General features: G+C 46.7%; 3 protein-coding genes across 11 annotated transcripts in view; 2 read left to right on the top strand and 1 right to left on the bottom strand.

The window, feature by feature from the left end:
- The window catches only part of NDUFS2 (NADH:ubiquinone oxidoreductase core subunit S2), a 14,494-nt gene extending 11,580 nt beyond the window's left edge, over positions 1 to 2,914 (bottom strand). The window contains exons 1-3 of the mRNA XM_085875826.1: positions 2,744 to 2,914; positions 2,329 to 2,435; positions 1,098 to 1,288 (exon numbers count right to left, since the gene is read on the bottom strand). Coding sequence (XP_085731952.1) covers positions 1,098 to 1,288; positions 2,329 to 2,435; positions 2,744 to 2,871 — 426 coding nt within the window. The 5' untranslated portion in view covers positions 2,872 to 2,914. The remainder of the gene's footprint in view (positions 1 to 1,097; positions 1,289 to 2,328; positions 2,436 to 2,743) is intronic.
- Positions 2,915 to 13,869: 10,955 nt separating this feature from the next.
- On the top strand, positions 13,870 to 49,123 carry LOC147031095 (palmitoyltransferase ZDHHC7-like). 4 transcript variants are annotated; one of them, XM_085875828.1, is made up of 9 exons: positions 13,893 to 15,125; positions 15,237 to 15,325; positions 15,659 to 15,732; positions 33,209 to 33,321; positions 33,630 to 33,691; positions 36,835 to 36,931; positions 37,460 to 37,532; positions 46,902 to 47,019; positions 47,943 to 49,123. In XM_085875828.1, exons 1-9 carry the CDS (start codon positions 15,007 to 15,009, stop codon positions 48,026 to 48,028), a joined length of 831 nt encoding a protein of 276 aa, XP_085731954.1. In that variant the 5' UTR covers positions 13,893 to 15,006; the 3' UTR covers positions 48,029 to 49,123. The 4 variants fall into 4 exon arrangements, with proteins under 4 accessions (XP_085731957.1, XP_085731953.1, XP_085731956.1 ...); XM_085875831.1 differs by lacking the exons at positions 46,902 to 47,019; positions 47,943 to 49,123 and adding an exon at positions 37,630 to 39,111 and having other exon boundaries at positions 13,870 to 15,125; positions 15,237 to 15,350; XM_085875827.1 differs by lacking the exons at positions 46,902 to 47,019; positions 47,943 to 49,123 and adding an exon at positions 37,630 to 39,111 and having other exon boundaries at positions 13,884 to 15,125.
- A 17,139-nt stretch (positions 49,124 to 66,262) lies between these two features.
- LOC147031094 (rho guanine nucleotide exchange factor 11-like) overlaps positions 66,263 to 72,089 on the top strand; it is a 193,948-nt gene continuing 188,121 nt past the window's right edge. For 2 of the 6 annotated variants that reach the window (XM_085875813.1, XM_085875808.1), the window contains exon 1: positions 66,264 to 66,627. The gene's annotated coding sequence lies outside the window, so the exon portion shown is untranslated. Of the gene's footprint in view, positions 66,628 to 72,089 lie in introns of all 6 variants that reach the window. The other 4 variants (XM_085875814.1, XM_085875812.1, XM_085875811.1 and 1 more) reach the window with 3 other exon arrangements.

Genomic DNA, 72,089 nt, shown 5'->3' with positions numbered 1-72,089 from the left:
CCTCTCTCGGAAAGGATCATCTGGCCACACACACCCACTCCCCCCACCCTGAATCTACTTTCCCAACAACACTCTCGAAGAAACTCAGTCATTCAAACACTTGGGTCTCACATTCATCCACGATCTTTCTTGGGCAAACCACATTTCAAAGTTGGTTTCCAAGGCCAGTCATCGACTGGGCATCCTTAGTCATGCAAAGTCCTTCCTTGGCACACCTGCACCCATGCCCACCTACAAGGATAATCTTCATCTTGATTAAGCAGTACTTGTATGGAAGGAAGGAAGGGTTTCATCCACAGCGACATGGAGTATTGCTCTCACCTCTGGGATGCCGCTCCTGCCTCACACCTTGCTCATCTTTATGCAGTGGAAACCAAGGCTTTCAAGAACATCGGAAAGTCCTGCATTGAAGCTGAGCCTGTGGTTCTGTCACTTTGCCATCGCAGACAGGTCGGTGGTCTCTGGTCTTGCACCCTCTGCTCTTTCCGTACTTTGCCAACCCCCCCCCCCCACCCCCCAAGGTGCCCTTCTCGTAAAACTCCAAAAATCCAGAATCACTGCTCACATTTACTCCTTCGTTCCTCTTTTTTTCTGCCTGTGGAATTAACTTCCACATTCTCTTCAATGTCATTCTTTAACCACCATCTCAGACGGTCCCCCGTTCAAAACCATGATCTTTTCCACCCTCGTTAAAACACCCAAACACTAATTTGTTTTTACAATTTCACCTCCTGAGAGTTTGCTTCTATATCAATCTTATCCACTCTCTGTATCCTCCCATACCCCCATTCTTACCCCCATCCCTTGTTGTCCATCTCCCTCCATTTTGTCCCTCGGCCCTGCTGTTAGTGTCCCCTCCCTCCTGCTGTTCTTTTTTGTTCTGTTGTGCCCTGATCCATTCGGTGTTCTCGCTGTTCCCCGAGCCTCGACTCAGGATACAAGAATAAAAAATAAAATAAAAACTCCAGTTCACTCGTCTCCTCCTCACATCCACGGGTCATTCCACTGTCAGTGTATTACCTTCTACCCTATCACCTGTCTATACGGAGGCTGCAGCTGCTAGTTACGATTACAAAGACAAAGTAAAGAAGTAACACCTGCAAGTAAGTCTTGTACTCGATGAGTTTTTCGGTCCCACGATGCAGCAAGCCGATGTGTGGGTCACACTTCCGCACACTCTCTCCACTGAGCTCCATGACGAGGCGCAGCACACCGTGGGCCGCCGGGTGCTGGGGTCCAAAGTTGAGGGCGATGGTCGAGACACGCCGTTCTTGAATTTCATCCTTGTCTGGGAAATTTGCGCAGAAAAATATAAAAACATTACATCGATCAAAATACTTGATGAAATATAAAGAAAGATTTGATAAACTTATTACAATGAGCATAACAGCACTGTGCGAGGGCAAAGCTTCACATTACATATGCATCGATACAAGGATGAAAAAGAAAGAGATAACAAGAAATGGTGACATGGAGGAGGAGGAGGAAGAAGGAGAAGAAGCTTGGGGAATTGGAGGAAGGGAACGAAAGGCGGCAAAACACTCAGTATTCCGGAATTTTTTTTTTTTTTTTTTTAACGAACACCAATCTTCATCACGGTATGCAGTAAGTAAAAATTAAATGGACAGCTTCCAACTTTTTCTTTTCATTTTTGGGGACTTGGGTGCTGCCACCTTCTTCAGAAGCAGCATCTTCGTTGTCGTATTAGGCTGCCACGAGGGAACCACAAAGGATGCATCAAACCACGTGCACAACAGGACAGAGGGACATGCACGTGAACACGACGTCTCAAAAAGTTGTGCACGGATTCGGACGAAACGTGGCGGACACGTTGAGCGTGCGACGTTGAAGAATCGATTCAATTTTGGTAAAGATCCGGATCCAGATCAGAGACTTTTTTTTTTTGTTAAAAAGTGATTCTTCACCATCGAGGGAATCTTTATGTCCAGTGGAAACCAAGGCTTTCAAGAACATCACAATGTCCTCCATTGAAGCAGAGTCTGTGGTTCTGTCACTTTGCCATCGCAGACGGGTCGGTGGTCTCTCCGTCGTCTCAAAAAAGTTGTGGACGAGTTATGACAAAACTTGGTGGATTAATCGGTTAGGCGACGAGAACAAGCCGATTCGGTTTTGGTCAAGGTCCGGATTCAGATCGGACTCGTCAGTGGCACACAAAATGTGAACTGTTCAGCCGGGCGGAGGAGGTGTGCGCTCTACCGTGCGGCGTTCTCGTTCCACGACGACATTCTTGGATTTCATGAAAACATTCATGAAGCAGACGGTGTGTAAAATCGTTCTTGTAACAAACACCACCAGATGTAATCTCACCATGGAAAGGGGGTGCGACCCACTTGGAGGTTTCTTCGTTGGGATACATCACCGCCTTGTTGTGCTGTTGGAGGTACTCCACATCAGGTTGCCATTGTTGTGCTCCCCTGGCAAACACAAGGGGATTTGAGAGACAAGGGAGGAGACACCTTGGGGTCAATAAGAGTTTAACCTCATCATGTTGGAATCCGTATACAAGTGCAAGGCCGAGATGCCAAATAACGTTTTGGATATAAACCAAATAGGCCTGGGGTGCACAACCCCCTTTGCAACAGCAGCAGCAGCAAAATCCCCTCCAGCAATTAAAACATAAGCAACAACAAAGAAATCCACCCCACCAATTACCCAGCTGTCATTGCTTTCAAACCACCACCCTCGTATTCCTCAGAACATTTGACAATTCAAGAACAATTACCTGCGTTGCTGAGACGAACTGGGACTACGAGGCGCGACCAGGGCGCGGGGGAGACGTAAAGATCGGCCGTGAGAGTGGGTAAAGGTCAAATCACGACAACAGGCACGAAAACCTAAGAGCGCCGCCATGACAGTCCTAAAAACCACAACAATTCCTCGACTATTAAAAAATTTCTTCTGATTATAGGATAGTAAATACTAAATCTACGAAATATCCCAAACAGATACATTGAACAATGTAAAAAAAAAATAAAAATGCACAATTAAAGGAAAAATTAAATTGGTTCTAATCTCATACTGCTACGCGTTGTGCCGTCATGGACAACATACACCGTACCAGTCGGCACGATTTAACACAAACCGTGATGCTGAGAGAACGTAAAATTTTTCATATTAACAACTGAAGAGAAAATATAAAAGGTAAATAATTTATACATCTTAATAAGCATTTGCGATAATCCTAATCCTCCCTTAAAGTTACCTCAGGCAAAGAGTGTGTTCCGTGAGCAAGCGCCTCGCTATCGATTTCCAGGCGAGTTGTTCCGCTTTGTAAGCCGCTCTGTTATTAGAACACGTGATGAAGAGAGGTGCGGATTCAAAATGATACCACATCCAATGAAATGTTCAGAAGCTTATCCCTGGGTGTGTCCCATGACCAATCAGCTTGCTATCGCTTGTCAAGCCAGGCGTTCCTTAGCAACCGTTTCCTTGGAGTACTTGCTTGCTTGAGTGCTTTACGACAAGTCTTTTATCTTTGAGGGCAAGTCTCAAGTCTTTGAGGGCAAGTCTCATTTATCATTGAGGGCAAGTCTCAAGTCTTTGAGGGAAAGTCTCAAGTCTTTGAGGGCAAGTCTCAAGTATCTTTGAGGGAAAGTCTCAAGTATCTTTGAAGGCAAGTCTCAAGTCTTTGAGGGCAAGTCTCAATTATCGTTGAGAGCAAATCTGAAGTCTTTGAGGGCAAGTCTCAAGTATCTTTGAGGGCAAGTCTCAAGTCTTTGAGGGCAAGTCTCAAGTCTTTGAGGGCAAGTCTCAATTATCTTTGATGGCAAGTCAAGTCTTTGAGGGCAAGTCTCAAGTATCTTTGAGAGCAAGTCTGAAGTCTTTGAGGGCAAGTCTCAAGTATCTTTGAGGGTAAGTCTCAAGTCTTTGAGGGCAAGTCTCAAGTCTTTGAAGGCAAGTCTCAAGTATCTTTGAGAGAAAGTCTGAAGTCTTTGAGGGCAAGTCTCAAGTATCTTTGAGGGCAAGTCTCAAGTATCTTTGAGGGTAAGTCTCAAGTATCTTTGAGGGTAAGTCTCAAGTATCTTTGAGGGTGTCTCAAGTATCTTTGAGGGTGTCTCAAGTATCTTTGAGGGTAAGTCTCAAGTCTTTGAGGGCAAGTCTCAAGTATCTTTGAGAGCAAGTCTGAAGTCTTTCAGGGCAAGTCTCAATTATCTTTGAGAGCAAGTCTCAAGTCTTTGAGGGCAAGTCTCAAGTATATTTGAGGGCATTTCAAGTCTTTGAGAGCAAGTCTCAATTATCTTTGAGGGCAAGTCTCAAGTCTTTGAGGGCAAGTCTCAAGTATCTTTGAGAGTGTTTCAAGTCTTTGAGGGCAAGTCTCAAGTCTTTGAGGGCAAGTCTCAAGTCTTTGACGGCAAGTTTCAAGTCTTTGAGGGCAAGTCTCAAGTCTTTGAGAGCAAATCTCAATGACCTTTGAGGGCAAGTTTCAATTATAATTGAAGATAATTATCTTTGAGGGCAAGTTTCAAGTCTTTGAGGGCAAGTCTCAAGTATCTTTGAGAGCGTTTCAAGTCTTTGAGAGCAAGTCTCAATTATCTTTGAGGGCAAGTCTCAAGTCTTTGAGGGCAAGTCTCAAGTATCTTTGAGAGTGTTTCAAGTCTTTGAGGGCAAGTCTCAAGTCTTTGAGGGAAAGTCTCAAGTCTTTGACGGCAAGTTTCAAGTCTTTGAGGGCAAGTCTCAAGTCTTTGAGAGCAAATCTCAATGACCTTTGAGGGCAAGTTTCAATTATAATTGAAGATAATTATCTTTGAGGGCAAGTTTCAAGTCTTTGAGGGCAAGTCTCAAGTATCTTTGAGAGCGTTTCAAGTCTTTGAGAGCAAGTCTCAATTATCTTTGAGGGCAAGTCTCAAGTCTTTGAGGGCAAGTCTCAAGTATCTTTGAGAGTGTTTCAAGTCTGTGAGGGCAAGTCTCAAGTCTTTGAGGGCAAGTCTCAAGTCTTTGACGGCAAGTTTCAAGTCTTTGAGGGCAAGTCTCAAGTCTTTGAGAGCAAATCTCAATGACCTTTGAGGGCAAGTTTCAATTATAATTGAAGATAATTATCTTTGAGGGCAAGTTTCAAGTCTTTGAGGGCAAGTCTCAAGTATCTTTGAGAGCGTTTCAAGTCTTTGAGAGCAAGTCTCAATTATCTTTGAGGGCAAGTCTCAAGTCTTTGAGGGCAAGTCTCAAGTATCTTTGAGAGTGTTTCAAGTCTTTGAGGGCAAGTCTCAAGTCTTTGAGGGAAAGTCTCAAGTCTTTGACGGCAAGTTTCAAGTCTTTGAGGGCAAGTCTCAAGTCTTTGAGAGCAAATCTCAATGACCTTTGAGGGCAAGTTTCAATTATAATTGAAGATAATTATCTTTGAGGGCAAGTTTCAAGTCTTTGAGGGCAAGTCTCAAGTATCTTTGAGAGCAAGTTTCAAGTCTTTGAGGGCAAGTCTCAAGTATCTTTGAGGGCAAATCTCAATGACCTTTGAGGGCAAGTTTCAATTATCTTTGAGGGCAAGTTTCAAGTCTTTGAGGGCAAGTCTCAAGTATCTTTGAGAGCAAGTTTCAAGTCTTTGAGGGCAAGTTTCAAGTCTTTGAGGACAAGTTTCAAGCCTTTGAGGGCAAGTCTCAATGACCTTTGAGGGCAAGTTTCAAGCCTTTGAGGGCAAGTCTCAATGACCTTTGAGGGCAAGTCTCAAGTATCTTTGAGAGCAAGTCTCAAGTCTTTGAGGGCAAGTTTCAAGTCTTTGAGGACAAGTTTCAAGCCTTTGAGGGCAAGTCTCAATGACCTTTGAGGGCAAGTTTCAATTATCTTTGAGGGCAAGTTTCAATTATCTTTGAGAGCAAGTCTCAATTCTTTGAGAGCAAGTCTCAAGTCTTTGAGGGCAAGTCTCAATTATCTTTTAGGGCAAGTCTCAACTCTTTGAGGGCAAGCCTTTTATCTTTGAGGGCAAGTCTTTTATCTTTGAGGGCATCTCAAGTCTTTGAGAGGAAGTCTCAAGTATCTTTGAGAGCAAGACTCAAGTCTTTGAGGACAAGTTTCAAGTCTTTGAGGGCAAGTTTCAAGTATTTGAGGGCAAGTCTCAAGTCTTTGAGGGCAAATCTCAATGACCTTTGAGGGCAAGTTTCAATTATCTTTGAGGGTAAGTTTCAAGTCCTGGAGGGCAAGTCTCAATTCTAATTATCATTGAGGGCAAGTCTCAATTATCTTTGAGAGCAAGTCTCAAGTCTTTGAGGGCAAGTCTCACTTATGTTTGAGCAAGTCTCAAGTCTCAAATATCTTTGAGGGCAAGTCTCAATTATCATTGAGGACAAGTCTCAATTATCTTTGAGAGCAAGTCTCAAGTCTTTGAGGGCAAGTCTTTTATCTTTGAGGGCATCTCAAGTCTTTGAGATCAAGTCTCAATTATCTTTGAGGGCAAGTCTTTGAGGACAAGTCTCAATTATCATTGAGGACAAGTCTCAAGTCTTTGAGGGAATCCCAAGTCTTTGAGAGCAAGTTTCAATTATCTTTGAGGGCAAGTCTCAGGTGAAGTCTCTTAAGTCACCATAGCATTATTTCGACTTGTGTCAAGTCACATATTTAATTACAAACCGAGTTGGAGTACAAGCTATCAAGGAATGAAGACACAGAGCTGCATTACCTCTGACGCCGAAGGTGAAGGACGTTACTGTATGTTATCATGTCTGTCTGTCTCTTTGTTTCTTGCAAGATTGAAGATTTTTCAAGTATATTGGTTCGTCGATTTTGTTATTCTGTTTGTCTGTTTGCTTGTTGCTTTCAGGTCACAATTTTGAACCGACCTTCTCGAAACTTCACCACATGGTTGAGTTTGTCAAAAGGAAGAAGCCTATTGTTTTTGAGGTCAAAAGGTCAGCAGAGGCCAAAGGTCAACAACTTAGCTGGGATTTCTGAAATTGTCAATTTTCATCTGATTGACTTGAAATTTGAAGAGGAGCTCCATATTTGGTCATTGAATTCAACCACCAATTATTTTTGAGGTCAAATTTATTTTATGGATTTTGCAAGTATCGTGCTCTGCATGATGTGTTCTTCTTGTTTGTTTGTTTGTCTGTTTGTCTGTGTGCAGGATATCTCAAAAAGTTGTGAACGGATCCGGATGAAATTTTGTGGACAGGTTGGGTATGTGACAAGGATGACTGATTACATTTTGCTGAAGATACAGATCCAGATCCGACTACTGTGCAAAAATTTTAAAGTGGTTCTTCACCATTGTTGAGAGATAGGGCTAAAAACTATTTTTAGCACGATATCTCAAAAAGTTGTGGACAGATTCAGCCGAAACTTGGTGGACAGGTTCGGTGTGTGACCACGATGAATTGATTTAATTACGGTGAAGATCCGAATCCGGATCTAATAATTTTGGAAGTGATTCTTCACCATTGAGACATCGGGCGAAACCGATATATGGCACGATATCTCAAAAAGTTGTGAACGGATTTGGACCCGATATGTTCTCGTGGATCAGGCATTACGTGGTGGAGGTATGCGCTCTACTGAGTGCCCTTCTAGTTTATTACAGTGTATATTTTAAAAAGCTGTTTAACTCTTTATGTTACACACTTTATGTTCAACTTTTTATTTGTAAACTTCATAAAGTGGACATTGTTTTTTGTTTTGTTCCCAGAAAAAAAAAATCACGTTAAATTTACTTATCCTATCTATCTATCTCGTGTAAGTACTTGAACATATGTACATGAGAGATTAGTCAGTAACCGCAGCTTATGTTTAAATGATTTAGACGTCGAACCAAAGCATTCAATGTGGAACAGGTAAGGAGATTTTAATAATTTACTTGTTTATTTATTATGTACGCTAAAAAATTTTTAGCTTTTTTTTAAAATAATAGTAAAATTAGTAAAATAGTAAAATTTTATAATATTAAAAAAATTAAAAAATATAATATTAAAAAAAGATAATAGTAAAATTTTTTTAGCTGACTTTTGTGAGAGACCGTATTAATATTTTGTCACCAACAGAATTGATGGTGCTGATGATCCACCTCGATGACGGGCTGTTCTGCTGACCGTGTGCCGGTCCTAGAGCTACAGTTTTATGAAAGATCTCCCATCACCTGCAAAACCCCACGACAAGTCACTGGTTGAGATGGTACAGAGGCACTACAAACCCAAGCCAGGGAGAGTAGTGTGGAGGTACAAGTTTTATACGCACCAAAGAAGTGACGACCAATTGGTGAGCGAGTTTGTCCCTGATCTCAGACGTCGGGCCGAACATCGAGTTTGGCGCAAGCCTGGACGAGCTGCTGAGAGAAATTTTTGTCATTGGAATTAACGGTGATTCTATCTCACGTAAACTGCTCTCAAAGATGGATCCAGACCCCAAGAAGGTTCCCGACATGGCCACTGCATGCATGCCAGCTGATGAGAGTGTACGTGTCATCACAAGGTCGACGCCGGATGTGCACAGAGTAGGAACCGACAAAGAGAAGTTCCGTATTTCTCTATCTCCACCTGCCGGTGAGACATTCCATCCGAAGAAGACTGGCAGCATGACCTGCTGGCATTGCGGTGGTGGACACGGTGCATTCTAATGTCGTTTTAAACAATTTATGGGCCACGCCTGTGGGAAGAGGGGCATCTGCAAGCCTGATGTCCCAAGCCCACCTCTAACACTCACCATGTTGAGGCCGAGGTCGACAATAACACAGTCAACTGATCACGTGCTTCACTTAGCCAGCTACACATCAGCAGCTACCACAATCAAAGGTGAAGACTTCAATTTTCTCTGTTGGCACTAAGAATACTGAACCTCTGGTTGGTGTGACAGTGACAATCGATCACTCCCCCATGAACATGGAGATCGATACTGGTGCTTCAAGATATATTATGTGGGAAGACATGTTCACCTCTCAGAATCCACAGGGTGAGGTTCCGGAGATCACACCTGTGTCGACTAAACTGAAGATATATACAGTACCAGTGAATTTGTACCTGTGATTGGCTCAGCCAATGTGTTCCTTGAGTACGATGATGCGTCCCACGCTTTACCGTTGCTTGTCGTTAAGGACAAAGGTCCGGCTTTGTTTGGCAGAGACAGGTAAAAGGTCATCAGGCTCAACTGGCATGATGTGAACCGTGTGTCCACCGGTGCTGGATGAGCATCGATTGTCAACAAGTATCCTGATCTATTCCATGATGGTGTGGGCGATTTCAAAGGCACCAAGGTCAACATTCATGTGAATGCTGAGGCTGGACCTGTACCGTACATGATCCAAGTGAAAATCGAGCAGGAGCTCGATCATCTACGAGATGAAGGAACCATGGCTTCAGTTCAATACTCTGACTGAGCTGCTCCAATTGTACCATTGCTGAAAGCTGATGGGAGCTTACGTATCTGTGAGGACGACAAGACTACCATAAATTGCCATTCCAAACTGGACGGATATCCTCTGCCCAAGGCCGCGGACCTGTTCACAGCTCTCATGGGCGGTGAAACATTTACAAGGTTGGAACTGACCAACGCTTATGCACAAATGGAACTGTCAGACGAATCAAAAACTTTCACATGTATCAATACACACCGTGGACTACTCGTGTACAATCGATGCCCTTTTGGCATTCGGTCTGCCGTGCCAATTTTCCAACAAAAAAAAGGGAGAACTTATTGAGAACCGTACCTCGCATGGCTATGTTTCAAGATGACGTATTGGTGACTGGTCTGTCAGCCCAGGAACACCTCCAGAACCTGAATGAAGTGCTAAGCTATCTCTCCAGTGCAGACCATCATCTCCTCCCATGAGAAATGTGTCCTCATGGCCCCTGAGGTTGAGCACTTGGGTCATCGCATCAAGCGTAAAGGCATTTTACCCTCACCAGGTACAGTGGAAGTTATCAAGAAAGAATAAAAGAATGTGTTGCACGCCTGGAACAATGTCACCCATAAGGTGAGTACTTTGCTCATTAATACAATAGTTGGGGAATCTGGGGAATAATGATCCCAATATGTGGGGAACGATGTTCTCCATAACGACTGTGATGTTCCCAATACATTACAGCATCTGTCTGTTGAGGTTATAGAAACATTCCCTGTTCTTACTCCTCTCTTCCGTCTTATTTCTCGTCTTACCACTCAGCCCTCCACCTCTCGTCGCTCTTCTCTTGCCTCTCCATCCTCGTCGTTTGCTTCTCGGCATTTCTCTTTTGCCTTTCAGATCTCTCCTCCGTGTCCTGTATCCTCTCATCAGCCTCTACTCGGCCATCTCCTTTCACAATGCGACTCCTCGTCCTGCATCTGTTTCAGTTTCGGGGTTTGCATGATGGCATCCGCCGTCATGCGCTGCATGGGCGACTTTCTGAAAAAACTAAATAGCACGACATTAGGAATAAGGACATTCCAGCGGAGGGGCCGCAATCATGCCTTTGCTCGAACAGTGTCACATCGGGTAGGAAATGTTCCCAACCGATACTTCCCTTGGCTCAGTACTTACTTGTCTCAGCCATTTACTGTAAGAAAATAGATTAACTAGCTACTAGTAATGGGCATCCACAGCCATCCTTGACCATGTTGTAGAACTTGGCCAAGGCGCTCACTTTTTCACAGATATTCGCTTTTAAATTCGTTTTCTCCGCAACCGCTTGAGCGACTGACACAAAACGTTCAACATCGCAGCACATACTCATCGAGAATGTTGGAACAAAGTTACAAGGAAATTTTACACAAGAGGAAGCTATTCGGCCCATCATGCCTGTACCACACCAATACCAGATTGAATCAATCCGTCAATACCCCTTTCCCTTCGTGTGCAGCCTTTTGGCTGCTACACCGGTACTCATTTCGCCAACCTCACAAGGATGACAGGCTGAGTCAACCCCCTGGTGTTAATTCAATGGTAACGGGAGGACCCTAGGATCCCAAGCCACCACCCTCACCACTAAGGCAACACCAAGTTATAAAGTTATTTGATGATTGGATGGAAAATGCGGCCATCGTTCCAAAAAGTCTGTTTTCTCTAAGTATCGGTTGCAGGGTTTTTTAGTTACCAGGAATAAACGGCCTCAACCTCGCTTCGCAAGAACGATGACAATTGTGACGCGGGTTTTGAACCATTCTCTACATCTTCCAGGGAAGAAGACCATGCACTCTGTGGCTGAAAACGTGGCCTTCCACGAGCCTTTGGTTTGTTTAACAAAACATGGAGTCACTTGCTCCATCGCGTTTTCCATCTGCGTGATTCTCGCCTCGCTTGTGGATCCGGGTCCTCCCAAGCAAGGCGAGAATCACGCCGTACTTGTGAGGATCCGTATTAACAAGTGAGGCAATCTTGACCATGATGTTGATACTTCACATCGAACATGATGTTTTGTCGATGAACATTTATAGCTCAGTTGACGGGTCATATGTGTTCAGCTATTCCATGGGCCACATCTGCGTGGCCTTCCATCCACTTTCTGGTGCCTCGGACAACACGCCGAAGGTCGTGCAAGGCCAGAGCCAATCGTTGGTCCTCTTGAAAAGCTTGCCGTGTAAGCGAAGGGATGTGACCGTGGGTTTAAAAACACTTCCTCTCTTTCACACCGTGATGTCCCGCAACCACGAGCACGGTCACGGACACGAGTTCCTCAAATCGCATGAAAGCTGTGAAAGTTGGGAATACAGGGTTCTCCAGTTCCAGGCAAGAATTACTAGTTGTCGAAACAAAAAAATGGGACAAAAGATTGGCAGCAAACGACTTACAATGGAGTAAGACGTACGGGTGAGATTTCCACAAGGTAGTGCCATGGATTACTGTACATACCACCAAAAAGGGAGCATGCGTGACAGTTGTGGATTTGCAATACTAGCTGTAAACAGTCTCTTTCAGAGTACATACCGAATGAGACAAAAAGACCAATAAGTAGAGAAGGAGAGCATCTACCCGTCATATTATGTGTGAAAATATGGCCGGATTCACACCCCGCACCACTTTTTGCTCCACTCATTCCATTAATTGCCCCCTCCACTCTCTTTCTGAACGTTTTCCCTGCTCATGCCACATTCTCCCTCCCCTCCGTTATCTCTCAATTTGAATGGGAAAACGAACCTGTAGTTTCGTGGGACTTTGGCTCGGAATCTCTCTCGATCACGCATGTGCAGAGAGGAGTGAGAGTGTCTGGCAGTGAATCAAACGTGAAAATGATTCCGAACGTGGAATTTACTGTTCTTAATGACGTCATAAAGGACACAAACAACAGGCACGGATAACTATAACGTGACGTGTTCGGGTGGTGTAAAAGACGCTGCATCAACGGCGGTAAACTTCCAAAAAAAAAAAATAATTTATTATTTTTTTTTTTCTACGACCTTTGAAATCTTTTATTTTGTTTCAATTTCATGATTATTTACTTGAACTGAACACGCATCATCTTTTTGGCACTTTCAAAAACATTCCGTTTAGCAGTACTTGGACAAAAGATTGCAGCATTTTACATTCAACATTCAAAGTTATTGATTGTACCTGTTTAACATTATTAAACAGAGACATTCGGTGAACATGCAAGGACTACGTCATCACGTGGCACGTGGGTGGGCGATCTATGTATTCAAACAACAATACAAAAGGAAAAGAAAGAAGAGGAAGCAAAAGAGGCAGTGGAAGTAGAAGTAGAAGTAGGAGTGGAAGAAGAAGAAGTAGAAGAAGAAGAAGAATGAACGTCATTTCCTGGTTCACCAAGAGGAAGTCATCGTCATACTTTGGATTGTTCGTTGAGAGTGGACATGGTATCGATTGTATAATCAGTTTTTATTTGTATAATATTACTCGTGTTTGTTTTCTGGTTGATTATCCAGTTCCACGGTATCAACACATAATGATTAAGATTTTCGAAGGTTAAACCTGAAACAACGACAACCCCTTTTAGGTCACGTGATCCGATGAAACAGGAAGTTGTGTGTTTTTGTCGATGATCGCACCGTGACTCGTTTCGATGGGTGATTGAGGATTATTTAATTTGGTGATTATTTGTGTAACACTCCAACAACATCGATCATTGGTTACCCGGACAAGGCGACGAGCCTGTTAGTCGGACGAGTACCGATCTGGTTTACAAACACTGCAAGTGAGCTGCTGGTTAGCCGGACTGGTTGGTTAGCCGGTTTACTGGACTGGTTGGTTAGCTGTACAAAGTTTACCAATGTGAACGACGAGTTCCAGTTTGTTATGTTCATGGCTCTCTGGGGAAACTTTCATTGTTCGTCGTTCACGTCCAGGCCTGCCGTTTAGAATCCCCTGTCGGTGATGATCTTGGATGTTTTATCGAAGTGAGTGACGTGACCTTCGTACCATGATCCGTTCCACCGGGATTGGCTCATGGAAGTGGCACTTTGAGAAGTGCTGTCAATTTTACAAAGTGAAGACTGACTGAGACTTGTTACTTTATATTCTCTACTTATCTACCTCGTCGTTCCATCTGGCAAGGGTGTGGAGAGGGAGTTGGTGGGAATCCGGAGTGTTAGAGGGTGTGGAGAGGGAGTTGGTGGGAATCCGGAGTGTTAGAGGGTTGGGAGAGGAAGTTGTTGGGAATTCAGAGTGTAGGAGAGTTGGGAGAGGGTGTGGAGGAGGAGGAGTTGGTGGGAATCCGGAGTGTTAGAGGGTGTGGAGAGGGAGTTGGTGGGAATCCGGAGTGTTAGAGGGTTGGGAGAGGAAGTTGTTGGGAATTCAGAGTGTAGGAGAGTTGGGAGAGGGTGTGGAGGAGGAGGAGTTGGTGGGAATCCGGAGTGTTAGAGGGTTGGGAGAGGCAGTTGTTGGGAATTCGGAGTGTAGGAGACTTGGGAGAGGGTGTGCAGGAGGAGGAGTTGGTGGGAATCCGGAGTGTAGGAGGGTTGTGAGAGGGTGGGGAGAGGGAGGTTGTGGGAATCCTGAGTGTAAGAGAGTTGAGAGAGGGGGTGGAGGAGGGGATGGTGGGAGTCCAGAGTGTAAGAGAGTTGGGAGAGGGGGTGCAGAGGGAGCTGGTGGGAATCCGGAGTGTAAAAGAGTTGAGGGAGCGTGTGGAGAAGGAGTTGGTCGGAATCTGGAGTGTAAGAGAGTTGGGAAAGGGTGTGGAGAGGGAGTTGGTGGGAATCCGGAGTGTTAGAGGGTTGGGAGAGGGAGTTGGTGGGAATCCGGAGTGTTAGAGGGTTGGGAGAGGAAGTTGGTGGGAATCCGGAGTGTTAGAGGGTTGGGAGAGGAAGTTGTTGGGAATTCGGAGTGTAGGAGAGTTGGGAGAGGGTGTGGAGGAGGAGGAGTTGGTGGGAATCCGGAGTGTTAGAGGGTTGGGAGAGGGAGTTGTTGGGAATTCGGAGTGTAGGAGAGTTGGGAGAGGGTGTGGAGGAGGAGGAGTTGGTGGGAATCCGGAGTGTTGGAGGGTTGAGAGAGGGTGTGGAGAGGGAGTTTGTGGGAATCCAGAGTGTAAGAGAGTTGAGAGAGGGTGTGGAGGAGGAGTTGGTGGGAATCCAGAGTGTAAGAGAGTTGGGAGAGGGTGTGCAGAGGGAGCTGGTGGGAATCCGGAGTGTAAAAGAGTTGAGGGAGCGTGTGGAGAAGGAGTTGGTCGGAATCTGGAGTGTAAGAGAGTTGGGAAAGGGTGTGGAGAGGGAGTTGGTGGGAATCCGGAGTGTAAGAGAGTTGAGGGGGGGGGTGGAGAGGGAGTTTGTGGGAATCCGGAGTGTTGGAGAGTTGGGAGAGGATGTGGAGAGGGAGTTGGTGGGAATCTGGAGTGTAAGAGAGTTGGAAGAGGGTGTGGAGAAGGAGTTGGTGGGAATCCAGAGTGTTAGAGGGTTGGGAGAGGGTGTGGAGGAGGAGTTGGTGGGAATCCGGAGTGTTAGAGAGTTGGGAGAGGGTGTGGAGGAGGAGTTTGTGGGAGTCCGGAGTGTAAGAGAGTTGGGAGAGGGTGTGGAGAAGGAGTTGTTGGAGAGGGTGTGGGAGGGAGTTGGTGGGAATTTGGAGTGTCGGAGAGTTGGGAGAGGGTGTGGAGGAGGAGTTGGTGGGAATCCGGAGTGTTTGAGAGTTGGGAGAGGGTGTGCTTGTGCTTCATGGCATTGTGCCTGGGGAACGCATGTGGTGTGCTATGCATCATCCTCACCTACTCGTTTGTGGCCTTTGCTGAATATGCCCTCGTGCTGCACATTGCACTGCCCAACTACTCCAGCGGGTGAGTTTCCTTGCACACCGTTAACAGTGATGACACCAACAGCACTATGGTACGTCACAAATGAGACCACATAAAGGTTTGTGGCACTGACATTCCTGTTTCTTCCTCCAGACCCTGGGCGGTCATACATACTGCGGCCTTCAACGCTCTGGTTCTCATGCTGATCATAGCACATGTGCGGGCTGCCACCGCAGACCCTGGTGCGATCCTTGTCGGCGGTAGAGGGTGGGACATGGGAATGTGGGTTGGGGTTGAGGTTGGATTTAAGATGGGGATTGATTCCGTCTCCTTTTGTCCTTCTTCATATCTGATTGTGTTACACCTAATTACTGCATCTCTGCCCCTTATAATGTGTATGATGGACAACAAAAAGCAATCGAGACAACCCACAGCTTGGAAGTTGTGACATCCTTTACCACATGCCTGATATCCATTGTAACAAAGTGTTGTAGTTTGTTTGTTTGTTTTTAATCTCTGGTTTAATGTGCTGGATATGCCTTTCCGTGCTAACATTAGTCATCCGTTTGCTCCAGGTTTTGTGCCGCTGCCTTACACTGCCATAGACTTCTCCGACATCCGATCATCACCACGAAATCAAGCTGAGAAGGCAAGTTGTTGTGTTGGTGATGGTTTGTTTCGCCAGATTATGTACGCTTGTACCCATTCCAACAACAACTTGCTCGTATCATTGCTTCATTTTAGACGTACAACACGAGACTTTCAAAATGACTGTGTGTGTGTGTGTGTGTGTGTGTGTGTGTGTGTGTGTGTGTGTGTGTGTGTGTGTGTGTGTGTGTGTGTGTGTGTGTGTGTGTGTGTGTGTGTGTGTGTGTGTGTGTGTGTGAGTGTGCGCGCGTGCGTGTGCGTTTATACACTGATTTGGTTTGGCTCACCTGGCACTTTTAATCTGCCGTTACTTGCGTGACATCGGCGATTCAAATAGTCTTTTTAACGTCATTTTCAGCATTTACACGACAGTGTGGTTACTCCATGATGGTTAACCATCCTGAATTGTTTTTGTTCCTCAATGACAATTGGACTCTGGGGAGGGGGGGATATAAGAATACGTGAAAAATCTGTGGATGAGAGGAGTCAGGTTCGAACGATTTCCTGTTATTACATTTAGCTAGCGGCAGTCGTGTTGGACATACACACACACACACACACGCCGGTAGGCAACATGGGTGGTCGCTAGACTGAGGCGAATTTGAAATACTTCTGCGTGCCCGTACGTTTGTGGCCGTACATGCGTGGCCTGCCAAGTGAGCAGTTCGTTCTTCATCCGTTTCAGCTGCAAGACACCTTGCCGCGCGTTCAGTGTTGTCTGCCAAGCAAGCAGCTCGTTCTTCATCCGTTTCAGCTGCACGACGCCTTTTACGCGTTGTGTTGTCTGCCAAGCGAGCAGCTCGTTCTTCATCCGTTTTAGCTGCACGACACCTTTTACGCATTGTGTTGTCTGCTAAGCGAGCAGCTCGTTCTTCATCCGTTTCAGCTGCAAGACGCCTTGTCACGCGTTCAGTGTTGTCTGCCAAGCGAGCAGTTCGTTCTTCATCCGTTTCAGCTGCACGACGCCTTGTCACGTGAGTAGCGTCGCGTGTCAAGTGAGCAGCTCGTGCTTCGTTAGATTCCATTGCGCGTGCACGAGGTGCAGCTTCGTTCCCTCGCTGTCGTAAACGACGACTGGATTGGGGCATTGTGTTGAAGAAAATCGAGAAAGAAAGAATACAGTAAGTCGATAAATCGAGAAAAAAAATCGCGAAAGAATACAGTAAGTCGTCACTATCCGTAAGTTCGGAAGTTAAGTCCTCACTGTCCGGAAGTTCGCATATCGGAGTTACGATTATTCGCAATTTAGTTTTAATGGCTAATTATTCAATTAGTGCCAACGTATTTTGCCTTTTCGCAATGTCATCACAAGGAAAAACAAAAAGAGAAGACGAGAAAAAAGGAAAAGAAAAAATACGTACGTGCAAAAAATTTTTTTTTTCAAACAACCGCACAGCCCGTTCATTCGCGCTCGTAAACGACAACTGGATTGGGGCATTGTGTTTATCTATAAATGCGCATAAGAAATCGAGAAATTAGAATACACTAAGTCATCACTATCCGGAAGTCCGTATGTTGTAACCCGTAATGGGGAACGCGGCTGAGGATCTCTTCCCCATTGGCCACACCTATGCAGCAACGTGTCTTGTCATTAGTTGGTAAATAAATGGCTATAACTTGGGAAGCACTTGTCCGATTAATATCAAACCTTGAAAAGGCACATCCTCAGGTCCTCAGCAATATACCTGGCAAGTTTCAATTACATCGGACCAATGGTTGTCGAGAAACAGCGGACACACACAGCTGGAATTATAGATAGATGTAGATAAGAGAACACATCAGATGGCATTTTTGCCGTTCGTTGTTCCATATAGGAACATGACGAGCAACTGTTGGTTCACGAAAAAATATTTTCACGAAAAAATAAGTGACCACTATATTCGTTATTGGTGTGTGTCTGTCTGTCCCGAGCATAGCTCTGTGGGTTTTGATCCGATCCTGATAAAATTTTGGTGGGAGGTTTATATCATGATCGAGTTGTGTTTTCCTGAGAATGGGCATGGTGCGCCTATTATGGGCAGAGCCACGCCCAAAAAACATGTGTGTTTAGGGGGTAGCCGATTTCAATCTGCATCTTCTCCTCGGGGGTTTGTCGAATCTGACGGGTTTCGGTATTTGGTTAGCCCAATGGCACCTGCATTGCCCCACAGAGCTTGATTTTTCATTTTCATCCCAAGGTCAAGGTCACAAGGTCACGAACTTAGAAAATTACGAAAATTTATGCTGATTTCATCAAAGTATGGATAATCCGAGGAGTGCAAAATGCCATATAGCCTATATGACGTTACATTGTTCCTAGAATGTTCTAGAGGAGGAAGTTTTGCACCAAAGGTCATAATCCTTGACCTCTGACCTTTAAAGGTCACAAGGGTCAAATTTTCAAAGTTGTGGGAATCGAACCGCGTTTTCGACCTTCTTCGACGAACTAACTCCAATAAGCTACAGCACGTATCCTGTTTCCTTATTTTAATGTCCACAACATTGTTTTGTGACCTTTAAAGGTTATGCAAAGGTCAAATTTTGAAAGTTGTTTAACGAAACCGGGTTTTCGACATTTTGCAGCGAATAACCTGTCACTCGTACCACATCATGTTGATCATTTTTATAACTTGGTCAAACATTATCACATTGTCTCATCCTTGACTTCTGAAACAATCTACATCGTCAAATACCGCTCGTGAACCATCGTCGTCTTCAGACTTGTCCATTCATCATTTGTGTTCGATTCCCTAACCCTACATTGGGGAATCCCAACGCGAACGTTGGGGTGAAAGCATATAGTAATATAATTGCATACTAGTCATGCAGTTTTTGATGGATCTGGCTGAAATTTTTTGACAAAGTGATTGACTATAGTGTGCATAAAAGCGCGGAAGCCAATTTTTAATTTTTGAATTTTTTTTCTTCGGATTTTCCAAAAATTTCAAAGTCCCGTTGCTCGGCAACGGTGGCGTTCATAGCAACGGTGCTCAAAAGCATACAACTAGATCCTGGTATGAACCTACCAGTCAAGTTTCATCAAAATCGGTTGACTCCTCTGGCCTCCAGAGCTGGACATTACATACATACAGACAGATGGAAAACCTGAGACTCAGGGTAGTCTTGCGACCACCCAACACACACACACACACACACACACACACACACACACACACACACACACACACACACACACACACACACACACACACACACACACACACACACACACACACACACACACACACACACTTGTACAGTTTTGGCTGTTCCGAAAATATAATATAATTTAATGGATTGCTGTAAATGATGTTAATTTCACAACATCCGATATTCAACTTCATTGAAATTGTAAACCTCAAAACATTGTTTTACTCTTTGTATCTGTCTTTATCTATCTGTTTAAGGAGAAGTGAATTATTGCAGAATGTTTTTCTGTAAGACTCACTTGGCTGTGCCTGGATGAGTTTGAAGGTAGTGGAGTAGTGGTTGAAACCCGAATCCAACCAGGTTCCTCCTGATGACTCCATCTTTGCTCTTTACCTCTTCTGGTTCCTCCTGATGATTCCAATGCAGTATTTGGTCTTCCATTTGATTCCCTCACCTAAAGTAAGAACTTTAACCAATAAGCAATTGAGTGGCTTCTCGACTGCATGGATCATCAGCTGGACACCGTTCTTCCTCGACGTTTCGATCCCTTCAGGCCAGAACCTCTCCGAATGGCAGATCCACATCAGTAGATCCACAACCTCAGTTGCGTCCATGCAGTCAGTCAACCCATCAATGCAACAACATAACCAATCAGACTTTATTCGCCAGAGGATTTATTGTATCCTCACATAGTTACAACTCCAATCACAATAATGTGATAATACATTAAACTAGAAAGGCACTCGGTAGAGCGCATACCTCCGCCACGCATTGCCTGATCCACAAGAACATATCGGGCCCAATACATTTTTGAGATATCGTGCTATGTATCGTTTTTGGCCCTATCTCTCAATGGAATGCCTGGTGTTTGCTTCATGGTTGGGGTGGGGGGCTTTGGATCCTCGGGTCCTGAGTTCAAATCCCACTAGGCTGTTGAATTAATACCAGGTGGGGTTAACTCGGCCTGTCATCCTTCTGAGGTCGGCCAGTGAGTGCCAGTTTGCTGGTATCCTGTGTCGGAGTGGCGACCCATCCAGGATTGTGTTCAATAGCCAAGGAGACTGCTTTGGCAGCATCAACGCTCTGCACAGAGTATGGTCCTAGTCTCCTCTCCTCCTCAATGGTGAAAAATCACTTCAAAAATTATAGTAGTCAGATCCGGATCCGGATCTTCACCAAAATCTTCACCCAACGTGTCCACCAAGTTTCATCCGAAACCATCCACAACTTTTTGAGATATCCGTGCACACAAACAAACAAACAGACAGAAAGGGGTGAAAACATAACCTCCTTCACCTTCTGTGGCAGAGGTAATAATGCACATCTTACCTTAAATGTAACATGTTCACGCTCAGCATGTTCACCACTTCGGATGAAATCAAACTATTATTCAAATGGTTCTTTATCACTGATTTTCTATATGCTACCCTGTCTCTGAGCAACCACTGAAAACGGTTTCATAGACAGTATATGTAAAAAAAAAAAAAAAAAAAAAATTGTTACGAATTTAGAATTCGATTGCACACAACATACAGGTTCCTTTCGTCAGCAATGTTGAGAAGTGCTTGTTCCCGAGATAGCTCACCTTCCATTGTTTAAATCGGAAACGGGACCCGTAGCGCCAAAATGCCACTGGGGCAGTGTAGTGGGCACGGGCGACCCTCGGAAAGGGACCCGTGGCATCAACATGCCACGTGGGCATCGGAGGGGGGGAAATGCCAGAGAGGGCAACCCCCCCACGTGGGGAGCAGCTAGGCTCGGAGGCAGCCTGTGGGCCTGGGGATGCCATGGTTAGAGTTCGGCAGAGGGGGAGTTTCTGCCAGTTGAGCCACGCTGCCCAGCCAGGAAATTTTGCGAGAGCACGAATGAAAATTTGAGGGCAAGGCCCAAATTTATAATGGACACCAACACAGGCGACGGGAATCATGGTTTTTAGAACCGATAGTTTTAAAGTGTGAGGCGTTTTTGGAAAGCCCCAGGGTAGTTTCAGGTTAATAAATGTTAGGGTAGATAGGAGATGTACCCCGTCGCACCAACCATCCCTTCGCTCATTGTAGGCCGCTGGACCCACCTTGGTAGATCGCTGAACTCTGAGGAGGCCATTCTGAGGCTTTGTTGGGCCTCGAGACAGGACGCTAGTCTCTCCCTATTCCCCTCCAGAGAGGGAACGTTGGGGTTGGGAGTAGGCTCGGTTGACAGGATAGGTTAGCCAGACAAAGACTATAAAGGGGGTTAGGGAGACAATTATAAAAGGGAAATAAAAATCATAAAAATAAAGAGGGGATAAATTTTGTTGTGTTGTGTGGCAAATTAAGGGAGTGGGTATGGACAGAGACAGGCAAAGGCGATAGAGTGGGGGGAGAGAGTAGGCTAGGTCCGAGCCCGCTTTCAGAGCGGCCAGCACCACCGCACTCCCTCCAGACCTGATGGAACCACACCAGAGGCTGGCCAGCTTCAGTGCCGGCCTGTTGTGCTGCAGCCACCTGTTCTGCATGGACTTGCCTTGCCATGCCTCGTTTGCCTGCCTCTGCCATGACCCCATGCCTGCAAGCCCTTGTTTGCCTTTGCCCCTGTGTCCATCCATCACCATGTGTGCCAGGACCATCCAGTTTTGCAAGGACTGCCCTGCAGGCAGCCCGTGCATCCATCATGCTCATTTGTGTTTTGCGACCATCTCCATCCATTCCCCTGCATCAATGGACTTTGAAACGACTTTTACCTTTTCCCTTTCACAAATCACAAGTCCTGGGCCATGGTTAAGTAATGGATAAGTCAAATGATAATTGTAAATACGTGGAACCTCACTTGCATGTTTGTTTTAACGCCGGCAATTTTAGTTAAGTTGTCCGAATGAGTCTGTGAGAGTTTGTTTCGTTAGTTACGCAGCACATTAGGTTATTTATTTTTGGACACGTATAAAGAAATGTCGCACTCAGGGATCCGAAGGTAGAACGTACTTGGGGAAAACTTACACATGCTGGTCACACGAAAATTTGACGATTCGGGACGAATCTGTAAAAAGGGGAGGGGTGGTGTTACGAATTTGGAATTTGATTTCACACAACATACAGGTTCCTTTAGTCAGCTATGTCGATAAGTGCTTGTTCCCTAGATAGCTCACCTTCCATTGTTTAAATGTTCAGAAATCGATTAGATGCTCTGCAGATCGATTTAATAGTTAGGGAACGAACAATGGAGACATCCCTCCCCCTCTTCTGTGAAGAGGAAGAAGAACCTTGCCGTCCCGTGATTCATGATGTCAACAACTCCCTCCCACCCGTGGTTGAGCGGGGGGGGGGGTGGATCACGAGGGCATGAGTCATGCCGGGCGTGGGGGAGTGGGGTGGAGAAGGATAAGGACGAGATCCTTTCTTTGTTTTTGAGTCGTAAGCTTTTTGCTTCGGCAGAGAGTAGTCGCTCAGCAGACCTTCGGGTCCTGTTTGGCTTGGTTTAGGGTTGAGGCCTTCGGAAGCTTTTTGCTTCTGCAGAGGAGTTGTTCAGCAGAGCTTTGGGTCCTGCTTGACTCTGGTTAGGGTCGGAGGCTTTTGAAAGCTTTTTGCTTCAAGCTGCCTTGTTTGGAAGAAAGTTAAGCCGGTTGCTCGGCTCGAGCTGCGAGTGGTGGCTTCCTCTTCTTGTTGATCCGTGGATCTCTTTGTTCTCCATTTTGGTTCCCGGCTTGGTGCGACTCATCGACCTCTTCATGGAGGTGGATCCTCGGGGAAGCGACTCATCGACGGGAAGGATCGGCGCCTCATCTCACCAGCACGTGTTGAGAAGTGCGGAAGGATTCGCGGGAGCTCGGGAAGGATCGCGGCTCACAGCGATTGGGTCCAGCTCGCTCTCGCTGGAGCCCGGGTCCGAGCAACTTGAAGACCACACGAGGTGGAGAGGTTCGAGATAGGTTCTGGGTTTCAGCTCACCTGTCCTCTGAGCTGGAGCCCGTTATTAGAGGCCTCTGCCACCATTTCTTGGGTGTGTGTGTGTGCGTACGTGTGTCTGTGGGCCCGTCTAATAAGTAGGAAATTGTTAAGTGCTTTGTGTGCTGTAAATGTTTGCATTGCATTTCGTATAGACGTATAAAGGTGGGGTGATGATGTGCTGTGACCCGAATCCCACTTCTCTATTGGGCCACAGCGGCCCTAGTCACGCCCTGCCAGGCTCTTGGTGTTGGAAGCTGCCTCATTCGCACATCTGGCACGACACGGCCCGGAACTCCTGACAACATAGGGTGTGAACCGCTAACCTGGCCCCGAACATGCTCCTATTGCAGTCTGAATGTCGAACAGCAATGCACAACCGCCACCTACGGGACCCCTCCCATGAGCCAAAGTGCACACCTGGGCCACGTACCAAACTCCTGGATCGCCCTTCCCGTGACCCCTCCTCGCCGCCCCTGTCCTGCCGTGTCTTGGCGACCTGGATGAGGGTCAATCAATCCTGCGTGCTCACACGGGACATTCCCGGCGGGATGCGGTTGGTGCTATTAACGTCCGTTGCTTCTCTCCATCACGCAGTCTGAGTACAGCCCGAGTCGTGCAGCACGCCGCTGTTTAGTGGCGAATTGTAGCGATGCAGAGGTACGAAGGGGTGCGGGAATATTTTTTTTCCCATGTGCGGGAGGTGTTGGTGGTCGAAGTGGTGAGTTTTTGATGAGCGAAGGGTTAGCAAGGTGAGATGCCGTTGGAAATTGGCGTGCAGATTTGAATGAAATAATGGTGCACCATGCACGTGCTGTACAGTATGCTTGTGCTTCTGTTGATTCCCAGCCATGGGAGGCTGCTTGCTATTGTGTGTTCGTGAAATATATTGTGGCATGTGTGCTTGCTTGCTTGATGTGTACCATGGCTAAAAGGAAAGGGTTGGAATAGAAATCAGAACAGAAGATAGAGATATAGTTAATTGACCAAGCTCCTTGACCCATGCAACGCACTTCGTCCCGTTAACCCACTAGACATGAGGGGAAGGTCCAACTGAATGAATATTGATGAAATAACTGCCTGGGGGGTCACTGTATGTTGGGTGTCATTGCCTGAGAGGCATGCGGTTTTGCAGAACCGCAGATATATGTGTATATGATGTCGAGGAAACCCGACTCGGTGAGGTGAGGGTGAGGTGCTCGAATGAGTCTTCACGCATCTATCTATAATTCGAGCAATGTGTGTGTGTGTGTGTGTGTGTGTGTGTGTGTGTGTGTGTGTGTGTGTGTGTGTGTGTGTGTGTGTGTGTGTGTGTGTGTGTGTGTGTGTGTGTGTGTGTGTGTATGCGTATGCGACTGCCGTTTCTCGACGATCGCTGGTCCGATCTGATTGAAACTTGCCAGGAATATTGCTGGGGACCCGCGGATGTATCTTTTCGAGGTTTGATATTAATGGGACGAGCGGTTCCCAAGTTACGGCCATTTATCTGTCGACCAATGACAAGACACGGTGCTATGACGTCACAATTAATGTTTATGTATTTATTTATTTTTGCACGATTGACGTCACAATTCTTCTTCTTCTTCGTTTGGTATGACGTCACAATCGACGCTGGGGACCCGCGGATGTGCCTTTTCAAGGTTTGATATTAATCGGACAAGCGGTTCCCAAGTTACGGCCATTTATTTACCAAACCAATGACAAGACATGGTGCTATGACGTCACAATTAATGTTTATTTCATTTTAAATTGAACTAAACTAACTCTTTATATTCCTCATCACATGCTCTCGGCAAACAGGGATCACAACAATTTAAAGGACACACAAGGAAGATTAAACACGGGATTTTAAAGATTACTCCTGGAATCTTTCATTTATACAGAAAAGTGCCGTTAACAAGACAGCCAGCTAAAGAGGAATGATGATGGCAAAGAGGGGGCGGGAGAGAGGGGGGTGAGAGAGAGGGGGCGTCACAATTCAAGAGAGGGGGAGAGAGGAGGTGGCGGGAGAGGGGAACGGGAGAGGGCGGGAGAGAGAGGGGAGAGAGAGGGGAGAGAGAGGAGGGGCGAGACGAGGGGAGAGAGGGGGGAGAGAGAAGGAAGTCACAATTCTTCTTCTTCTTCGTTTGATATGACGTCACAATTGACGCTGGTGACCTGAGTGTTTCACAGGTGTTTCCCAAGTTATGGCCATTTATGATATGGTTGGTCCGATCTAATCGAAACAATACCCCAATCCAGTCTTCGTTTACGAGAGAGAAGGAAAGAAGCTGCACCTACGGGCCTGCACCTACAGGCCCGCACTCGTATCTTTAATTCCAGCAATCTCTGTGTGTCTGTCTGTTTGTCTGTCCGTCTGTCTGTGACCGCTGTTTCTTCACGACCACCAGTCCGATCGGATTGAAATGTGCCAGGAATATTGCCGGGGCCCTGCGGATGTGCCTTTTCGAGGTTTGATATCAATCGGACGAGCGGTTCCCAAGTTACGGCCATTTATCTGTCGACCTATGACGTCACGAATGACGTCACAATTCTTCTTCTTTTATTTATTTATTTTATTTTTTAAATATTTTTTTGCACGATTGACGTCACAATTCTTCTTCGTTTGATATGACGTCACAATTGACGCTGGGGACCTGAGTATGTGCCTTTTCAAAGTTTGATATCATTCTTCTTCATCCGTTTCAGCTGTTTCCCAAGTGTTTCCCAAGTGTTTCCCAAGTGTTTCCCAAGGTTTGAAAGCTGTTTTTTCCCAAGGTTTGAATTGATTGTTCAAATTATTAATTAATCCCAAGGTTTGAATTTACCCAAGGGAAACCGCTGTTTCCCAAGGGTTTGAAAGCTGTTTTTTCCAAAGGTTTGAATTAATTGTTGTGCTTGGTAGACATTTGTGAATACATTTACAGAGAGAGGGACGAGAGAGGAGGGGCAGGGGGGCGAGAGAGGGGGGCGAGAGAGAGGGGGTATCACAATTCAAGAGAGAAGGGGGCGAGAGAGGGGGTGGGAGAGGGGGTGAGAGTGGGGGCGAGAGAGGAGGGAGGAGAGAGGGGGGGGCGTCACAATTCTTCTTCTTCTTCATTTGATATGACGTCACAATTGACGCTGGGGACCTGAGTCTGTTTCCCAGGTGTTTCCCAAGTTATGGCCATTTATGATACGGTTGGTCCGATCAAATTGAAATAATGCCCCAATCCAGTTGTCGATTACGAGAGTGAAGGAACGAAGCTGCACGCACCGACGGGCACGCATATATATATATATATATATATATATATATATATATATATATATATATATATATATATATATATATATATATATATATATTGTTGCGGCCACGGGTACTGATAGACCAGCTTGTCACTCGGGGATTAATCCCCGGTTGTCCTCGGTAGAGTCGGACCAGGGGCCACCGCTCACAATTAATGTTGTGGTGCGGTGGGGTGTTTTAAAACCACGAACGCCACCCAGTCAACCACGAGTTCCAGTGTCCACCGTCGAATTATTCCGTTTAACTGGAGGTCACATGGTTACCTGAGTGGGGAGCGCTCCCTCGGAAAAGCACCAATGTTATCTGATTAGATTTTATTTAGGGTGGCCGAGCGTTTTAACCGCTAGTGCGTGCCGACGATTTTTTGGTCAAATCTGCGGTAATTACTTCCCAGTCTATTTCGGTTCGGACAATGCTAGACCAATAGAAGGAAAGGACAAACACGGACAGGTTGGAAATCAACAAATAATTAATTAATTAATGATAAAATAAATAAATAAAAAGAACCTTTTATTTTCTGAGGTGAATAAAGAATGAATTTCAAAGCAAAATCAATCAAAATGGCAGGAAAGAGACAAAGAGCAGATGCTTATCTGGGGTTGACTTACAGGAAAACACAGACAAGGGTACCCAGCAGATGATTCAGGAGGAGGGGAGGGTGAGAATCGTCTCGCTCACCAGAAAGTCGTCCGTGAAGTGAAAACGTCCTGAAATGCGTGTGTGTCACGTCCGTCGCCAGCACCCAGCTTTGCCGTGCACCCTCTCGCGGGGCAGCCTTGAACGCTAGTCGACATCTGGAGGGCACCGAGATCGTCTGTCGCTGGTTTAGACCCTGGTGTTGGTGATCGACCCGTGCCTCACTTTTTGGCGGCAGTGCTCACACCCACACGCTCACTTGCCGAAGCACTGGAAGGGCGAATTGTCTCTTCGGCGCTGGTCAGACACCCGCTTATTGGTCGCTTCTCTCGCCCTTTGCTTTCTCCTCTCTTCTTTCACTTTTCCTCTCCTCACTTTTTCTCTTCAGAATGTATCACTTTCTCTTCAGAACGTCCCTCTTTAACTTTTTCCTCACTTTTTTATATCTCAGAACGTCTCTCCCTCACAGAACGTACCTCACGCTTTCTCTCGCTCGTTTTGATATCCCGGGCCGTCTCCGCGGGGTGCCGTCCGCCCCAAGCTCATCCCGCCCCACTGGGGCACGGTTACCATGACGACCCGTGCGCTCTCAAAAAAGGCAGGTGTCGGAGCTCGCGAAAGAATGTTGCTGAGGAAAAATGAGGGCAGGCTTGAGCTCATGAAAAATGTGTGTGAACGTGTCCGTCATAAAGAAAAAAAGCTTCCCATAAGAGAGGGGATCTATCCTTTACCATTCTCAACGCATCACATTTAAGATCCCATTAGACATGGGGATGGGGCTAATCTGAACATGCATTTAAGGAAATAACTGACTGAGGACCTGGATGTGTGGATGCATTCATCAGACGGGATTCTGAAATCCGTAACAATATATACATATATATTTTTGCAGGGGTCGCCGGCCCAGGTTAACTCCTTGACCCAACTTGTGGTGATGGGCGGTTAACTCCGACAGCCCCCGGACGGCTGAGCGGTTCTTTATTAATAGGAGATGGACACATTCATCCTCGGAGATTTTAACATGTGCTGGATGGGCATGGGGTGCAATGGCTGATAGGCGGAGGATGACGGAATGAAACGGGATGCACAGGGGGTTTATCCCCGAACCCCACTACAAATACACCAATACAGTTTCTTAAAATGAACACATTTAATGAACATAAACAAATATTTACAAAGGACAATAATTCAAAATGTAATGATAATAATAATAATAATAATAATAATAATAATAATAATAACAAAGTAAATTAATCCTACAGTTGAGGCGTCTCTCACACAGACTCAAATTCAGACAACGGGGAAACAAAATATAAAGAAAACCCTTCCTTTCAACTATTCTTGGACTTAGCTTGGCCCAGAGCTGGTCTTTATGGGACTTGGAATGGAGGCGCTTCAACCAGCATGTGCACACGCGTGCAAAATGGCATCGTCGCTTCTCTCGTAGCAGGACAAATGTACTCCAGGCACTCCACCAGCAGCACTCAACACCAAGGCTCATCAGACGTGTTGCTGCTTCGTGCATCGATCGTCCTCACCGACCTGCTTTGACGTGCACTAGATTCTGGGTCCATTTCTCACAACTCAACCAAGAGCCCTAGGCCAGCATCTTGCTTCGTGCGTGCACTCACCCTGAACTCCCGACTCCTCTCACGTGCACCCTCTCCCTCTCGCCTCTCAAAATGCACCTCGGGCCTCCGCTCTGATCACGGCTCTCCAAAAATGTGCAAGCCTGAACTGCCGCCTCTGATTCTCTTCTGAATCGACTCTGCCTCGTGCATTCCTCACACTGACCTTGTGCGTGTGCTCTGCCGATCTCCCGTCCGATCGAGTCGGAAGCTTCCCACGCCCTCTTCTTCTTCAGGCGTCTCACGTCAAACCATCCTCCACCTCCGGGCATAGCCTGCTCGCACGAAACCCTGGAAGGCGGGGCTTTCTGCCTGTTCGGCACTTGTTCCCTACCTTTATTGCCGATCTTGAAATATAAAAACAGAAGGAAAAAATCAGAGGGGCAATTACATACTGGGGAAGCTTGATCTTAAACCCTAGCTCATTAACACGACACCACCCCCTTTTGTGGTGACACGCAACACTTAAGCTCACAGGTTCCCTACTTAGTTACATTGAGATGCCTCCTACACGTCCACGGACCAAGCAACTTCACACAATGCTATATTCCCGATAAAATTCTTCCACCTACCCCCACAACCGTAACTATATATATATATATATATATGATACACATCCATACATACATACACAGGGTTGCACAGAAAAAAAGCTATTGCTTCGGGTTTGGGGGTATTTTTATTTATTTTTGTCAGTTATATTTATTGCGAGGAAATACCTCCTTTTTTTTGTATACCTTGCCGAGGCTCGTGTGAGAGCGAGCATATAATGCAAAGCAAGGGGGCATGAGACAAGAAGGGTGGGAGTGGGAAGGACAAAACAGTGGGGAACAAAGACATTAGGAGATCTGTGGAAGGGAGAGGGATGGGGCAGGGAACATGGGGAATACGAGATGGACATTACAGGGACTTTCAGGAAGGAAAGCAGGGAATTTGAAGGAGGTGGGCTTGGGTGGATTATCAGGGGTAGAAAATATCGAGGATTTGGATGGGGGATGATAAGAGGTGGTGGTGAACAGCTGTTTTGAAGGCCTGGAGGGAGGAGTGAGATTGAAGAGAGTGTGGGAGTTTATTCCAAAGGTGGGAAAAAGAGGAATGAAAGAGTGAAGGTGAGCAGTGATTCGTGATTTTGGTAGGTTTACAGAAGGGGGTTGTTGGGGAACCTTGAGCGCCCTGCGGAAATATGGTGGGGACAAATCGCAGAGAGAGAGTGGGGGGGGGGGCGAGGCTGGAGAGAAGACGGTAGAAGACAGAAAGACCACCGACCAGCCTGCGGTGAGAGAGTGAGAGGCCCAAAGACTCAGCCTCATTGCAGGAGATGCCAATGATCCGAAACCTGTCGCTTCATTGGCAGGAATATTAAAAAGGGGGGGGGGAGGGAGAGGGAGAGAGAAAATATGTTCATGCTGAATGAAGAACACACACACACACACACACACACACACACACACGCACACACACACACACACACACACACACACACACACACACACACACACACACACACGCTTCTCCTTTCACCAAAAGATGCAAAAATCGAGTATAATCTTTCTTGTGGCCCCAGAACTAAACAAAAAATGTATCTATCTATAATTCCAGCAGTGTGTGTGTGTGTGTGTGTGTGTGTGTGTGTGTGTGTGTGTGTGTGTGTGTGTGTGTGTGTGTGTGTGTGTGTGTGTGTGTGTGTGTGTGTGTGTGTGTGTGTGTCTTTGTCTGCGACCGCAGTTTCTCGACGACCACCGGTCCGATCGGATTGAAACTTGCCAGGAATATTTCAGGGGTCCCGCAGATGTGTCTTTTCGAGGTTTGATGTCAATCGGACGAGAGGTTCCCAAGTTACGGCCATTTATCTGTCGACCAATGACAAGACACGGTGCTATGACGAATGACGTCACAATTAATGTTTATTTATTTATTATTATTTTTTTGTTGCACGATTGACGCCACAATTCTGCTTCTTCTTCATTTGGTATGACGTCACAATCGACGCTGGGGACCTGAGTATGTGCCTTTTCAAGGTTTGATATCGTTCTTCATCCATTTTAGCTGTTTCCCAAGTGTTTCCCAAGGTTTGAAAGCTGTTTTTTCCCAAGGTTTGAATTAATTGTTGTGCTTGGTAGACATTTGTGAATACATTTAGAGAGAGGGGGCGAGAGAGGGGGCGTCACAATTGGAGAGGAGGGGGCGAGAGAGGGGGGTGAGAGTGGGGGCGAGAGAGGGGGGGCGAGAGAGAGAGGGGGGGTGTCACAATTCTTCTTCTTCGTTTGATATGACGTCACAATTGATGCTGGGGACCTGAGTACGTTTCCCAAGTTATGGCCATTTATGATACGGTTGGTCCGATCTAATTGAAACAATGACCCAATCCAGTCGTCGTTTACGAGAGCGAAGGAACGAAGCTGCGCATACTGGCACGCACCTACGGGCCTGCACTAGTTGTTTAAAATCAAGATCTCTGTCGGGGCTGGGGATGACACATTCCCAAAATGGCGGCAATCCGTTGACATCGTTTCCATGGCAACTGGTTTAGTGGTTCATTTTCGGGACAAAAAAGACGATAACACAGAAACGCTTCAAGATACAGGTATCAAATTGCAAACAAGGTGATGGTGACGTCATTTGCATGATTTTCGTCATACCCGTCAGGCAACCACGTGACACCTTCTTGTTTTAATGTTTCCCAACCCCCCTCCCCGTCTTCGACCTTGTCGGAGGGGCCAGGACAATAAATTAATGCTTTACCAACGTTGAATGTGTGAAAAATAGCATGACGTCAAATAGAAAAATATTCATAAATCGCATTACGTCTCCAGGTTCAGGTGTGTCAGTGTGTGTGAATTAATATCAAACCTTGAAAAGACACATCCGCGGGTCCCCAGCAATATTCCTGGCAAGTTTCAATCAGATCGGACCGGTGGTCGTCGAGAAACGGCGGTTGCAGACAAACACACATACAGACAGACAGACACACACACAGATTGCTGGAATTATAGATAGATTCACACACACTGACACACCTGAACCTGGAGACGTGTGTTCCGTTACCAAGCTGATAGCGAGTGCTTGCCAAGCCAGCTGTTCCTTATCAACAGGTTTGAATGAAGTGCTTGCTTGAGTGCTTAAGCCACGTGGTGAGCGTTCCACAATAAACTGGGGAACGCACAACAGTCCATGGGGGTGAGAACTGAGAATGTGTATTTCATCATTCGTGTCCATGTATCACACACAAACACACATTTACAAATGGATATACAAAGACAAACACAAAATGAATTAAAGAAAGGAGAGAAGATACAAACACAAACAAGTTGGCACACACGAACATCACACAGGTGAGCAGAAAGGCAGAACACAGCCAATAAAGCTCCATCTGAACCCCCCTACGTGCTAGGAAATAGATATATACCCCCCCCCCCTACATCCTAGGAAAGAGGAGGAGGGTCTTCAACTCGTCCCACCATCACCGGGGAAGATGAGGAAGCACTACCACTCGATAACAAGACGAGGATGGAGGGATAGTGAAACTGTGCTCCACGAGACTTGACTCACCCAAGAAGGCAGGAAACAAAAGTGGGACCGAGAAGGTGTGAAGATACCTGGACGGTTTACAAAGGAACCGGCCAATCAATTCCCGAGTCCCGGAAAGGTGCATCGAGCAAGAGAGCTCGACACCAAGTGATTGCTCCTTCCAGTGCTTTATATAGTCGCCAGAACGGGGTGAGCACGTGATCTGGTGCTTCCTCAGACGTCCCCGTTGTTGGTGACGTCACAGATCACGTGGTCGTGACGCGTGTGTGGCTTTTAACGTCACTGGAGACATGGTTCTCTTGCTGGAGTGCAAACATATATTATGATGTCACTAGATAAGGTTCTTTTGCTGCAGTGCGAACCGGATTATGACGTCATGCTATTTTTCACACATTCAACGTTGGTAAAGCATTAATTTATTGTCCCGGCCCCTCCGAAAAGGTCGAAGATGGTGAGGGGGGTTGGGAAACTTTAAAACAAGAAGGTGTCACGTGGTAGCCTGATGGGTATGACGAACATCATGCAAATGACGTCACCATCACCTTGTTTGCAATTTGATACCTGTATCTTGAAGCGTTTCCGAGTTATCGTCTTTTTTTGTCCCGAAAATGAACCACTATGACACTCACAACTGCAACCACCCCCTCACCCCCATCCTCCCAAACATGATTAGTCCTAAATATCATTTTCAACTTGCCCTGTTCATCGACAAGCTCCAGATATGACCTTCCCATCGGTGTGAAGAAGCACGAAGGTTTGGGTGGAATGCACCCATCTACGAACCTTAGCCTTTCATGGGTGCACATCATCGGAAGTTTTTGCAGTACGAACTGCAACGTATCAACTTTTTCGACGAGTTCATCGGGACTATAGCCAAACGGCGTAGGGCCACCCTGAGGCCACCGCAGAAACCGCAGAGGCCAAGCTTTCCAATTGTTTCGTTGTGCAGAGGCACACTCCTTTCTCGCAGGTCCGCGTACAAGTACTTTTGACTTCTTTAAAATTATATTTAGTCGTTTCATTCTCCAGTCATAATCTGAGAGGCATGAAACGTGTCCAGCTGGCCCCAATTTGTTTTGTTACTCGGTTTCTGCACATGCCCCCGAGCAATCTGCAGCGGATTACTTCATTTTAAAAGTCCCGTGTTGGAAATGTTTTCATCCAGTAGAAATAATAATAATAATAATAATAATAGTAAAGTAATGCAGGCAGGGTAATGTTTTAGTGTATTGTCATTTGGCAATAAGGTACGGAAGCAGTTTTTATTGACCACGCGTGAACATGTTTTGAATGTTTTTATTTTCTCTCATTCTACTTCATTTGCTGAATGCAGTTGTAAAGTGCTTGGTTGTGTTTTAATACGAGCAGAGCCACGAGGAATGGACTGTGTGTAACCGCTGCGAAGCGTACAGGCCGCCTCGCGCTCACCACTGCCGTGTGTGTGGCCGCTGCGTCCGCAAGATGGATCATCACTGCCCCTGGTGAGCTCGTGCTGTGTTTCAATCCCGGTCCATTCCGTGATCGCACTGGTTAGAGTAATTGATCTGGATTCGATCGCAAAATGCAGCAGCAGTGCTGAACCCGTTGCCTTCGTCGTAATATTCCACAAGCAAAATGGTGTGGTATTTGTCAACATAAAACTACTTCCTCCTTTGTTTTTTTTTTGTTTGTTTAATCACACATTGCACAAACCTCGTTTTTCTTTCCTCGTCCTAACCTTCACCCAAGCCCAAGTGCCCGATCGGAATTTGCGTTACTGCCGCTGACAGTCACCCTTTTATGTTTTCAGGATAAACAACTGTGTGGGTGAGCTGAACCAGCGTCACTTCATCCAGTTCCTCTTCTACTCTGGTGTGTCCCCCAGTATATTGATTGCTTTTGCCGTCTTTCGTTCGGACGTGTCGCACTGCATGATGTCAGAGTAGTGATGTGGATTTAAGGTCCACAAATGGTGTTAAGGCCTAAGTCACATTTGCACTACGGCGAGGAAATGGCGGCCGTACGCCCTCTGAATTGACAGAAACGTGCGGCGGCCGCAGAGTTTCTGAGGTGGCCTCAGGGTGGCCCTACGCCGTATGGCTATATTTTACAGGCCGTAAGGTCGCCGTGGAATTATAACTCGGAGTTATAACTTTTTTCATTTCTACGTTCGCCGTAGCAATTCGACAAGCCGAAAAAAAACAACTGGTAAAAAAAATAAAATAAAATTAACCCATTTGTTACCGTCCATCTGGCAGCACGTTCGCCTTTTGGCCCCCCTGCGGTCCCCCTGCAGTCGCCTTGCGGGCACCTTGCTTCTGCCTTGAAAATTCTATGACCACCGCAGGAACGCCCTAAGGTCACTGTGCGACATCAACTCAAAGACGGTACGGCAACCCCACGTTTTCGGTCTCCACAATTTATAAATACCCCGTTGCGGCTACCCGAAAAATAAAAACATATGTGACTGCGACATTGTGTGACCGTGTCAATACTGCGGCCGCCGTATAATTGCTAATGGCCGTAGATTTTGGAGACCCCATGGCCGCCGTGGCAAATGTGACTTAGGCCTAAGTAAGATGTGTTTGACTTGATTAACTTTTATGATTTGTGCTTTGAAGCATTTTCGTGGTGTGTGTGCACTCGAGACAGGTATATTAAAAGGGGGATGTGCTAGTATACCTTCCAGCACTTTGAACCATTGTTGTAATGCCCACGTACGGTAACGAGACCGAGAATGATCATGGTCATGAGGTATGACGGTTTTTCAAATTTGATCCGGACCTTGTTGATACTCTTAACTAATCTTGTACTTATATTGGAAAAATTATCATTCATTGCTTTTTAAGGAATTCTCAAGCTTTGGGAATACACTTGTCCCATCAGAGCGAAGTTTCTGGTATGTGATGCGGTCGCAGAGGGTATAAATGTGTGGTACTTGTACCCTGTTTAATGCATTGTAGTCCAATGCAAAACCATGATCTCTTTTCTACCCGAGTTAACCCCCCACTCTGCCACCGTCCATCCAAATTTCCAGTTTTTCCCTCCTGTGAGGTTCCTTCTGTATCCATCTTGTCCATTCCTCCCCACATCCATTGTGTGTCAGTCTCCCTCTGTCTTGGCTTTCAGCTCTGCTGTTGCTGTTTCCCACCCCTCTTTCTCTCTGCTGTTCCTTTTGTCCTGTTACATCCTGTGATCCGTTCAGTGTACTCGCTCTTCCACGAGCCTTGACTGTGTATACAAAAAATAATGTGGTGCATTATGCGGTACCCAAGGGTATAAATATATGGTGTTTGGGCTGGCAGGTTGGCCAGAGGCATGCACACTACACCTCTCAGCTGGTTATGCAGATTAATTGTCGAAGTAGTAGTACACACTGCCGTCAGAAAGTATTCACACCCCCTCGACTTTTGCCATATTTTGTTGTGTAACAGCCTGAATTTAAAATGGATTAAATTTAAATATTTTTCGCACTGATCTACACAAAATACCCCATAATGACAAAGGGAAAACGTGTTTTTAGAATCTTTTTTACAATCTTATGAAAAATGAAAAGCTGAAATGTCTTGCATCATAAAGTATTCAACCTCCTGAGTCAGTACTTGGTGGAAGCGCCTTTGACAGCGATTACAGCTTTGGGTCTTCTTGGGTATGTCTGCATCAGCTAACAGCAATCTTCACGTCTTTCCACAGATTCTCAATGAGATTCAAGTCTGGGCTTTGGCTGGGCCACTCAAGGACTTTCACGTTCTTGTTCTGAAGCCATTCCCGTGTTCCTTTGGCCGTATGCTTGGGGTCATTGTTCTGTTGGAACATAAATCTTCACCACAGTCTAAGGTCTTTTGCACTCTGAAGCAGGTTCTCCTCAAGGACTTGTCTCTATTTTGCTCCATTCATTGTTCCCTCTATCCTTACAAGTATCCCAGTCCCTGCCACTGAAAAGCATCCCGGTAGCTGGATGCTGCCACCACCATGCTTCATGGGAGGGATGGTGTTCGATGGATGATGAGCTGTGATCGGTTTCCGCCAGACGTAGCAGCGCTTTGCATTCAGGCCCATGAGTTCAAATTTCATCTCATCAGACCACAGAATCTTTTCCTCATGCTCTCAGTCTTTCACGTTCCTTTATGCAAACTCTAAGCGTGCTGTCATGTGCCTTTTTCTCAGGAGTGGCTTCTGTCTTGCCACTCTCCCATAAAGCCAAGATTTGTGAAGTGCTGCAGAAACTGTTGTCCTTGTGGCAGGTTCTCCCATCTCATCCAAGCAACTCTGTTGGTCTGTCAGAGTGGTCATTGGGTTCTTGATCACCTCCTTAACCAAGGTCCTTCTTGCCCAGTTGCTCAGTTTGGTCGGATGGCCAGCTCTAGGAAGAATCTCGGTAGTTCCATATTCTTTCCATTTCCTTACGATGGAGCTCACTGTGCTCTTGGGAACTTTCAACACTCCAGAAATTGTTTTATACCCTTCCTCAGACCTATGCCTCCTCACAATTCTATCTCAGAGTTCTACGGACAGTTCCTTGGACTTCATGGTAGAGTTTCTGCTCTGACATGACTGTCAACTGTGGGGCCAAACATAGAAAGGTGTATTTCTTTCTAAAATAATGTCCATTCATTGAACTGTCCACAGGTTAACTCCAAGCAAGTTGTGGAGACACTTCAAGGATGATGAAAAGAAAATGGATGCACCTGAGCTCAATTTGGAGTGTCACACCAAAGGGGTTGAATACATATTGACGCTAGACATTTCAGCTTTTCATTATTAATAAAATTGTAAAAATTTCTCAAAACAAGTTTTCACTTTGTCAGTGTAGGGTATTTTGTGAAGATTAATTTAATCCATTTTAAATTCAGGCTGTAACACACCAAAATGTGAAAAAAGTCAAGGGGGTGTGAATACTTTCTGAAGGCACTGTACCTGTGTTTAATTAATGTGTATGGAACATAATGAATCTGTCCTTTTGATTTGCTGAAAAGCAGTTTGACATGCATCACCGTTTCCGTGTGCCCGTGCAGCTTTGTGTTGTGTTTACTCCGCCACCCTGGTGGTCGGCACCTGGCTCAAAGAACACATGGGCAGCGGAAAGGCCGTCATACTCAACCACAAAACATTGTGAGTGATTCCCACGGCCTTTGCTTCAATTCACAAACTCCATGGAAGGTGATTGTTGTGGCAGCGAGGCAATATGTGAATGTACGGTCGTTTGAGCTTCGTAGGACATTCACATTGGGAAATGGGTGCCGAATATGGTAAACGGTTGGGGTTGTTAAGGGATGCAAATATTTAGTTGAATAACGTTGATCGTAAAAATGGTGGTAATTATAAAGATTAAAGAAGAAAAGTCAATTGATATATTAAGCTAATGTGGTGTCGATAAATCGCAGGCAGGATGGGCCAAATATCCTCTTTGTGTTTATTTATTGCATAGGGCTGGTGTAGAATTTCATTTTGTGAATTCAGTGGCAATAGCACAGATTCAGTTCCACTTGTTTGGGCTTGGCTTTAGACACAACCTCTTGTCCTCAGGATATTTAACCTGTTCAGTGAATCGATGATTGTTAAACGATCGGTAAAGAACGAGGAAATTTTCTCCTGTTTCAATATCTACTTGTTCCTCTCCGTTCCCTCTTCCCAATCAAGGACTTTTGCAATCTTGCTCTTTGTTGAGTCATTGCTCTTCGGGATCTTCACTTTTGTCGTGTTCTATGACCAGGTTGGCATCACAATCGCTCTTACGTTCCACGTATGAACCACTGAGATGATGTTTTTACTGATTTGTAAGTTGTTGTTTTTTTTTTTTTTGTATGCAGTCGAGGATCGTGGAAGAGCTAGAACACAAAACGGATCACGACGCAACAGAAAGAGAGGGGGGAACACCACACAGCAGGGTTGGGGGACAATATGGAGGGAAATTTGGACAAACAATGGGGGATGGGGAAAGACGCATGGGGGTGCACAAGATGGATACAGAAGGAATCTCTCAGGAAGGAAAAATTGGATATTTGGAAGGTGGTGGAGGTTAACGAGGGTAAAAAAAAGATGATGATTTTGAATTGGGGGATGATCTGAGATGGTAGTGAAGAACTGGAGGGAAGAATGAGAATAGGCAAGCTTTGAAAGTGAACCAGAAATTTGGTATACTGTCTGACCCTGACATTCGTGCACCCCACGTATTCCCAGTTTATAAAATGTGACTTACTTCTACATTTATGGGGGGGGGGTTCCGTGTATTTGCAGTTTTTCTGACGTGCTTCTGCAATCGCGGCTCTGTGCTTCACGTGTTCACGGGATTTGTTTTTTTTTCTGGCATTTTTGCAATTTTTCATGTGCATACTTGGGAGGGTGGTTGGGGGGGGGGGGTTCATGGTTTTTCTGACCTTCTGCATTCGTGGTCCTGTGCTTCGCGTATTCATGGGTTAATTTTTTTTGCGGGCGTATTCAGGGTTGTTTTTGGCATAATCGCGCTTTTTTAAATTTTGGTTTTTTTCATGTATTCGCGGTTTTTCTGACCTACGTTCACGGCCCTGTGCTTCATGTATTCATCCTTTTTTGGGGCGTATTCGTGGTTTTTCACAGGATTTTTGATTGTTTTTTTTTTCCCCTAATGAATCACGAACTGCCGGGAACCTATCCCCCTCTTTGCTATTGAAACAATGCCCTGACCTTCACGGATTCGACATTCGTGGCATTTTTCAGGAGCATTTCCCCGCGAATGTCAAGGTCCAACTACTGCATACTGTTTATATATATATATATGTATATATATATATATATATATATATATATATATATATATATATATATATATATATATATTGTTATGAGTTTCCGCCGCGTTCGGCATGCGGACGACCGTTCTAGCCAAATCGCGGTCGCGCGCCCACCAAAGGCCGCAGTCCAGTCGTGACTTTCCGGACCAACCCCAAAATCCAGTCACGGATGCCTTAACGCATCATAAACTAGCCAATTATTCTGTCCACGCGCTACAGGGTGGATCGCCGAATTATCGATATACCTAATTATTCACGCGGACAGAAATACCGGGAGTTTATACCTCGACGGAACTTGTACGAAAACGAGCCGCTTAAGCGTGCTCGTTTCGTGTGCGAAGCCGAGCGGTTTTAAATCGCCAAATCCCGTCAGACCAAATTTACTTTTATCGGCTTTAAAAGCCAGTTAACATCCCGATACGTGCCGTGGCAGTCAATGCAGGGAAAAATGACACAAACGAGCAGGTTGACATTCAAAGAATGGGGGCATTTATTTGCAATAGGCATGCAGTCAATGAATGGGGATAGGGGACAAGACACGAGCAAAAACCTACAGCCGGGTATAAGAAATGCAAGTATATACAGGCACTTATACAATTCACTACTTATTGGACTGGCGCCATGAACACACACACGCACACACGCACACACGCACACACACACGCACACACACACACACACACACACACACACACACACTCACCCTCACAAATGATCGGACCAGCCGCTCTTTATTAAGACCTATCTCGGACCTGCCCGCCTCGTGCGGTCTTCGAGGACCAGGTCCCCCAGCACGATCCAGATGGTCCAAGCGAGCGAAGGCTGGTGGGAGAAGACCCTCCGTGCGCACTTCCCAGAACTCGTGTGCGACCAGAACCACAGGAGGACCAGCAGAGAACCAGCCACGAAGGACGACAGGAGGACAACGCCCGGAGAACCGGCAAGAAGCTTGAAGCTCGAAGAAGCTCGTAGAAAACAACAACCACACACTGTTTCCGTCTCTTCCCTTTTTATTTCTCAAGGGCGCGCCTCGCTTCCTGCGTGACTCATCCACTGTCGGTGGGGGCTGCCGCATTCCATTCCCCCCCCCGCTGGCTGCTTTTATGCCCATATTCGGTAAGGAATTTGGATTGTGGATGCAGTCTGAACACGCCCGCATTCCATCCCCCCCCGCGAGCGTGCGGAGGATGCCGGGAGCAGAGAGTTTGTTGGGTGGGGGCTTCACCTTTCACCTACTGAGCGCGCACTGAATGCCGGGAGCAGAGGGTTTGTGCTGTTCCACAGCGTGTCCGTAACCAACGGGCATCTTGCGACTGTCGCTGAAGATGGGGTTTTCCTAATACAAATCGCAGCGCCTTTATTTACCCATTAAACAAGGGAAAAGGACTATCTACAAAACACGTACTTACCAAGATAACTAATCTATAGGAACCTGAATGTCTGTGTGCTCATGGCTTCCAGATCCGCAACAATATATATTGTTGCGGATTCGCGCCCGCCGGCGTGCTGACGGCCACGTAACTCGAATCGCGGCACGTCGCCCACCGGACGGACAATCCAGTCGTGACCCTCTCGGACTAACGCCGGGAACCAGTCACGGGTGGACCTTTCGGTCTCACCGCGATCGAGCCAATCAGCCCCCGCGTGGGATAGGGTTGCTCGCCAAATTCGACCTACCTAAGTACCCACGCGGAGGGTAGACCGGGCGATCGCACCTCGCCGCAGGTCGACTTCGGACACGGGCCACTTAAGCGACCCGTTCCGTACTATCGGGATAACCGAGCGGTGTTATTCGTCGACCTCGACGGTTCGATTAATTATCGGGCGTATTCAGCCCACTACCAACCCTTTACGTGAAGCAAGATGAGGATTCAATGAAAGAAATGACGAAGCGAAGCGGGAAACAGTTCAACACAAAGCACATTTATTCGCGCTGAACGGAAAGCACACATATTCAATTCCACCAAAAGCACATAGAAAAGAAAAACACAATGCAATTTACACAAAAAGCAAATGCGACAATGCAGATCTAATACCGATTACGCGAGCACACGGCAACACTTATACAATTTTACTTCACAGACGGCGCCGACAACACATACCCAAAACCAAGGAAAAGAACACCCTCAAAGATGAGGTGGGCCTGAGGCCGAGACCGGGTCGGGCCTACCCGTCTGGTGATGAGACGCGGAGCGGCGATGGTGCCTCAACTCCGCGGGCCTCGCGGGCAGTGTCTGGTAGGGGGTGGGAAAGGGGCCCCCTTGGTCGCACTATCTCAGCGCGGGGGGAAACAGGAGGGGGTTGCTGATGCTCGGGGTATAGAGGATTTCCACTCTGCCTCGAGTCCCACGACGAGCGTCTCCACCTCGGCCAGTTCGCGCCGTCGGCCTCCCTGGTGTGCAGCTCCCTGCATGACGCGAGCACCCCCTCGTCTGCCCTCGCCGCCTCTCCACAGCTCCGTCCCCTCCGCTCCGACTCCAACGCACACGACGACGACCAACTCCTTCTTGCTTCTTCTTCCCAACTCCACCGCCCGCGAAGTCTTCACTCCCTCTTGTCCACTTGACTGACGAACGCGGTCGCTTATATAAGCCCCGTGGCTTCGCTCTCTCATCTTTGACCCCCTCCCTTCGACCTTTCACCTCGCTCCCCATTGGCCCGAGAAAAAGTGGGTGTGAATGCTTTTTGATCCATAAATTTGCATATATCGATCGCCCTCCAACGCCCTGGGGGCGGGGCCAAATCGCCCCTCGCTCACCGATTGGACGGAACAAAAGTGGGCGTGTGTCGTTTTTGATCCGTTTTTGAAGTGGAAAATCCGTGGTTTTGTACACGCTGTTCGGCGTGCGCCCTGCACGAGTCCAACACCGGTACCCACAAGCGGCGCAAGAACGGTGGCGATGCGACGGTTGCGAGGTGTGACGTGAAGCGGCGCCGCGGTGGGTGGTTGATGTTGTGGTTGTAACAATGGCGGTTGGTCCAAATTAAAGATAGTAAAAGAAAAACGGCTATCCTGAAGAGTCGCAGCACGCATAAATGACATGTATTCCCACTAGACAACGGGTTTGGGCCTAACTACACATATACTTACCGAGATATCTCACCTAAGGGACCTGAATGGTGGTTTGCGAATTTGGTCAACCACAACAATATATATATATATATATATATATATATATATATATATATATATATATATATATATATATATATATATATATATATATATATATATATATATATATATATATATATATATATATATATATATATACAGACAGAGACATGCAATAGTCCAAGGCATGCCAGCCTTTAAAGAAATTTGATAAGGTGTCTCTTGACTTCAATGCACTTTCTCCATTTGTGCATCAAACTGTCTATGCCAGAAAATGAGAAGATCTCAGATTGCTCGGTTGTGACATTTCAGTTACTCTCACTCAGCGTTTTGGCTGCCATGCAGGTGGGACTTCAAATGTCGAAACGGATAATAATTGTTGCTGGGGGAGAGGGATGGAGGGTCAGGGTACAGGTCAGGGCTGTGGCTGTGCAGTTAACAGCCCTTGGCGTTTGTCCATAATAGCTTGCTGCCGTATTCACAACAGGCTGGTGTAATATTCCCTGGTAATTGTAGTTTTGCCAAGCATGCAGTCAATCAGCAGGATTCCCTTTGTATCCCTGAAAATCGATGTTATGATCTTGTGTGCAATAACTTCTTTTTTTTCGGACACATGATCTGGGTAAGATCATGGCTGAAATTTTTCTGTTGATGGTGGGCCGTTGCTGTCGATGGTGGGTGATTAGGTTCCAGGGTCAGCCCATGTTGCTACTGCCTAGGACGTGCCCAAGTGTTTCTGTGTGAGGGTACATACGCTGCCCCTGGAAATCCCAAGTTCTGTGGATTGTTTGGTGACCTTAAAGCATCAACCCTACATGATTGATGCTTTGACCTGGATTACAGTTTATGGGTCGGTCACATCTGCTGAACATCCTGACCTGGCATCATCTTCAAGGGATTCGCTTCCACACTTAAAGTCCACCGTCCATTTAGCTCCTGCAGAAATATGCGGGCACACCTTTATCAGGTACATCGCTGCCATGCCATGCGTTCGTGGATTTCTTTAGAGCCGTTCGATTATTGACATAAGCATTTGATGACACGCAGTTGCTCTGTTTTGGTAAGATCCATAATTGTACGACGAAGCAAACTTCAGATTATAATCCGAAATGACATACGATGTCAGATTCATGGAAACGATGCTCCATAACAAGCGTTCATCTGGGTTTATAATGAGTAAAAAGAAACATTAATCATTTCTACTCTCCCTGTTGGTTTTGAATGATGCCGCCATTGATGAAGACTCAGAAATTGTGACTGGCAATGAAATGAGGAAAAATAATAATAAGAAGAAGAAGAAGATTAACCACACCTTTCACCATGATCATTGTCGGCTTATTTAATTCCAGAACGCTCACCAAGTTAAAGTTTTGCTTTTTTGTTTGTTGCTCAAAGTTGTGATGAACATTTTATTATTTACCTTATTTTGTTACTTTTCGCTATTTAAACTGCCCTTCAAGTGGATTAAGAAATTTTACCCTTTGCGAATAGTCCTCTTCATTGGCAGCGCATCACTGGCGGTTCTTAAGAGTGATCCTGATTTTGCTGCCAAGTCGTCAAGCCCAGGGACGCAAGGAGGACAAACCGGCTGAGCTAACGCTGCGCAGAGATACTCGGCAAGCACCGATGGTGCGGCTACACGTGATGCCAGGGTGACAAAGTTGCTCTACATGAACGAATCGGTGATGAAAATGAAGGGCAACGACGACAGGGCGAAAGGACTCTATTTCCACTGTGCAGACCGTACCGAGTCGAGGCCTTCAAAACGACATTGCTGCACGGATTGGATCTGATGCTGTACCGGCCGGCGCGAGACTTTGCACATTGATTCATGGGATCTGATTGAAAATTACTCAGAATATCAATGTTTTTGTCTCGAGAAGGAGCATGCTTTATTGTTCAGTGAAAGATTAATTAATCCTGGAATTTGAATCACGAGAAACACCCACTCCCGACGGAAACACCCACTCCCCCTGGGGAGGGGGCGGGGAGGGATCGGTGGGTTGTGTGTGTGCATGTCCACAATTATCATGTGGATGGTGTTTGGTTAATGTTCGTCTTCTTTTTCTTTAATGGCCACAATTATTCCCACGTTGGTTGTGGGGTTGCCCGGGGGAAACTTGGCTTAAGTCTTTCATGAACCAGCTGGCCAGGCCTCATGTTCGACTCAAGTTAGAGCAGGAATTTGGAATTTGTTCAGGGTGTTGGCGATGACTCGCCTACTCTTTGTGAAGGACAGATGTTGAACGTCCACCAACTTAGGCTGCGAGACGGGACACCCAGTTTAATGTCCATCCGAGAGATGGAACACATTTATGAATCGACCTGTCTGTGAAACACCGGGATGACAGCTTCGAGGCGAGTGTGCCTTAAGAATGGGGTTATGCATCAAAAAATGTTACAATTGGGCCATAAGGATGTCAGGGGGAATATCGCACGTCGCAGTTGAAGCTATGGCCGGGAGAAATGACATAAGAGGCCTCAAGATATTAGTTATAAACAATCCATATATAGTTCACAAAATCTTCTGGCAAAAAAAAATTGGAGAGGCAATGGGATTTATCATTCACTAGTGCAGGCCCGTAGGTGCGTGCCAGTATGTGCAGCTTCGTTCCTTCGCTCTCGTAAACGACGACTGGATTGGGGCATTGTTTCAATTAGATCGGACAAACCGTATCATAAATGGCCATAACTTGGGAAACACCGAGGAAACATACTCAGGCCCCCAGCGTCAATTGTGATGTCATATCAAAAGAAGAAGAATTGTGATTCCCCCTCTCTCTCGCCCCCCTGTCTCTCCCCCCGCCCCCTCCATACCCCCAGCCTCACCCCCTCTCTCACCCCCTCCTCACACATCCCCTCCTCTCCCCCTCTCTTGAATTGTGATGCCCCCTCTCTGGCCCCCTCTCTTGCCCCTCTCTTGCCCCTCTCTCGCCCCCTCTCTCGCCCCCTCTCTCGCCCCCTCTCTCGCCCCCTCTCTCGCCCCCCCTCTCTCCCCCCCTCTCTCTGTAAATGTATTCACAAATGTCTACCAAGCACAACAATTAATTCAAACCTTGGGGAAAAAACAGCTTTCAAACCCTTGGGAAACAACTGTTTCCCTTGGGAAAATTCAATCCTTGGGATTAATTAATAATTTGAACAATTAATTCAAACCTTGGGAAAAAAAACAGCTTTCAGACCTTGGGAAACACTTGGGAAACAGCTGAAACGGATGAAGAACGAAACAGCTGAAACGGATGAAGAACGGATCAAACCTTGAAAAGGCACATACTCAGGTTTCCACCGCCGATTGTGACGTCATACCAAATGAAGAAGAAGAATTGTGACGTCAATTGTGCAAAAAAAAAACATTAATTGTGACGTCGTTCGTGATGTCATATCACCGTGTCCTGTCATTGGTTGACAGACATTATTGGTTGATAGACAATATATGTCGTTATTGGTTGACAGACATTGGTCATTGTATCACGTTATTCTTTTTATTACTGCCAATTATTTTGCTATTATTATTACCTTCGCATTTTGCGAAAGGTTATGTTTTGGTCGGCGTGTATTTATTTATTTATTTATTTATTTGTTTATTTGTAATCTTGTGATTCGTATAACTCAAAAAGTATTAAACCGAATTGCATGAAATTTGGTGGGATGATTGGTGATTAGCCAGGAAGCATTCGATTAGATTTTGGGATCGTTCGGGTCAAAGGTCAAGGTCAAGGTCACGAAAAGGTCAAAATCGTCTTTTTACGATAACACGGTCAATTTTTATTCAATTTGCATGCAACTAACGCCAAAATGTTCAGAATTCAACGCCTCATCTTGTGATATGCAATATGACACAATGACGCCCATACTGTTGTTACCGGTTAGGGGTCAAAGGTCAGGGGGGGTCACGACCTTGAAAAATATGCGGTTTTTGTCATAACGCGGTCAATTCTTGTCCGCTTTATATGAACCCAGCACCAAAATGTTCAGAATTTAATGCCCAATCTTGTGACACAATGACGTCATAACACATGTCACCGGTTGGGGTAAAATGTCGGGGGGGGGTCACGCCCTTGAAAAATATGCGGTTTTTGGCATAACTCAGTCAATTCTTATTCGATTTGCATGAAACCAGCATCAAACGAGATTACCTTCTCTTGTTGAAACGTTGTATTCACCGAGCTTGCGAGTGAAGACTCGCCAAAACGACGTGAGTTGATTGTTGTTTAGTCCGTAGCCCCCGAAAGTCGGGGGGGGGGTCATGACATTATAGATATGTGGTTTGTGTCATAAGACCATTCATATGAAACCAGTTCCCCACACTCATACCAAGAACATAAAAGTAGTGGCGGCGAAGGTATGCGCTCTTTGAGTGCCCGTTCTAGTTAATATGCTGTTATCATTATTCTGAGATATCTTTGGGGAAAAAATGGCATGATATGGTGGAACGACACTTCAGCTGCGATTTATACACCTTTCCAACACTGAAAAAAGCAATAAAATGGCCATAACTTGGGAACCGCTCGTCCGATTAATATCACAGCTTGAAAAGGCACATCCGTGGGTCCCCTGCAATATTCCTGGTAAGTTTCAATCAGATCGGACCGTCGGTTGTCGAGAAACAGCGGTCACAGACAGACAGACACACACACACATTGCTGGAATTATAGATAGATGCGTGACGACTCATTCGAGCACCTCACCCTCACCGAGAGGCCTAGTAGATTGAGATGGCTCGGATACATTCGTCTGTGGGGAATGCGATAAGCATACAATGCCTCAAGGACGTTGGGTTTCCTCCATATTTCTTTCAGTCTCGTGTCAAACAACAGTAGCTCCTGTTTAAAAAGGTAATCATACGTTGGAAGGAATTCACAGAATAGTTTGTAGTTATAATACTTGTTACTTCCAGGAGGTACTGTGCCCCACAAAATGCAACACAGCTATTTATACACCTTAAAATTGAGTTCGTCCAAGGTGGAAATCCCCCTTGGGGAGATGGGCAAGTTAGGTCGCGTCAACCTCAGTCATGTGCCCCTTCGTCCCATTGGCAAGTTTAGTTGAGATTGTATAAGTAAGTGCCCCCAACCTTCCACCATTCTTTCTGACCTCGATTAAATAATATCGGAATCCAACTATTTTGCTACTGTCCCTCCTCGGTCCACACCATGTTTTCCTTCACTCTCTCTCCGTTTCATTCTGTCCCTGACAGGTGGCTTCAGTTCTGGAAGATGAGACTGCCGTTGAGCACGCCATGCGAAGGAGAGGTTCCCATCCTCCCCGTCCTCATCGCACCCGTCGTGCATTATTGCAAGATGTTTTTGGACGAGGTTTGTGTTCTGGCTTCTCTGTCTCTCTCTCTCTCTCTCTCTCTCTGACTCTCTGACTCTCTGACTCTCTGACTCTCTGACTCTCTGACTCTCTGACTCTCTGACTCTCTGACTCTCTGACTCTCTGACTCTCTGACTCTCTGACTCTCTGTCTCTCTGTCTCTCTCTCTCTCTCTCTCTCTCTCTCTCTCTCTCTCTCTCTCTCTCTCTCTCTCTCTCTCTCTCTCTCTCTCTCTCTCTCTCTCTCTCTCTCTTTTTTTTTCCTGTCATCATTCCTACTCCCCCCCTATTCATACTCGGCCATGGGCTTTACCCTTTTTAAAAGAGCTGTGCTTGCATCACGTTCTCGTTTACGCAGCCAAGGCAGCTCGGCGACGTAGCTACATGAAGTGGCGGTCGGCATGCGTTTCATGCTATGGGAAGAAAATGTGCTTTCAGGTGTATTCTCTTCCCTGCACCATGTCTGATACTTGGCCTTTCTTCTTGCTTGTATCCAATGATGACCCGCTTGTAACGTCGCTCGCGATTTAGTTTTTCTTTGGTCTCTGGATGAGATGAGTATATTCCCTGAAGCTAATACCCATGGCTGCTTGGCCTCGAGGTTGAGCTTTCCTCTCTGTTGGGGCTGAGAACATATCACTGCACGGAGATCGTTATTACTCCTTTGACCATGTCCGTTTATGTTTTGTATCCATCTGTTTCTCTGATCATGGTTCAAACCTGAATAATTTGCTGTTGATTTGAACTTGAAGGTCACATGTTAGTTTTGCATTTACCTTGCTGACTCCCCATCCACGTCCTGCCTCAAAGCTCTCCTGCATCCTCCGAGACTGGAGGACGGTGCAGAAGATGCCATTCGATAATGATGATCGTCACTACAATGACTCGTTATTCTTCACCATTCTCTCGTCCCGTCATCACAGGTCACGTTTTATGTTGGCTGTTTCCCTGTCACGCCCCTCCGATCATGGCACTGAACCACAGTCCTCTTACGGAGTTTGGAGTGTGACGTCAGCCTACGACACGCCGTGCCTCTCACCTTGAACCTCCTGCCTCTGTTGAGTAGCTTCAAGCACCCAGGTCCTCCGTTGCAGTATTGTTTTTCGGGTCTCGTTGCTCGACACAAGACTTGCAATGAGAAACGGTGCAAATGTTCTCGGGCATTCTAGCTCCACCTGGAAGCTTCTTGGCCTTGGCAACCCACCAGGAAGCAAGCTGGCCACCTTCGGAATTTTATCTACCACCACCTGGTGATGATGACCAGACCGAGATGAAGGTGATCTCAAGCCAATAAGTCGTTGGGATTTAATTATAAATATATAATGTGGGGTTATAAAGGTCATGGTTTTACTCCTGAGTTGGCATCTGAGAATCGCACGTCCAAAATCGTGTTTGGCTGAAGGTGTTCGCGACTGGGGTTGTACTTGCACAGTTAAAGCACATCGTGAGGTTGAAGATAAACTCCTATGCAGAGATCAGAACTTTGTGCTGTAAAACAAAGAAAAAAAAAACAAACTAATTTTTACGTCACCATTCTAAACAGCTTTCACGATCAAAAGGTAAAACTTGAGGTGTCTTTGTTGAAGTCACATCCGAGTGGTCACTAGCTTAATCGTGCACTTCCAAGATTTGGATTATACAAGCATCGAAACGGCACCGGCACACAAATAGCACTCGGTGTCGTAACATGCAAACGAAAAAGGTGGAGACCGAAGATTTTTACGTGGAACATTCAGGTCAGTTGAAAGTCTCCCGCGAATGACTGCAACACTGAGATTTGCATTGCTGGTGAAAGGAATGCGTACGACGACGTGCGAAGAACCGTGCTGCCGACGATATGTCGGGTTTAAATCCGTCGGGGCAGCCTTTCTGAAACTACGAGTACGCTCGAAGCACAAACGATCGACTTGATCGTGTTGATGGGAATATGTTTGAATACCTGGGAATTGTTTCTTTATGTTCGGAGAGAGACAATGGGTTTGTGGATGTTTTTGTTTTATAAATGTTTTCTTGCTCTGTTTTTACGATGGGTCTTTATCAATGGTCGATACATTTTGATGCTGTTAATGAATCAACGTCTGAATGAAGGCGCTTGCCATCTTCACTTCTCTGTCTCGTGAATTTGTTCTTCTGCTGAAGCCATTAAGGCAGAAACAACACTGTTCAGGTCTGGTGATTATGTGATCTTTTGACAATCCATCTGATCATTGTGCTGTGCATTGTCCCCTTTTGGGTGCTGGTACTTGGGAATACTTTTTGTAGATTGCTTCTCTTTCCCTCTCATAAACACCCACACACCGACCTCTCTATCTTTCCTCACAAGGCTGTTTCTGAATTGATTTTAATCATTTCCAGACATGTGTAATCCACTCCAATGTGTGATGGGAGGCTAGTTGTTAAACCTGGCTATTGTCATCCACTACTTATTGAGCCGAGTTTACTTTCTCTCCTCTTTCTGTGTGACTTGTGTGATGTTCCCATCTGAGTGCACAGATCATGATCCTGGGATCCTGTGTTCAAATCCCATAAATTCTTGATTCGTCCATTGTTTCTGGATTTCCTCGTCGTGGTACATCCACGCTCTTCGCAGAGCATTGGAACGCTCAAGACCATTCATGAATGTGGCTCACCAAGATCCAATCCTGGACCGGTCACCACTGTTTTGTGGGGGTTATACAGGGTAGGGCAGGAATTGTCCAGGGTGCCGGCACACAGCCTAATCAAATCTGACCTGGAATGTCCATCACAACCTGACAGACTCAGGTATGTAGGTAATTTTTTAAAGGGATATTCTATTTGTAGTTTCAGTAAGCTTCCATTCTGATGGGACGAGTGTGTGTGTGCGCAATGCCAGAGAATACCGTGACGAGTAACGTATCGTCATCATGATTGGGCATACGCATTTTGGTTAAAATTTCCCCTCAAATTTGAATCTCCCTCATGGCCATCTTTCTAAACGTACAGTGTCACACTCAACTAATGTCAAACGTGCTTTCTTCTCGACTGGTGGATAATAATCCAATTGAACAATTGATTATCTGTCAAGTATGTGCTGCTTGGCAATGTGACTCAGTTTGGAGAAATTCCTTAAATTCCTTCTCGACCACTCTGTGCTTTCGGGATGCCAGCAAGTTGCCCGTGCCCACGCGGGATTCTCAACGGGGTCGGGATGGAGGCTCGTATTCTGTTCTATGGTTTTATAATGCTCTCATTTCAAATATCGCTCACGTCAGAGTCACAAGCATGTTCATTATGTCCATGCCTTTTCCACAAATATCTCCATTGCTTTCTCTCCTTCTCCTTCTCCTTCTCCTTCTCCTTCTCCTTCTCCTTCTCCTTCTCCTTCTCCTTCTCCTTCTCCTTCTCCTTCTCCTTCTCCTTCTCCTTCTCCTTCTCCTTCTCCTTCTCCTTCTCCTTCTCCTTCTCCTTTAGGACGTGGCTCTTGGACACATTTGTCCTTGTAATATACAGGATCCGGAATTCCTTAAATACTAAACATCTGGACACATCCTCGCATTGAGGGTTCCTTTTGAGAGCGTCTATCATGAACTTTTCAATATATTCTGACATTTGCTTTAAAGTTTTGAAAAGTTCACGTTACTATTTAAAGATTATTCCATTTAATGTGCTGTAATTTCGTAAATACACTATTTTCTCATCATGAAGGAGGAGCCTCCATGACCGGTCTCGCTATTGGCTCCATCACGGCACGTGACGAAACATCGGAAGTTGTTGTTGTGATAAAAATGCGGATGTTTTGACTTTCTGTAATGAATATTTCATCCAAAACAAGATCCTTCAAAATAGTCGATCAGACAACTTATATTATTGAATTATTAATAATAACGAGCCAAACCCGCGTTCTGCGCGAAGTTTTGAAAGTGAGGGTTCATTCGGATGTCAATATATCCAGTGTTCACAATGTGATTTATCGAATTTCTTTATATACAATGTTTCTTGTTTCATTTTTAGCCGCGTCGCGTTGCGAAGGCTGGCTCTAAGAGAGCTCCGCGTTGTTGTTGTTGTTGCTGTTGTTGTTGTTGTTGTTGTTCTTGTTCTTCTTCTGGTGAAGACAAAACCTTTATTACGCGGCTCTTGGACACATTTGTCCTTGTTTTTAATGTTTTGAAATATATTTTTCATGCAACGGACACATTTTATATGCACATCTTAGCATTTTATGTTTATATGTTGTGTAATTTAAAGTCACTGACACATTTTGTATTCATTCTGCCTTCGCTGACGAAGTCGCTGGAGGCTTTATGTTTTTGGATTGTCCGTCCATCGGTATGTATGTATGTCCGTCCGTCGTAGTTTTCTGTTTCATCTGCAACCCCTTATCCGATTGAAACAAAATTTCACCATAGGTGTGACTACTCATGTAGAACGTTGTAATGATCATTATGACTACATCGGTCACATGGTGCAGCAGCCATGTTGGAAAAAACGGGAAAACTTTGGATCCTCTGTTTGCCTGAAACTCTTACATTGAAACTCAGCACATAGCGAGTCCTCCTCATGGGAAACAAGTGATATATATATATATATATATATATATATATATATATATATGTATATATATATATATGTATATATATGTATGTATATATATGTATGTATATATATATATATGTATATATATATATATGTATATATATATATATATATTGATGTCATAGGTGGCTTCATTATGATGTCATAATTGAATATGTTGAATGCTATATCTGATCAGGATGAAAAATATTGAGGGTCATCTCGGGCTAAATTGTTTGGGAAGGGGGGGGGAGGGGGGTTGATGTCATCAGTCATGTTGTTTGGCAGCCATATTGCTTTTTTAACACTAAAAACCTTCAAAAATCTTCTTCTCCAAAACAGCAGAAAATATTGAGGCGAAACTTTACAGGTATGATCGCCTACCCACAAAGAATAAAAATTTCTCCACCTCTGAGTCATGGTTTGGCAGCTCTGATTTTATGAAGAATAAACCTTTAAAAATCCCATTCTCCAGAACAGCTTGATAGATCGAGGTGAAACTTCACCCACATGTTCCCCAGGCCATGGGGATACCAGGGTGTTCATGAATAATTAATAGGTTGCATGGTCTGGTAGCCATATTAGATTGAACAAAAATATTTGAAAAATCCATTTCTGGAACTGCTTCAATTAAACGACGTGAAACTTCACAATTGTGATCGAGTATTCCTGGGGAATAAATGTTTTAAATTTCACCCTGACCGGACGCATGGTCTGGCACCTTGAATTATTTACCGTTTTGAATCGGGGTTCGGGGATTTAAATCGAACTTGGCACTGCACAAGTATGTCATGATATAATGTTGTGGGTGGAGGCATATCTGGTGACATCGAAGAGTGCCCTTCTGGTTTCTTTATGCACTTATGATGGAATTTCATGAAAACTACATTGTCGGTGAAAACTTCATTTTGTCCCTTTGAATTCCCAGCGAAAATGCAAATGGAATCTTCTGATATCGAGCCAGCTAGTTAGGAGGAACACTTCATATTTATTACCACATCCGATGCAATTTAAATGCTCTAATGGCGGTGAGGTGCTCCATTTGAAACTTTGTTCGATATATGCAGCTTTTTGATGCCTCGAGTCCATAATACAAATTTAGATTGGTGTCAAAGCCAGTGACCAATTACAAATTAATAGGAGGATTGCACTGCAGTGGTGTAAGCCTTCAACGAGAAGCCAATTATTCTCAATGGAGTTTATTACCTCCACCACCAAAGGTGGACGGAGGTTGTGTTTTCACGTCTGTTTGAAAATCATTCCAAACTGGAAACTTACTGGTTTTAAGGACCTTACAAAGGACACAGCAACAGGCATGAATAGCTAATGCAATGTGTCAAATAAGGTGGTGCAATAGACATTGCTGGGTAAAACGGTGGTAAAACCTGGAATTAATTTATTTATATGCCTTTAAACCTTTATTTAAATTGAATGAATATACTTGAACACTGCAGAACACATTGTCTTCATAATACTTCCAAGAACGGTGCTTTGTGGCATGAGCGAGGGTGTATATCGGGGTGAAAAACAGGCCACAGATAATGGCTATGTATGATGCCGATTGATGCTACGTTCTATGGTGATCGATAAAGCCTCCATCTCTTAAACTGCGACTCCGCGTCGTCTTATCACAGTGTAAGAGTGATGTATAAGAGTTATGATTATCTTTAAAATCATTATTTTATTAATTTCTAAGTGATTCTTCACCATTGCGAAACGGGGCCAAAACCAGATAGAACACGATATCTCAAAAAGTTATGTATGAGCTGTGACAAAACTTGGTGGACGAGTTGGTTGACAAGAACAAGATTGAGATTTAGGATCAGGTCTGGCTCCAAATCCAGCCTATCAGTGGGATACAAAACGTAAACTGTTCAGCCTGGTGGAGGTATGTGCTCTCCCGAGTGCCGTTCTAGTTTGCGAGAAGTTTTTCGCAGAAACTGCAACATCCTTAAACCTTATACCTCACAAGATTGTTGGAAGTCAAGATCATGACAGATGAAGTATGTGTGAGAGACACAGACAGAGACATATATATATATATATATATATATATATATATATATATATATATATATATATATATATATATATATATATATATATATATATATATACATATGTACACACACACACGTCACCAAGGTGATTTTTTTTTTATGCGAGGGGTGAGGAATATAAAAAAAAACACCACCACATTCACATTATGGTGAGACCAGTTCAGGTATTTCACAATCACCCAGTCTTGTCAATGTCGCTGTATCCCTTTATTATCAATGCTTATCAATACCTATCCAATTCCAGTTTAAACTTATCTCCTATTTTGACTGCCATTATCTTTCCAGGAAGACCATTTCATGCATTTGCTACTTTTAGTGGAAAGACGCCTACCTTACTACCATCCTAATTCTCATCTGCTTCACTCTCAGGCTATGGTCCCTGGTCCTAGCATTGTCTATTCTGCTGAAAAACTTACACAAAATACTTGTGTATCACCTTCATGATCACGTCTCTATCGTATCCCCTTGTAACCACCTCCTTTTATAATGTATTAGACGACCCGTGAACCCGTTGGGTTCCCGTTGTGACAGCGTTTGATTAAAAAAATCATTTCAAAAAAACAAAACAAGAAGATAGCTCCAGCGAACTATGCCGCTGAGGTCGTTTGCATTGATCACATAATCGCGAAGAGAACTTGACTGAATCGGGAATTGATTTTTTAATAATTTTTTCGTTGCCTGATTTGAACGAAACTTGATACTGCACACCGCAGGCGAACGGTGAGTAAGGTGGGCCGAAAATGTTTGCGCTATCTTGTGCCGTTTTGGCTGTATTTCGGGAACATACTGTTGCGGATTCAGCGACTGAGGGATTATCAACCCACTTCGGCCGTCTCCGGGGTTTATAACGCCGGCTGGCTCAGCACAGGCCTCGGGTCATGCATCTTCAATCGCGCGCGATACCAACGTAATCCTAGACCTTATCAGTTGGGGAAATAGAACCCCGGTTACAGACTGGTTTTGTCAGATATCGAGCGTTTTCTGCCAGTCTGTAAACATTTTGGTTTTATATGCCGATCGAACGGATCGTTCCTCGACGCGACACGAATTAACCCATAGCGGCAACTTCATACGAACAAACCAGATTTATTGGGGAACATCGGGGATCACAACACAAGCAAAACATTCACGACAATGTTTTTATTAACAATCTTTAACCCGTTCTTAACTAGGGAACTACGGATTACAGGTTTCGAGGGGGTCGCTACCAAGATATGCCTTATATAACGTGCAGACAAGACAGACAGACAGCATGCATGCAGACAAAACAGAGTACTTGGTGAGGTTTCATGGACGAGAGGAAAGTGTCAAAAGCACGAATGTCGCTCGTAACAAGCGGATGTCCACGGATTTGAGCCCCCAGCTCGAACTCGAACACGCCGCGTGGCGAGATGGCGCTCACCTTCCTTTTCCGCACCGCACGCGGTCTCCGCTCGCTCTGACCCCACGTAAGGTCGACGGCACAAGACTGTCAGATCGACGATGGGCCTCGGCTGATTTCTCTCAAGGTCCAGCATACAAATTCAGGCCTGGCCTGTGCACCAGACAAGGCCCAAATCAAGGTGCCAAGCTCCGCAGGCTGATCGACAAATGTGTCGAACCGTGAGGTGAGTAAGGACCGTCAGAGGCTCCATCGTTTCCTCTCTTGCCTTCCCGCCTCGAAGCCCGACTTCTCAACTCCGTCCTCTCAGTTTCTTTCTCTGCAGAATCACCTTTTCTTTCCTTTTCCATGCTCGCCTCTCAAAGCCGACTGCCGTTTCTCTCACGGCAGAATCACCTCCTCATAAGAGTCGATCGCCGACTCGACGTGCAGGCCACCTCTAGTCATTTCTCCTGCCTCCTTCACGAAGCAGATCGCAGACAGACACTCGTCGTTTCTCTGTTGCCTTCCCTGCCTTTCTTTTGGCTCGTTCCTCACGAAAAACAGACACAGCTCTCCCGTGTACAGCCGATCGGCGCCACCTCGGTGCTCAGTTTCACCACAGATTTCCTTTCCTTCTCTCCTCGAAACCCGAGCACGCCTCAAGACCGACTGTTTCCCCAAACTTGAACCCTTTTTTCAGGAGGTCTTCATTCGCTCGCTCGAAGCCACTGCTCCTCCCCCTTTACAAAGCCGACAAACTCCTCCCCTTCGCTCCATCTCCCTCTCCAGGACACTCCCCCTCAGCTGACTGGGTGGGGCCTATCGTCCGGAGAGAGGAGGAAGAAGAGGGAGCCCTCGGCACACCACCACTGTACGAACAATAAACATGCATCCTCCACCTCCCGACACACATGTAACGTCCATTTTACCAAACAACCTAGCTAAACATGCATTTAATGTGGGATCTGAGCTAATCCTATATTTAGTAGCCTGCTCCGGGCCATTTTTCGTAACAGTACATACATATATACAACATGAGAGTTTTAGTAATATATAGATAAAGCCCTGTCTCCAGCCGCTCCTCACAGCTGAGTCTAGCTTGGCCTGGAATCATTCGAGTCACGTTGCGCTAAACCCTCTGTCAGTCAGGTAAGTCCTTCCTGAGTTATGATGACCAAAACTGATAACAATATTCGATGTAAATTCCTTTACATGGTTAACCTTACCTGTTCTGATTTATAACTTGTGCTGCTGTGAATGCAATTTTGATGGACCCATGTTCTGCTTCAGAACCAGAACTGTGATTTATGATTAATAATGAGAAAAAGATTGATTACCAAACCTCAGATGCTTTATCAACTAAAGCTTCAAGTTTGGCAATGCTTCAAGTTTGGCAATGAAATGCTTCTAATACGAGAAGGGCACTCGGTAGAGCGTATACTTCCACCACGCAATGCCTGATCCACGAGAACATATCGGGCCCAATACATGTTTGAAATATCATGCCATACAGTACTATATCGTTTTTGGCCAGATCTCTCAATGGTGAAGAATCACTTCAAAAAAGCAAATATTTCTAGTATCCAGATCCGGATCTTCACTGAAATTGAAACAATTCGTCCTCGCCACACACCCAACCTGTCCACCAAGTTTCATCCGAATATGTCCACAACTTTTTGAGATATCCTGTACATAAACAAACAGACAGAAAGGGGTGAAAACATAACCTCCTTCATCTTCAGTCGTGGAGGTAATAAATACTGTCGGTATGCATGTTACATGAATGATCAAAGTACGCTGATAGCGATATTATAAACTGGTTTGAACATGAGTTGCATTTTGAAGTTCCATTATAATGAGTGTAATTAAATGCGAACTCAGGATTTATTTTTCAGCTCCTTGTAAGATCCCTGCAGAGATAATTTGATACACACCACATGGCCAAAAGTATGCGAACACACATTCTAATTGCTGGATTCGGCGATTTTTTTTTTCAGCCACACCCATTGCTGACAGGTGTATAATATTGTTCCGGTTCTCGGAACCATATGCATACAACATACAGTTGTCCCAAGTCAGTTATTCCATTAATATACGTGTAGTTAGGTCCCGACCTTTTGCTTAGTGGGAAAGCAAGGGGGTGCGTAGTCTAAATTTAGTTTTGTTTTGTTGCAAGCTAATGGGGGTGGGTATGGACAAGGATAGGCATAGGCAATAGGTTGGGGGGAGACTGTAGGGTAGGACCGAGCCTGTCTTGGGACCGGCCAACGCCACCACACTCCCTCCACAAACTCACAAGACCACACCGAGGCTGGCCAGCTTCATGTGCCAACCTGTTGCATCGCACCTTACCTGGTCTGCATTTGCCATGCCTTTCTTTTTCTGCCTTTGCCTTGACTCCATTCGCCATACCTCCCCATGCCTTTATTTGCCTAACCATGTCACTCGACTTCACCATGTGTGCCAGGACCGTCTTTGTGAAAGTGTTTGCAAGAACTGCCCTGCAGGCAGCCGCGTTTACGGGGACTGCATTTGCGCAGCCCGGACATCTATCTCCTTATTGTTGTATAAAGGCCAGTTAAAATGGACTGCGAGACATCGTATGGCCTGCCGTGTTCAGGTGAGTTGCCTCCAGCAGCCAGGAACAGGAAAAGTGATAAAAACCAACAAACAAAGGACCATTGAGGGCCCTGAAGACGCCTGATCATTGGTTGCCTGCTGTTGCACTCATCCCCGAATGTTGCCTTTATTGTTCTCTCCTCAAGTCACAGGTCCTGGACCATGGGTAATGTAAATATTAGAAATGTATATCGTCCTGACCCACCTGTTTGTTTGTTTAGTTCCGGAAATGCAGTTAAGTTGTCCGAATGAGTCTGTTAGTTTAGTTACGCAATGCATTAGGTTATTTATTTTTGGGACATGTATTGAAAGTGTCGCACTCAGGGATCCGAAGGTAAAATGTACTAGGGGAACCTACACCTACATGCCACACGAATGTTGACGACTCGGGTCGAGTCTAGCAAAAGGGAGGGGGTAGTGTTACGGTTCTCGGAACCGTATGCATACAACATACAGTTGTCCCGAGTCAGTTATTCCATTAATATACGTGTAGTTAGATCCCTTCTTTGTGTAGTGGGAAGACACGGGGGTGCGTTGCGATGGGCTTTAGTTAGGTTATTAAATCATTTTTCCCCTTTTATTTTATCCCCACTCCATTTCATTCCTGAGGAAAAATCCATGACAACCCACGGTACCCTCCCCAACGATGGCTTCTGAGGCAAAATCGCAACGTGCAGCATGGAGTAGACCGGCACTTTGAGTATTCCACCGTCTACTCCAAACCAGACGTGGGTGGTGAATCACGTTCGTTTTGCACCCAGGTGGGTGGGCCAAACTAGCATCTGGCCGAAACTCCGCCCAGAAAGGCGGACCACATGAAGGCCCAGTCCAATCGGAATGCTCGGATCGGACGATGACGTCGGTTTCACCATGGCTACTCCCCGAGCTCCGTGATCTATAAAGTACGGAGCAATCCTCAGAGTTGGGTCGAGTTGGTTTTGTGGGTCGTTGGAAAGGTCGAGTTAGAATTGCGAGTTGTTTGGTCCTTGAAGAGAATTGCAAGTTGGAGAGGTTGAAGAGAATTGTGAAAGTGTTGCTGCTGCCTGGCTCTGCCTACGTCTCGCCTCTACGGCCCACCTACTGTACTGGTTCTCGCCCACTCGACCTCGACCAAGCCTCTTATCTGGTCCTGCCTACTGCTCATCTCTCGTCTCTTTGGATTCCGCCAGACACGATTTCCACACGTGCGGCTGTGGACCGAACTGCACAGCTTTTGTCGGGTGCCGCACCACGGAGCACCCCCCCCCCCGAAATGCTCAGGTACCAAAAACTGTGACCTCAACTCCCTCCCTCCCCGGCTGCAAAAATTATTTGCCTTTCATTGGGTTTATTTTGTCTGAGTGTGTTGGCGCCTGTCCGTTAGATAAGCCTGTATCAGATCTTCATTGTTGTGATTGTAATTGTTGCTTTTATTAATCTCGCATCAAGTCCACACTCTGTCCGCTTTTGTAAGTTGTTTGTAAAATTGCCGCACCAACCCTCTCTCATCTTTCCCTGCATTACATCCCAAATAAAGCTTTTTGTTGTGCCACATGCTTTTCCCCACTTATTGTAAATAGATAATTGTAGAAATGTTCCCAGCTCGTCTTTGTCTTTTCCTCCATTGGTCCAGCATGGTTTGAATCTGAGTTTAGCCGGGTCTTTATTCCCGATAATCCGTTCCTTCTCGCCGGTACGTCCTTGGCAGTGCCGCTCGACTGCATCCAATCTGGAAACGTAGTCTGTAATTGGTAGAGTGATTCGGTTCAGGCAAGGCGTACTGAGGGCATTGTTCCCCGGTATTCTAAACCATGTGGTTAATTAGGTAACTTGATTCTCGACAAGAGTACCCTATGCCATGCGGTTGAGGTATTGGCGTCCATGGTCGGTTAAGCGACCCGCCACGTCACGGAATTATCCGTGAGTGACGGCCTACAATTCCAGGGAGTCTGGTGGGTATCGACGTAGCTTTCCCCCACCTAGTGGTCATTCTCTGCCAACCCCTGGCCCACAACAATATCAAGCACACAACGATGCAATCTCCATTGACAGACGAATGAGCCGTACTGAAGAACTCAGTGACTTTCAACGTGGCACCGTCAGAGGATGCCACCTTTCCACCAAGTTGGTTCGTCAAATTTCTGCCCAGCTCGAGCTGCCCCGGTCAACTGAAAGTGCTGTTATTGTGAAGTGGAAAAGTATCGGAGCAACAGCTCACCCCGAAGTGTTTGGCCACACAACCTCACAGAACGGGACCGCTGAGTGCTGAAGCGCGTCGCGCGGAAAAATCGTCTGTCATCGGTTGCAACACTCACTACCGAATTTGAAGCCGACTCTGGAAGCCAACGTCAGCACAAACCGTTCGTCGAGAGCTTCATGAAATGGGTTTCCAAGGCCGAGCAGCCGCGCGCACACCTAAGATCACCATGCGCAATGCCAAGCGTCGGCTGGAGTGGTGTAAAAGTCACCATCATTGGTGTCTGGAGTAGTGGAAATGCGTTCTCTGGAGTGATGAATCACGTTTCACCATCTGGCACTCCAATGGATGAATCTGGGTTTGGCAGATGCCAGGAGAACGCTTCCTGGCCGAATGCATCATGCCAACTGTAAAGTTTGGTGGAGGAGGAAAAAATGGTCTTGGGCTATTTTTCCTGGTTAGGGCGAGGCCCTTTAGTTCCAATGAAGGGAAATCTTAACGCTGCAGCGTACAATGACATTCTAGACGATTCTGTGCTTCCAACTTTGTGGCAACAGTTTGGGGAAGGCCCTTTCCTGTTTCAGCATGACAATGCCCCCGTGCGCAAAGTGAGGTCTATACAGATATGGTTTGGCGAGAAGAACTTGACTGGCCCGCACAGATCCCTGACCTCAACCGCATCGAACACCTTCAGGTGTTCTCCAACACATCAGAAACTTCAATAAGCAATGTAGTAGTAGTAGTAGTAGTAGTAGTAGTAGTAGTAGTAGTAAACATTATCGCAGCCTATTCGTGCATGGATATCTGGGAGGCTGAAACAGAGAGACGGTGTGATTGTGTTTACATCATGGTGAACTGGATTGAACCTTCTGTGGTCATTTGTCTTTATTTGTGTGCCAAGATAACATCCATTTTACGTGTACGTTCAAATAGTACCATCTGATTTATTGTTAGCTCAAACATATCGGTGTGTGTGGAGATTTAATAATGATGGTGTCTCTTATCCATGAATTCATGGTCAGCCATTGATGCACACAACAGCATTCGAGTACCAGCTTCCTCACGCGAAGAACACATCCCTGGATGGTCCTGTGCTCATTCTGATGTAACCAGCTTGGTCATGCTGCCATCTTTTATGCCACCCACAAGAATTGGTCTTTTCTCTTGATTAAAATCATGCTTTTCCCGTTTGATGACCTAAACCAAGAGTCATTTCTTGTGATGGGGCCTTTTCCCAATGTATGTTTGTCAGTCCACCAGAGGATGGTTTCTTGGATGAAAGGAGGAACAAACTCAAGTAAAGAATGAAGGCATCGATCTTTACTTCTGGATATCCGTTTGGCTCTCCAACTGTACTGATCTCATTTCGCACGATGCTCGCTGCATGATGTAAGATCTGAAGCTGATCATCTCCAGAGATGCTTGTACTTAAGGAGATCTTCCATTAACTCGGCAGTAGTTTTGACAGCATCAGGTAGTCCTTTTGTTACTCATGACAATGTTGGACTGAGATTGGCCATACTTTGTTACATCCACCACCAGAGGTGGATGGAGGTTGTTTTCACCCCTGATTGTCCGTGAGCAGGATATCTCAAATAGTTGTGGACAGATTGGTTAGGTGATGAGAACAAGCTGATTCGATTTTGGTGGAGGTCCAAATCCAGATCCGGCCTTTTGGTGGGAAACAGAACGTGAACTGTTCATCCTGGCGGCTATTTATTTATCGTCAATGACTTGATGTTTCGTAGCATCTGGAAAGTGTGATTTGAATCTCCGGACAAGATTTACCATGGCAAAAGCTTTCACATTTCGAATCGAGCAAGGTACCATGTTTGTCTCCAACTGATACCTTTCATCCTATGGATCATCCTCTGAGGTCCACGTGGCTTGTTGATATTTCTTCAGATGGGCTTTGCTTGAATACGCAGTGAGGGAGCTTTTATGACAGGAGCCTCTGTAGATCCTCACCTCTGATCTTATGGAGCAGATTAGCCTGTTTAATCTCACCTGCTGATGCAAGTAGTATGCTCGCTCACCTGTGCATGAAAGCTCGTACCTTACACAGGTGTTTGTCTTTCTTTGTGTCTTCTGTGTACACAATGCTTGCGCTCTCGTGTGTGAAAAAGGCGTTTTCGGATCGTGGGGTTCTCATGACCATGGATGTGTTATTGGGTTGTCCAAGTGAATTGCTTGATATTTGTAGAAAAGTAAGAGAGACTTGTTGTGCAGGTGTATGATTGATAACAGGACCTGTTGGTGGTAAACTGGCATTTTCACGAGATCCGATATGTTTGGACATGCATCATTATTTGCACAGCTGCCACAACGGTGCTAAGACCCTGACTTTGAACTGTTGGTGATCTCTCATCTGTATTTGTCTGGTGGAGTAAACAAACTGCCCACTTGGTTGAGCCTCTTCCAGTTTAGCAGTTTGAGAGGACTTACACCATCACTGCTACGAGCCATGTTCTGCTCAACGACTGGATCGTCGCAGTGTACCAGAATCCCACCAGAATGGTTTGGTTCCCACCAGAATCGCAGGCCGTTACACATGAATAACTTTGTGATGCGGCGGGTCGCTAATCGACCGCGAACGGCAATAACTCGACCACGTGACTTAGGGTCCTCCGTCTAATGAATACCGTTTACCTAAAGGTCACGTGATCTAATTACTGGGGGACACGCCCTTGGTACGCACTTGCTCAAACCGGATCACCAGATCAGATCCAGCCGAGCAGAACTGCCAAGCACGTACCGGCTCAGAAAGAGATCATTGGGGAATAACGTCCCGGCTAAACTCGGGTACGGGGCATGCTGGGCGAATGATAGAATCCATGAAAATGAGCTGGGAACATTTCTGTGCAAAGCATTTATTTCCAATCTGGTGAGGAAAAGTACGTGGAACATTGAATCGGGTTATATTTTATGTACAGCAGAGATAGCAATGAATTTGTGGGGTGTGCCATAAGGCAACAACTTGCAAAAGAAAACAGAGCAGAGTTATCCCGTTATATCTTGTACAATCTTAATTTATTTGAGGACAGGTGCCATCGCGCACGCACACGCACACACACACACACACACACACACGATTGGATAGTTAGAGAGAAAGAAAACAGGTAAGGATAAATGACCCAGAGCGCTTCGGGAGAGGTCGGTGGGAGGAATACTGGTTGTGTCTTAGGTGTGTGAGTGAGAGGTGTTGTGTAGTGCAATGTGAGGGGTGCGGTGTCATGCCAGAAGAAAATGGGATTGCAAGTCAGTAACGATGCTCTTTGTGTTTCCAAAGAAGACGGGATAGAGGGGTGGATAGAGAGAGAGGAGAATAGATGTGTAAGGAGAAAGATCCCTAACTGAGCTGTGTAAAGGTCTGTATGTGTAGCGTATACCTCCGTGTGATGCTGCACCTGAGCGTTCCCACCTTGAGATTTGACGCCTTATCTCCTACTTAATTACTTTGCCGGGGCTCGTGGCAACGTGCGCTCCGCACTGGTCCGTCTGGCTGTACGGGGATGGCAGAACGTTGACAGCACAGCAGGGAGTCTCGGCAGTTGTCCTGGATCAGGCTCTCAAGAAGAAGCACGTCCTGGCAATCGCACACCAATTGTGAGACAGGGAGTGAAGAGGCGAATTAAGAGCCAGTGAGGAGCCGAGCAGAGAGCGAAGAGAGTCTAACGGCTCTGCGCTCCCCCTTTTTTGAGCTCTGGGCAAAGGGGGGGGGGTGATGACCGAAAAGCGACATGCTGTGGCCCAAATCCTGCTCCTCTATTGGGCCACAGGGGCCCGAGCCATGCCCTGCCAGGCTCTGGGAACGGAAACCGTTTCAGTTGCCCACCCGCTTTGGCACGGGTCGGAGCTCCTTACTCAATATAGGGCATGCTCGCTGAGCCGGCACTCCGGCCCTGAACGTGCTCTGAATGCAGTCTGAATATCGAATAGAAACGGACTTTCCCTGCCACCCATGGGCCCCCTCATGAGCCAAAATGCACACCTGGGCCCTGAACCAAACTCCCGGATCGCCCTTCTTGCGACCCCACCTCGTTGCCCCTGGTCTTGCCCTGTTCTGGCGACTGGATGAGGGTTGTATCAATTCCGGATGCTCACCCAGGACGTCCCCAGTGAGATGCAGTCGAGCTATTAACGTCTGTTGCTTGGTCAAGCATCGCGTGGTTCTGAGGACAATCCGATTCATGCGGTGCTCCTCAAAATAGAGTGGCGAATTGTAGCGATGCAGAGGTACGACGGGGTGTGGGAGGCGTTTGTGGTTAAAGTGGTGAGGTCTGGTAAGTGAGGCACGCAGATTTGAATGAAATAATGGCACGCGATGCCCGTGCGTGGGTTGTGTGAAGTGCAGTGGTGTGTTGGATCCGAGCCACGGGAGGCATCGTGGTGTGCTTATTATCAATCACCCATTGAATGGTGTGTGTGTGTGTGTGTATGTGTGTGTGCGTGCTTGCATGTTTGTTTTGTACTTTGGCTAAAAGGAAAGGGTTGGAGTAAGAATCAGAATATGAATTAGAGATAGTGACTCGACCTTTCCATTAGATCCACGCATCGTACTTCGTCCCGTTAAGCCACAAGACATGAGGAGAGGACTAACTACATGAAGACTCATGAAATAACTGCCTGGGGATCACTGTATGTTGGATGCAATTGTCTTACAGGCACGTGGTTTTGTTGAACCGCAACAATATGTATGTATATATATATATATATATATATATATATATATATATATATATATATATATATATATATATATATATATATATATATATATATATATATATATATATATATATATATATTACAAATGTGTCGATGTATTAAAGAATTTAAATGATTAATACACATTTGTCAGTTACTCTGCTGTTTAAACTAATTTATTTAAAAACAGAACCAGTTTGTACAAATTTGAACTTCTCACACAAGGCACAGTCACTGCTTGGTTTGAGGAATGACTCACGTTTCATTGACCTTGGACGTTTGTTTGAATTTTTTTGAATAATCGTGTTTAAAATTCTATCCAAATACAGCATGGTTTTTGTTTTGTAGACAGAGTCGAGGCTCATGGAAGAGCGATTACACTGAAGGCGTCAGGACAAAAGGAACAGTGGAGTTGAAGGCCAAGATGGAGGCAGACATGGACAAGCAATGGGTGTGGGGAGGAATGGGGTACAAGATAGATTCAGAAGGGATTCTAAGGAGGAAAACCCAGAAATTTGGAAGGATTGGGGGTGGGGTTAACGAGGGGAGAAGAGGTTATGGTTTTTAAGTTGGGGACGAACGAAGATGGTGGTGAACATGTATTGAAGACCCGGAGGGAAGAATGAGATTGAAGAGAATGTGGTGGTTTGTTGCACAGGTGGGGGGGGGGGGGGGAAGAGGAATGAACGAGTGGAGGTGAGCAGTGGTCCTGAATTTTCGGAGTTTCACCAGAAGGGTGGCTGATGGTGAAGTGATGATACACTCGACTCAGCTCCATCGCAGGTGATTCCCATGATATTGAAGACCTTGGTTTCCACGACATCAAATTGAGCAAGGTGTGAGGCAGGAGTGCCAGGCCAGAGGGGGAGAGCAGTACTCCATCAAGGTGCAGATGAGGGTCTTGGAGGTGGACGGTAGTTCAGGTGTGCCAAGGAAGGACTTTGTAGGATGGAGGATGCCCAGTCGATGGCTGGTTTTGGAGGCCAACTTTAAAATGTGGTTTACCCAAGAGAGATTGTGGCTGATTGAGGTGAGACCCAGGAGTTTTGAATGACAACCTCCTCAAGAGTGCCGCCGATGCAGTGCCCCGTTGTAGGTTTGCGCAGAAATTAGTAATTTGTTCAGGGTGCCGACGATAGCTCGCCGACTCTTCGTTAAGGAGACCGTGGGAGCTTTAATGTCCACCAAGTAATGCCGGTAGATAGGACGGCCAGCTTCACGTGCATCCGAGGGCCGACACACACACGTTGATGAATCACCCTGCCAGCCCGTGTCCGTCGGTGTTTGTTCATTCCTCATCGGACAACTTCCTCCTCTCCAATCCCACGTCGACAAAACAAAAACGTGAACACAATCACTGCCTCGTTGACGTCCCTGACCCCACCGTGTTGTGTTTTCTCGTCCCGTCGAGAGTTATTGGTGTTTGTAAACGAGAAATCGATTCGAATTCCTCCGGGATCGCAATATCAGAGCACAGAGCGAGGAGGCGAGAGCACGTGCACACGAAGGCGTCACCACCACCACCACCCCATGCCCCGATCCGCTCGCTGCCTGCGCGGTGACGTCATCACGCGCGGATTTTAAAAACAACTATTCTGAAAAATGTTTTTTTTTTCCTTGCGTCTAAATTTACGTCATCCCGTCAGACGTCGAACCTTCGAATAAAATTTGTCAAAAGAAAACTACAAAATAATAATTCTGTGTTTCTGGTAGTTGATTTTTTAAATGACGGTTTCGTCGCTGCACGTCCGAGCGGCCCCGGTTATCGGCGTGAAAACGTCGGAGGACGATCATTCCGCCATGAATATCCGCGCGACGGATCATTAAAGGCCCCGAGATGGAGTTTACCTCACAAATCGGAGCATTATTTATTTGTTTATTTATTTTTTTAAATGCTCCCCCTGAGGGGAGGAGGATGTGCGCATGCGCAGTACGAGGCGCAGTACGAGGCCGTGACTGACTGGGCCGAGCGAGGAAGAGGCCAAAACAAACCGGGGAGGAAACAGGGTTCGAGTGGAGCCGTCGGACATCCGGCGACGCGAGGAATCCCCGGTGTGCTGCGGACACGGACACGGACACGGACACGCTGCTTCCTCGTATTCTCATCTTGTGTCGTCACCTCGTCGGTCACAACTTTCCTCCTGTTATCGGTAAACCTGAGTGTGGGCACGGATAACCCAAACTCGCACACCCTCTCTTCGTCGTTCACTACCTCACTCATGATCCGACTCTTGTTCGCTTTGTTTGTTTTTTTTCTCCCCGATTCTTCGTCGATCCGGAGGTTCTTGGTGTTTCCGGATTCTTCATCTGAATTCGCTTTATAAGTTCTTCGTGTTGTTACTCTTACTCTTCCGGGTCATTGAGTTAAAAAGTAATATAATGGATGGTCTCTCCTTCCTTCCGCTATGCTGTCCCACACCCCACCACCCCCTACACCCCCCCACATCCCCCACATCCCCACCAGCCCCCACCCACGCACGCACCACCCCCACCCACGCACACACCACCCCCACCCACGCACGCACCACCCCCACCCACGCACGCACCACCCCCACCCACGCACGCACCACCCCCACCCACGCACGCACCACCCCCACCCACGCACGCACGCACCACCCCCACGCACGCACCACCCCCACCCACGCACGCACCACCCCCACCCACGCACGCACCACCCCCACCCACGCACGCACCACCCCCACCCACGCACGCACCACCCCCACCCACGCACGCACCACCCCCACCCACGCACGCACCACCCCCACCCACGCACGCACCACCCCCACCCACGCACGCACCACCCCCACCCACGCACGCACCACCCCCACCCACGCACGCACCACCCCCACCCACGCACGCACCACCCCCACCCACGCACGCACCACCCCCACCCACGCACGCACCACCCCCACCCACGCACGCACCACCCCCACCCACGCACGCACCACCCCCACCCACGCACGCACCACCCCCACCCACGCACGCACCACCCCCACCCACGCACGCACCACACCCCCACCCACGCACGCACCACACCCCCACCCACGCACGCACCACCCCCACCCACGCACGCACCACACCCCCACCCACGCACGCACCACACCCCCACCCACGCACGCACCACACCCCACCCACGCACGCACCACACCCCCACCCACGCACGCACCACACCCCCACCCACGCACGCACCACACCCCCACCCACGCACGCACCACACCCCCACCCACGCACGCACCACACCCCCACCCACGCACGCACCACACCCCCACCCACGCACGCACCACCCCCACCCACGCACGCACCACACCCCCACCCACGCACGCACCACACCCCACCCACGCACGCACCACACCCCCACCCACGCACGCACCACACCCCCACCCACGCACGCACCACACCCCCACCCACGCACGCACCACACCCCCACCCACGCACGCACCACCCCCACCCACGCACGCACCACCCCCACCCACGCACGCACCACACCCCCACCCACGCACGCACCACACCCCCACCCACGCACGCACCACACCCCCACCCACGCACGCACCACACCCCCACCCACGCACGCACCACACCCCCACCCACGCACGCACCACACCCCCACCCACGCACGCACCACCCCCACCCACGCACGCACCACACCCCCACCCACGCACGCACCACACCCCCACCCACGCACGCACCACACCCCCACCCACGCACGCACCACACCCCCACCCACGCACGCACCACACCCCCACCCACGCACGCACCACCCCCACCCACGCACGCACCACCCCCACCCACGCACGCACCACACCCCCACCCACGCACGCACCACACCCCCACCCACGCACGCACCACACCCCCACCCACGCACGCACCACACCCCCACCCACGCACGCACCACACCCCCACCCACGCACGCACCACACCCCCACCCACGCACGCACCACACCCCCACCCACGCACGCACCACACCCCCACCCACGCACGCACCACACCCCCACCCACGCACGCACCACACCCCCACCCACGCACGCACCACACCCCCACCCACGCACGCACCACACCCCCACCCACGCACGCACCACACCCCCACCCACGCACGCACCACACCCCCACCCACGCACGCACCACACCCCCACCCACGCACGCACCACACCCCCACCCACGCACGCACCACACCCCCACCCACGCACGCACCACACCCCCACCCACGCACGCACCACACCCCCACCCACGCACGCACCACACCCCCACCCACGCACGCACCACACCCCCACCCACGCACGCACCACACCCCCACCCACGCACGCACCACACCCCCACCCACGCACGCACCACACCCCCACCCACGCACGCACCACACCCCCACCCACGCACGCACCACACCCTCCACACCCTCACACCCTCACCCCCACACCCTCCACCCCCACACCCTCACCCCACACCCCACTACAAAGGGCCCCTCCCTTACCATGTACCAATAGAAACACCACTGAGTGCCCCCACTGTACTCTTCCCAACATTACGGCGTTCCCACCTCTTGGAACACCCTCCCCCAACATGCTCAGGATACCCCACAGACTCCCACCCCCATTTATCGCTCCAACACCGTGAGATGCCCGCCACTCCCCCCCCCCCGTACCTGCCACAACACTGGGGCACCTGTCTCCCTGGACCCACAACAAACTCAGGGTGTCTCCCCCCTGAACACACAGCAACACTGTGGCGTGTCCCCCTGGACTCGCCCCAAAACCATGGGATGCCAGTTCCTTTGGCCCGCTCAACACCATCGGACGCCCTTCCCCTGGGGCTCGGCCCAACACCATGTGGAACCCCTGCCCTCACCCCTCTGGACCCCAACACCACGAACGCTTGTACCCGTCGACTCGCCTCCAACACTGTGTGGGTGGCGCCCACCATCCGTCTCAACACTGTGGAGCACCCTTCCTCATGTTCCTGCCCCAACACCGCTGGGTACCCAACTCTTTCTACCAACCTCAATACTGTGAAATGCCCTTCCTCCTGCACCTGCTCCAATACTGCCGTGCCCCCACCCCCACCCCAATACACCCTTCCTAACCCTGCTGGGCGCCTACCCCCTCACTCCCCCCCCCTGCGCACATTCCAATGCCATCCCATAAACACAGGCAGGACACCTTCCGCCAACCCAACAACATGGGGAGCTTGCACAAACCCCAACACCATGTTGGTCCCACCCCAACACCGCAGTGTGCTCTCCCCCTGCACTTGCCCGAACATGGAGAGATGCTAATCCCCTCTGCACCCACTCCAACATCACGGGGCTCCCTGCACCCATCATAATGATGTGGGCACCCGCCTACCCGCACACACCCCAACTATGCAGGGCATTTGTCCCATTTCACCCACTCCAGACTCTGTACACCCCTCCACTGGGCTTCTGCCTTCATGCCTCCTCCACCCCCCCCCACTTCTTCCTCCCCACTGTGAATCGTCCACCCAAATTGTCTTCTCCTTCATCACGGAGTGCCCATCCCCTCCGTTTACACCCCCAACTACTTATCACCCTCATTCTCAGCCTCACACTCCGACCGCTTAGTCGAGAGTCCCTATTATACGAGGAGTTGCGACATGGCGCATCCCCTAAATTCCTGGTCACGTGTGTCTGGGTGCCATTTTGTTTCCATCGACGACTCGTTCAATGAGCACACGATAGCTCATCAATCATTTGTTTCTTAAATGCCAAGGTGCTGTGCCATTCGTTGCAACCAATCGATCAGAGAAGGGTTTCAAAATGCATGGATTCCCTCCAGATCCTGGAAGGAAAAATATTTGGGAATATAAAGCTATTTATTTATTTATTCGTATTTGTGCAAAGCTTGCAGTTAACGTTGGTTAACAACATGTCATGGTCCATTTGCGGATGACACAAAGCTTGGAAGTATGGTGGATAGCAGAGGGGGTGGTGATCAGAAACAGGAAAGTATTGATACTTGTACAGATTGGGCAAAAGACTGACAGATGTAATTTAACCTGAGCAAGTGTAAGGTGTTGGGGATGGGTAAAAATAATGAGAATAGAGATTACAGGATTCAAGGGGTCATTTTGGAGCGTGTCACACAGGAGAAGGATCTGGGGGTGGTAATAGATACGGGAGGTAAGCAGGTGTTGATGTGTTGCTTGCATGATGGGCCGAATGTCCTCCTTCTGCGTCTAATTTCCTTGTGATTCCTTGTGTATGACGCGGTTAATTCCAAAATAATTCTGCATCCATTCACCTTCGGCCTCACCTTGCAGCAAAACAGCATAATATGGAATAGGCAAAGCCGAGAAGCGAACGTAGAATTCTTCTTACATTCGCTTCTTAAATATATCAAATTAAAGTCTTTTTGCAATGAAAAAATAAATATTACCTGAACATTACCTTCGCAACAACAACTTCACCACCTAGAACAAGATCTCATCTAAAAAAAAAAATAAATTAACTTCACAACGACAACTACACCGCCTAGAACAGGATCTCATCTAAAAAAAAAAAATATTACCCTCAACATTACCTTCACAACAACTACACAGCCTTGAACAAGATCTCATCTGAAAAAAAATAATTCCTCAACATTACCTTCACAACGACAACTACACCGCCTAGAACAGGATCTCATCTGAAAAAATAAATATTACCTCAACATTACCTTCACAACAACAACTACACCGCCTAGAACAGGATCTCATCTGAAAAAATAAATATTACCTCGACATTACCTTCACAACAACAACTACACCGCCGAGAACAGGATCTCTAAAAAAATAAATATTTCCTCAACATTATACCTCAACATTACCTTCACAACAACAACTACACCACCTAGAACAGGATCTCATCTAAAAAAATATTACCTCAACATTATACCTCAACATTACCTTCACAACGACAACTACACCGCCTAGAACAGGATCTCATCTAAAAAAATTAATATTACCCTCAACATTACCTTCACAACAACAACTACACCGCCTCGAACAAGATCTCATCTGAAAAAAAAAAAAATCCTCAACATTACCTTCACAACGACAACTACACCGCCTAGAACAGGATCTCATCTGAAAAAATAAATATTACCTCAACATTACCTTCACAACAACAACTACACTGCCGAGAACAGGATCTCATCTAAAAAATTAATATTACCTCAACATTACCTTCACAACAACAACTACACCACCGAGAACAGGATCTCTAAAAAAATTAATATTTCCTCAACATTATACCTCAACATTACCTTCACAACAACAACTACACCGCCTAGAACAGGATCTCATCCAAAAAAAAATATTACCTCAACATTATACCTCAACATTACCTTCACAACGACAACTACACCGCCTAGAACAGGATCTCATCTAAAAAAATTAATATTACCTTCACAACAACAACTACACCGCCTAGAACAGGATCTCATCTAAAAAAAATACTAGAAGCGAACGTAGTATTCTTCTGACATTCGCTTCTGACCTTACCTATAACTTGTTCACAACTGTATACGCAATTTCCGGTTACTTCGGCCTGGATTCGGGATCAGCGATCAAATAATGTAAATCATGACAAATTATTTTTTGATGATGCGGGAGATATCTTTATTAA

This window comes from Eptatretus burgeri, chromosome 3 (assembly GCF_056783735.1).
Source record: "Eptatretus burgeri isolate ZD-2024b chromosome 3, Ebu_testis_v1, whole genome shotgun sequence".
NCBI classification, from domain to species: domain Eukaryota; kingdom Metazoa; phylum Chordata; class Myxini; order Myxiniformes; family Myxinidae; genus Eptatretus; species Eptatretus burgeri.
The sequence above is the reverse complement of the archived record's forward strand: the minus strand, read 5'-3'. Positions and strand labels throughout refer to the sequence as shown.

Coding starts and splice junctions, on each gene's coding strand:
- LOC147031095 (XM_085875827.1), top strand. CDS start 15,007: ATGGCATTGTGCCTGGGGAACGCATGTGGTGTGCTATGCATCATCCTC. Junction 15,126..15,236: donor CTGCCCAACTACTCCAGCGG/GTGAGTTTCCTT, acceptor TTCTTCCTCCAG/ACCCTGGGCGGTCATACATA. Junction 33,692..36,834: donor CCAGTTCCTCTTCTACTCTG/GTGTGTCCCCCA, acceptor GTGCCCGTGCAG/CTTTGTGTTGTGTTTACTCC.